At 41.3% G+C, this 72089-nt stretch overlaps 2 protein-coding genes across 3 annotated transcripts; one reads left to right on the top strand and one right to left on the bottom strand.

Moving 5' to 3' along the window:
- The first annotated feature begins 7264 nt into the window (after nucleotides 1-7264).
- On the top strand, nucleotides 7265-44984 carry LOC112265624 (egl nine homolog 1). Its single transcript, XM_024443139.2, has 5 exons — nucleotides 7265-8333; nucleotides 28847-28966; nucleotides 42845-42981; nucleotides 43406-43473; nucleotides 43818-44984. Exons 1-5 carry the CDS (start codon nucleotides 7542-7544, stop codon nucleotides 43871-43873), a joined length of 1173 nt encoding a protein of 390 aa, XP_024298907.1. The 5' UTR covers nucleotides 7265-7541; the 3' UTR covers nucleotides 43874-44984.
- Nucleotides 44985-62354: 17370 nt separating this feature from the next.
- Nucleotides 62355-64269, bottom strand: LOC112222956 (gig2-like protein DreN). 2 transcript variants are annotated; one of them, XM_024385851.2, is made up of 2 exons: nucleotides 64060-64269; nucleotides 62355-63101 (listed from the first exon to the last, which is right to left on the bottom strand). In XM_024385851.2, the coding sequence occupies exon 2, from the start codon at nucleotides 63092-63094 to the stop codon at nucleotides 62438-62440; it is 657 nt and encodes a 218-aa protein (XP_024241619.1). In that variant the 5' UTR covers nucleotides 63095-63101; nucleotides 64060-64269; the 3' UTR covers nucleotides 62355-62437. The 2 variants fall into 2 exon arrangements, with proteins under 2 accessions (XP_024241619.1, XP_024241615.1); XM_024385847.2 differs by having other exon boundaries at nucleotides 62355-63098; nucleotides 64060-64268.
- Between the last annotated feature and the right edge of the window lie 7820 nt (nucleotides 64270-72089).

Genomic DNA, 72089 nt, shown 5'->3' on the forward strand with positions numbered 1-72089 from the left:
AATGTGATATCTCTCCATTCTTTGGCCACAGTCTGACACGTAGCTTCGTCGAATGTTGGATGGCTCCTTTCAACGCTGCTGCTATCACTTGGCCTGTCTCCATCTGTTGCAAGAGCATACCTCCACGACACAGATAGAAGGGAGATTGTGGTGTGAGAGAGGAAGGGAGAGGGAGATATAAAAAGAGAGAGAGAGAGAGAGTGTCTCTGTGTGTGTGTGTGTGTGTGTGTGTGTGTGTGTGTGTGTGTGTGTGTGTGTGTGTGTGTGTGTGTGTGTGTGTGACGCTTCTCCTCTTCATCTGTGGAGGAGTAGGAAGGATCGGACCAATATGCAGCGTGGTAAGTGTCCATGTTAATTTATTGGAACTGAACACACAAAACAAAATAACAAAGTGAATGAAAGAAACGAAACAGTCCGGTTAGGTGAAACAACACACTAAACAGAAAACAACTACCCACAACTCAAGGGCGAAAACAGGCTGCCTAAGTATGGTTCTCAATCAGAGACAACGATTGACAGCTGCCTCTGATTGGGAACCATACCAGGCCAAACACATAGACATACAAACATAGAACAAAACATAGAATGCCCACCCCAACTCACGCCCTGACCAACCTAAAATAGAGACATACAAAAGGAACTAAGGTCAGGACGTGACAGTGTGTGTGTGTGTGTGTGTGTGTGTGTGTGTGTGTGTGTGTGTGTGTGTGTGTGTGTGTGTGTGTGTGTGTGTGTGTGTGTGTGTGTGTGTGTGTGTGTAAACCTCCTTGGGAAAACCTTGTTATAACCTTATAATTATGTTATTTCATAACCACAATAGAAAGACTATACAGATTATACTGTATGGGAAATGTATCAGAGGAGTTCAGGGTTGGGGTTGGGGTCAATTCCAGGAAGTAAACTGAAAGTCCAACCCCCCTCCCCAAATGTAATCTTACAGGAGGCAATGAGGAAATAAAAATTGATATTGGAGAATTTACTTTTTGTATTGACTGAATTGATGAATTATATTATTCATGTTTAGAAGCGTGTTTAAGACATAATTTCTGGGACATAGAACATTTGAATAATGTGTCCTAATTAACAGTTTTATTTCATAAAGACCATGTTTTTGGGCCATCTTTCCATCATACATCTGTTTATGTAGTTTTGTTATGAAATTACTGTATATTGAGTTGCCACAGCTTAATTGGTTTAAAGTGTGTTGAGTTGTTGCAACTTAATAGGTTTAGTGCAATCGGTTTCCTTAAGCCATTTGAGTAGCAAGTTTTCATGTTCAAGTGAGCTTGTGAGGACAGACGCTGGGAGATGAAAAGCAAGTGCATGGAGTGAATATTTAATAAATAACAAAACAGGGACAGCGTCTGGACAATGGGAACAAAACAACCTTAATGCAGACACAGGGAAAAAACTTAGGAAGTGACAGATATAGGGGAGGCAATCAATAAGGTAATAGAGTTCAGGTGAGTCCCATGAAGCGCTGATGCACGTAATGATGGTGACAGGTGTGCGTAATGATGGGAAGCCTGGCGCCATCGAGCACCAGAGAGGAGGAGCAGGAGCATGCGTGACAGGGCTTAACTCATTTGTGTGTTAGCTTCACTCAAAAGTGACTTCACTCAAAAGTGTTATGTTACAATAACATAGTATATTTAAGTAAAGTCGACAACATTTCAGTACACTTCACTTAATTATTCAGGTAAAGTCAACACTACTGTGTACACGATTGTGTAATTTGGGGCGGCAGGTATCCTAGTTGTTTGAGCGTTGGGTCAGTAACCAAAATGTTGCTAGATTGAATCCTCGAGCTGACGAGGTAAAAATCTGTTGTTCTGCCCCTGATCAAGGTAGCTAACCCACTGTTCCTAGGCCGTCATTGTAAATAAGAATTTGTTCTTAACTGACTTGCCTAGTTAATTAAATAAATGTTACATTTACGTTGATTATTTAAGTACGGTTAACAAGAATAGTATAGCTAGTATAGCTCTATGGCCTGAAACATTGCTGACTTTTGTCTACCTTATGACAACCTTATGTCTACCTTATGACTTACGACAGGGTTAGTTATGTCTAGCTTATAAAAAGTTGTTATGTTTACCTTGTGACAGAGAGGTGCCTGGCAGTGCCCATGGTTGTGTGATTCGTGGGACCGTCTGGTTTATTTAAGGTGACGAGGAGAAAGGGAAGAGAGAGAGAGAGAGAGAGAGAGAGAGAGAGAGAAAGAGAGAGGAGAGAGAGAGAAAGAGAGACGAGAGAGAGAAGAGAGAGAGAAGAGAGAGAAAAGAGAGAGAAAAAAGACAGCACACCTGACTTCCTCCACAATAAACAGTTGGGATCCATCCCAAATAGCACCCTATTTCCTATGTAGTGCTTAGGGCTCTGGGCCATAGGGCTCTGGTCAAAAGTGCACTAGATAGGGAAGAATATAGGGTGCCATTTCAGGCGCAACCTCGAAAATGAGCTGGCGTGGTAGGCGGCCAAGAATATCAAAACGTCTACCCACATCGACAAAACCTCAACAAGACACCGGGTCCCTTGTTTTCCATGGGAGCAGTGAACCGCATAAGCGACACAAAAATGAGGACAAAACAGAGACGGTTAAATAGTATATTACTGACCTCCGTTTTTTGCGGCATCTTCTAAAAGGGGTTGGTATATTGTGATACCCTCTAATGGAGGTGGTAATAGAGCCGCCATGTAGATAGGGGCAGGAATTTATATCTGGTATGCATCTGATTAAAAAAAAAACAGGGATCTTATCACTTTGGGTCGACTGGGCCTTTCTTAGCGAGACAATACATCATAGACTGAGAGATGTGGGAGTTTATGTGGGTCGTGAATGTGCTGTTGCTTGAGTACTCTCTCCACGTTCTCTTTAAATGCTTACACCCTTCTACTGTGAAGGTATGGCTTAGACAAATCCCCTATGTGAGAATAATGGATAAATTGCAAAGATTTAAGGATATCTTGGACTATTTATCCATAAATTGCTGGGTTCATTCTATCCAATCATTGATTATGATTTTGACTCTGCCTCCATAATGAGCTGGTGTGGTGCACTTTTCATTCAGAACACTGCAAAAGGTCACTTTCACACAGCTGTTTTGCATATACGTGCGTCGGAGAGGTAAACACAGCTGCAAGCCAAAACTGGCAATGCCAATACTGTGACGCTTCCAACACCACGTGTGGGTTCAGGTCTACCCGCAGGTGCCAACGTCAGTACCGCCATGGCAGGGCCTAACAAAGCATTCAGTGTTGGGGCGAGCAAAGTCGCTGCCGCCGTCAGATTGAGCAGAAAGGAGAAGGTGAGCTATTGCCAAATATACCCTGTGCCCCAGTGACAATGTTGTTGAGTCATTGTATATGTGGCAGTAAAGTGGGCCATATAAGCAACTGAGGAGATGACAGTCAGGCTGGCCATGAAGTGAATATAATAGGCCTACCTACTATCCAAACATGCAGTACCAGTCAAAAGTTTGGATACACCTACTCATTCAAGGGTTTTTCTTTATTTTTTACTATTTTCTACATTGTAGAATAACAGTGAAGGCATCACAAATATGAAATAACACATACAGAATCATGTAGTAAACAAAAAAGTGATTTAATTTATAGTTGAGATTCTTCAAAGTAGCCACCCTTTGGCTTGATGAGAGCTTTGCACACTCTTGGCATTCTCTCAACCAGCTTCAACTGAAATGTTTCTCCAACAGTATTGAGCACTTGTTGGCTGCTTTTCCTTCACTCTGCAGGCCAACTCATCCCAAGCCATCTCAATTGGGTTAAGGTCGGGTGATTGTGGAAGCCAGGTCACCTGATGCAGCACTCCATCACTCTCCTTCTTGGTCAAATAGCCCTTACACAGCCTGGAGGTGCATTTTGGGTCATTGTCCTGTTGAAAAACAAATGATAGTCCCACTAAGCCCAAAACATATGGGATGGCGTATCGCTGCAGAATGCTGTGGTAGCCATGCTGGTTAAGTGTGCCTTGAATTCTAAATAAATCACAGACAGTGTCACCAACAAAGAACCCCCACACCTTCACACCTCCTCCTCCATGCTTCACGGTGGGAACCACACATCATCCGTGGAACCAAAAATCTCAAATTTGGCTTCATCAGACCAAAGGACATTTCCACCCGTCTAATGTCCATTGCTGGTGCTTCTTGGCTCAAGCAAGTCTCTTCTTCTTATTGGTGTCCTTTAGTGGTGGTTTCTTTGCAGCAATCGACCACGAAGGCCTGATTCACACAGTCTCCTTTGAACAGTTGATGTTGAGATGTGTCTGTTACTTGAACTCTGTGAAGCATTTATTTGGGCTGCAATCAGGGGTGCAGTTATTCTAATGAATTTATCCTCTGCAGCAGAGGTAACTCTGGGTCTTCCTTTCCTGTGGCGATCCTCATGAGAGTTAGTTTCATCATAGCGCATGATGGTTTTTGTGACTGCACTTGAAGAACCTTTCAAAGTTCTTGACATTTTCCAGATTGACTGACTTCCATGTCTTAAAGTAATGATGGACTGTTGTTTCTCTTTGCTTATTTGAGCTGTTCTTGCCATAATATGGACTTGGTATTTTACCAAATAGAGCTATCTTCTGTATACCACCCCTATCTTGTCACAAGACAACAGATTGGCTCAAACGCATTAAAAATGAAAGACATTCCACAAATTAACTTTAACAAGGCACAACTGTTAACTGAAATGCATTCCAGGTGACTACCTCATGAAGCTGATTAAGAGAATGCCAAGAGTGTGCAAAGCTGTCATCAATGCAAAGGGTGGCTACTTTGAAGAATCTCAAATATAAAATATATTTTGATTTGTTTAACACATTTGTTGGTTAGTACATGATTCCATATGTGTTATTTCATAGTTTTGATGTATTCACTATTATTCTACAATGTAGAAAATAGTACAAATAAAGAAAAACCCTTGAATGAGTAGGTGTTTCCAAACTTTTGACTGGTACTGTATAACGGGGTGTTTCAGAATTCAGAGGCGAGAGAGTGTATTATAAGGATGTTATAACTACTTATGAGTTGTTATGACAGTTTACAGCAAGTGTTATAATGAACTACAAGGGTAGGCCTATCATAAAGCATAATAAATGCATGTGCTTCACATAGAAAGTTACTAAAAGTTGTTGTGAAGATAGCCTCCCTTCTTAGCTTATCTAAGATAGCGTTGTTAGCAGGAAAAGTTCCAGCAAGCCAACTGTTACTCAGACAGACCTTATCAAAGCACTTTTCATATCAGAGATAATTACGCCCCAGATGTAGCCACTGAGAGATGTTAATGGTTACTGTGCAAACAACAACCACTATAAAGACTTTCCCTGTGGGAGAACATAACATCTTAACCTTTAGGTTTTATAATGTATAATTCAAGTTAAAACTCTACAGTGTTCAAAAGTAGTCAACTGTATTAGTGTTGATTTTCAATTCTTTACAGTTACTGAAACTCCCTGAAATCTAACACTAATAGTGTTAAATGTAACACTAAAAAGTGTCTATATTGTTCCACACTACAGAGGTAGCTAACACCGTGTGTTATTTAACAACATCTACAATTTCTTTGCTGTGAGATAACCGCCACAATGTTGGGCTGTCGATCAATTTAGAAAAGTTGATCAAAAGCATATTTGTTTTAAAGAAAGTTTGAATTGTTGGGAAAGGGCCAGTGGTCAAGTCAGCTTAGATGGAAAAGCAATTCCCTCTGGACTGTAATCTAAAATTAACTTCAAGATAACTACAGTAAAAAGCAGTTGGAAAAAGCCCCTAATGTTCCCTTCAAAAACATGGCAGACAATATGTCTGTCCCAGACCAATTCTCTACCTCTCTCTAAGATAGCAATGGGAAATAATAATATTTGGGTAATTTTTTTGTCATATCCAAGGGTGGCATGTCATAATCAGTGCCTTGGCACACTTCATGCGGTGGCTGAGTTGGCCCTAGTCTAGTGCCTAGAATAAACTTGGTAACACTTTCTAGTGTTATAATTTACAATAAGTATATCATAAGGCATTATGCAATTTTAAGGTATGTGTGCCTCAAAGAAAGTGTTACCAAATGTTTCTACTTGGCGATTTGTGTTGTTGTTGTTTTATACTACATTTTTATCCCTCTGATTATACAGCAAAATGGGTATTATCCCTATCCAAATATATTTGTTGTTGTTGATATTTTAACCATGAATTGCATGCTCAACTTTTTAAATGCCCCAACACCCTTTTATTCCAAAGTTGAGCATTATAATTTTGACTTTAGCAATGATACACTTCCAATTCACGGTTTATTATAACCCTGGAGACAGTAAGGTTGCAGGTTGGTCTTCCTTGATTTTACAATGAAACACATTCATGCCTTCCTCTTCAGGAGAGGTGAAGGTCGAGTGTTATATGAGGTCCTCCTCTCTAAAAGGACTGAAGCCAACTGTGTACGTGCAGCCGCTCCAACAGTTCCTGTACGAGTGCCAGTATTTACCAAGCAGGTGTTCAACTCGGTTTAATATTAATCCTCATTTATTATATGCTGCTGGTGTAGAGGAATTTGTGGGTAAAGGAACATGACCTTTCGTCAGTATCTGTTTTCAGTGAATGAGTCAAACATCAATGGGTAGTGAATTGCTGTCAACAGTTTTGATAAGGTTTTGCTGTTTATTATCATTACGGTCCAGGTATTTCTGGTTTATGATATAGGAGATATATTTCTGATTTTATGATTATTATGATATTATATTTATAATGTTGCATCATATGCTTAAAATCAACTCTGAATATATAGTTATTTTAATGTTAGGTTATAGTCACTCTTCATCCTAGTATAAAAGTAAATTTGATGAATGACAGCATATATGGATGAGTGTCCAAAATAGGCTAATTTCATATTGCAAATTAACAAAGCTTCATTGCTGGTCAAAACTCTTTCTATTTAATTATGAAAAGAACATTGGGGACATCAAATCATGAAATGTACCTAAGGACTTCATAACACATTCATAATTTAGGAACACATTTATAAGAAGTAAACATAACATGCTGATGTAAACAACCACTTTAACTGAAACTGAAAATATAAAATAATGAGTGGTTATAGCTTATTAATAACGATCTGAATGACAAAAACAACAGCGAATTGGAAAAAACGGCACGCTTCGTTTCTACCTTTGAATGGGCCTTGCCCCCCTCAGCCGTTGGCCCTGCCCTCGTTATGCTGACGTCAGGGGTTGGGTTACTTTGGACTACGTGTGGAGTGAAGTTGAGGGGGGGGTGGGGTACGGTGCGTCGGCGCCATGCGACTCGACCAGAACGACACACTGAAAACGAGAGTCAGGCAATTGGTTGTCGTGCTCAAACAGTATTTTATCTATTACCAAACCCAAAAGGACGGCAATTCACCACGTGATTAAATCATTTAGCTGGGATGCCGCCGCTCTCCAATTTCGTTTTGTATTGTTTTAGGAGTCTTCCAAAACTTACACGGTAGCAGCGCGTCAAAGGAGCTAGGTTTAAAGGGGTGCTCGCTCTGCCTTAAGCATGGAGACGGAGAGCGCGAAGGAAAGCGCCGTCGTGACCGATTTGGACAGGGACCAGCAGTATTGTGAGCTTTGTGGAAAGATGGAAAACCTGCTTAAATGTGGACGATGTCGGAACTCGTTCTACTGTAGTAAAGAACACCAGAAATCGGACTGGAAGAAGCACAAGCAGTTTTGCAAAGAGGCCGAAAAACCTCAGTGTCAGCCGCAGCCCGAATCAACACAACAGCCCGCACGGACTGCGAAAGGAGGGCAAGGCAAGCGGTTCAAAAAGAAAAGCACCGAGCAACAGAATGACACAGCTTCTCAGAGCACCACTAACACTGGACGTTCAAATCCGCCTGCAGATGGCGAAAGAATGAAAGATTTGATCACTTCGGCAACTCGCTCGGGTAGTGTGTCTGACAGCAAGCAGACTGGGGAAGGAATTAAGCTCAGCTATAAGACCAACGGACAAACGATGTCCCCCCCGGAAAAACTGGCTATGAACTATATCGTTCCATGTATGAATAAGCACGGCATCTGTGTTGTTGACAATTTCCTTGGAGAAGAGACTGGACGGAGTATTTTGGAAGATGTGAGAGCCCTCCACAAGACTGGTAAATTTACTGACGGACAGTTGGTTAGTCAAAGAAGCGACTCCACTAAAGATATACGAGGAGACAAAATAACTTGGACTGAAGGAAGAGAGCCTGGTTGCGAGAAGATAGCCTTTCTCATGAGTCGCATGGACGACCTGGTCCGACACTGTAATGGTAAACTGGGAAACTACAAAATAAATGGAAGGACGAAAGTAAGTAAACACTGAAAGTGAGTTACACATTATTATTAGATGTTAACATATTGAAATAGTTATTTATCCTCTCCAGTTAGGACTATTTAAGTTATGACTCTTAAACATTTGTTTTTGCAGCAACATAATCGTAATATTGAAAACAGGAATCAAATATTTAAAAAATGTGTAATAGTATGAATATGGTATCATATGAATTATACTATTATAAGAATATATAATACATAATCTTATAATAACATATGCCTATTCTTAATATAATAATTAATAAGAGTAGGCCTATACAGTGCATTTGGAAAATATTCAGACCCCTTGATTTTTCCCCCACATTTTATGTTAAACAATTTAATCAATTTTAGAATGTCTTTCTCTCCTCAATCTACACACAGTACCCCATAATGACAAAGCAAAAATGTTTTTATAAAATTTAACAAATGTATTTTAAAAAAACATCACATTTCATGTATTTTTTATTTAACCTTAGATAAGTCAGTTAAGAACAAATTCTTATTTACAATGATGACGCTGGGCCAATTGTGCACCGCCCTATGGGACTCCCAATCACGACCGGTGTAGTGACACCTCTAGCCCTGAGATGCAGTGCCTTAGAACGCTGCGCCACTCGGGAGCCCAGTATTCAGACCCTTTACTCAGTACTTTGTTGAAGCACCTTTGGCAGCGATTACAGCCTCGAGTCTTCTTGGGTATGACCCTACAAGCTTGGCACACCTGTATTTGGGGAGTTTCTCTCATTCTTTTCTGCAGATACTCTCAAGCTCTTGTCAGGTTGGATGGGGAGCATCGCTACACAGCTACTTTCAGGTCTCCATAAATATTCGATTGGATTCAAGTCCAGGCTCAGGCTGTGCCACTCAATGACATTCAGAGACTTGGCTGTGTGCTTAGGGTTGTTGTCCTGTTGGAAGGTGAACCTTCACCCCAGTCGGAGGTCCTGAGCCCTCTGGAACAGGTTTTCATCAGGGATCTCTCTGTACTTTGCTCTGTTCATCTTTCCCTTGATCCTGCCTTTTGGCAAACTCCTTAAAGGCCTGATCGGTGGAGTGCTGCAGAGAGGATTGTCTTTCCGGAAGGTTCTCCCATCTCCACAGAGGAACTCTTGTGTTCTCTCAGAATGACCATCAGGATCTTGGTCACCTCCCTGACCAAGGCCCTACTAACCCGATTGCTCAGTTTGGCTGGGCGGCCAGCTCTAGGGAAGGTTCTTGGTGGTTCCAAACATCTTCCATTTAAGAATGATGGAGGCCACTGTGTTCTTGGGGACCTTCAATGCTGCAGACATTTTTGTTCTGACATGAACTGGTCAACTGTGGGACCTTATATAGACAGGTGTGTGCCTTTCCAAATCATGTCCAATCAATTGAATTTACCACAGGGGGACTCCAATGAAGTTGTAGAAACATCTCAAGGATGATCAATGGAAACAGGATGCACCATAGCTCAATTTCAGGTCTCATAGCAAAGGGTCTGAATACTTATGTAAATAAAGTATATTTATTTTTAATTAGCAAACATTTCTAAAAACCTGTTTTCGCTTGGTCCTTATGGGGTATTGTGTGTAGATTGATGAAGAAAAACATGAATTTCATACATTTTAGAATAAGGCTGTAACGTAACAAAATGTGAAAAAAGTCAAGGGGTTTGAATACTTTTCGCATGCACTGTATGAACAAGAATATGAAAGTATTGTAGCGAATTCTGAAAGTAGCCCTGATATGACTAGAACCGTAGTCTGCAGCTGTGAGGCTTGTTGGACGTACTGCTAAATTCTTTAAGCGACATTGGAGCCAGTTTATGGTAGAGAAATTAACATTCAATTCTATGGCAACAGCTCTGGTGAACATTCTTGCAGTCGGCATGCCAATTGTCCCCAGCACAAGGTGCACCTGTGTAATGATCATGCTTGTTTAATCAGCTTCTCACCTGTCAGGTGGATGGATTATCTTGGCAAAGGAGATATGCTCACTGACAGGGATGTAAACAAATTTGTGCACAACACTTTGTATGGAACATCTCTGGATTTTTTTATTTCAGCTCATGAAACATGGGCCAACACTTCACATGTTGCGTTCATATACTTTTTCCAGTGTAAATACTTAATTAGTACTTTAAAGTAATTGTACTTAAGTACTGTACACCACTACTTGAAACAAAGCAGAATCAGTGTTACTCACAATAAAATGACTTGATGCTTGTTAAATTGTTAAATTAATTAAATATTAGTCTTAGTAAATGTAGCTGTTACTACGATATGCTACTTTCCATATGCTAGGATATTTTAGTTACAGGACAAAAAAACTGAGAGAATGGGGTATTCCCTATTACTGAGGAGTCCAGATTCTCTTTCCTTCCACCACCACCTCCCTTTTTTGTGTAGGGATAGTAGAGCTCTGTAGTCCTAACATAGGTTTTTCAGTATATTTATGAGGAAAGTGGTGGCGGGGGCAAGATTTGATCCCATGCAGTTATTGGCCATGTGGACTACTGTGCCACTGTGCCACACACCCTAACAACCTCTCACTCTTAACACTAGAACCGCTGGGCTTTGTTAGAACGTTGCAGTCAGAATGACTTCTCATTAGCTTGAAGGGGACCCCCCTTCAAGCTAATGAGAAGTCATTCTGACTGCAACGTTCTAACAGTGTAATTTATATATTTCATATATGCTATCGCAAACAAATATTATTTGGTTGTGTTTATGAAGGCCTTGGGTAACATTAGAATATAATTGTTATTTTATTTCAAATTAAACATTTTCATTAGTTTATAACAGAAAACACCCAAATAAACTGTATGCTATATGTAAAAACAGAAAACACCCAAATTCAAGTGTTAAATCAATTTTATTTGTGGATTGCCACTGTTACAACAGTGAAACAGAAAGGATATGTGTTCGAACACAGTAACAGCTTCTGTTTATAATGACAAAATTAATAGCCCTACCACCAAGACACACGGTCAGCAAGACGTGTGGTCAGATGATGAAAACATCAGTAGCCTAAACATCAGTATAAGCACCAAGTGGCCTTGATAAATAGTGAAAAATCATAACAAAAGCAATAATGGCATTATAATGAATGTGTCTATGACAGCAGTCAAAAATAGCTTGTGCTCACATTGTGTGTGTCTTCACGCAATGGCACAAATCTTCGTAACTTTCACTTGCTTGGCACACTGACGTACAGTGCAGTCGGAAAGTATTCAGACCCCTTGACTTTTTCCACATTTTTGTTACTTTACAGCCTTATTCTAAAACATATATATTTTAAAATTCTAGACATTTTTGCAAATGTATTAAAAATATAAAGATACCTAATTTACATAAGTATTCAAACCCTTTGCTATGAGACTCAATTCAGTTCAGGTGCATCCTGTTTCCGTTGATCGTCCTTGAGATGTTTCTACAACTTGATTGGAGTCCACCTGTGGTAAATTCAATTGATTGGACATGATTTGGAAAGGCACACACCTGTCTATATAAGCAAAAACCAAGAAATGAGTTTGAATGAATTGTCCGTAGAGCTCAGAGACAGCATTGTGTCGAGGCATAGATCTGGGGACGGGGTACCAAAAAATGTCTGCAGCATTGAAGGTCCCCAAGAACACAGTGGCCTCCATCCCTCCAATACATTTTTATAGAAAGTTTGCAAAAATAGATAAGATAATGCTACCATGGAAAGGCAAATACCTTTCTATTTGTGGAAAAATCACCATGATTAACTCTTTAGTCATGTCACAGTTTACCTATTTGTTTATGGTCTTGCCTACACCTAATGAACAGTTTTTTTTTATTAAATGGAGAGAGAAAAAAGATTCAATTTTATTTGGCACGGCAAGCCAGAAAATAATTAAAACGAGCCTATTTATATAATGAATATGAATTTGAAGGACAGAAATGAATAAGTATTAAAGCATTAGACCTCTCACTAAAGGCTTCAGTCATACAAAAGGTATACTTAAATCCAAATGAGTAACAATGTCTCGGTTCAAGAAAGGCCTTTTCCCCTTTATTCTGATTACAACCTCACTTTCAGATATTTGAAAAGGAAATAATCTCCCAAATATTGCTATTTTCAAACCACCATATAAAGATGGTTGCAATTTAAATTTTATCCACCAGAAAAGACAGAACAAATAATACAACAAATACTGGTTAATCTCAAATATACTAATTGATAAAAAACATTTTTAGTTTTTAATTTAAAAAAAAGGCAATCTTCGTAAATTATATCATAAATACGACTGGTAGAGTTATGTCATACTTACTTTTTTCTGGGTGTTCGCCAGGTCATGTTTTTATTCATATATGCAGCTAACAAAAACATATGTACATTTCTGCTCGACCCAAAATTACAACCAACTAATTGCAGCATTACCACAAAAATGTAAGAGGAAAGGGGAAAGAGTAAGTAACTTGTCTGTCGGCCCTGCATTAAAGACCATAATTGGTTAAAGTAAATAGTGATAAATAAAAAAAGTATACCAGTTTCATTTAATGACCAAAAAATTGGCAGCCGTGCTATATAGACTGCAAAGTAGATGGGAAGAGATTTTTCCATGGCACATGGTTTATGAACTGATACGCAAAATGAGGCCGGATTCAAAACGTATATATTTTTCAATTTAAATTATTATACAACATTCTTGCAATCAATAGAATGTTATTTATATGGGGGATACAACTTTCCCAGCTCTGCAGATTTAGCTGTGAAGAGGCAGAATCATTAGATCATTTGTTTTGGTACTGTCCATATGTAGCTTGTTTTTGGTCATAGATCTAGGAATGGCTGAAGATTTGCAATATTTACCTGGAGCTAACGCTGCAGATAGCACTACTGTGCGATCTGAAAAGTCATAGTCAATTGATCAATAATATAATAATACTTTTAGCAAAAAAAATATTTACAATCGGTAGAAACAATGAGAATAGAAAGGTTCAGAACTTTCATGAAACATCACAGCGCGGTTGAAAAATATATGGCAAATTGAAATCCAATAAGGATGGTGTTAAGAGATGGATGGGAGGTTTTGAATGGAGCTGAAGGTTGGGACTAATAACAACAAGATAACCAATGTAAAACATACTGTGCCCGTAAAACGAATATAGATTGAACTTTTTTTTAAAGACACAGTTTGAGAGAGATGGCAAATAAAATGGGCATCAGAAATAGATGGAAGAGGTTGAGGGTAGGGGAAGGACTGGAGTAAAAACAAACAAAATAGAAATATTGTAAAATAGACTGGCCATAAAATGTATATAATATGTATAAGATGGAAAAACAGGCGAGTAGTGTTGTTCACTATTTTGCACCAATTGTGGGAGGGGTATATGTAGTGTGTGTGTGTGTGTGTGTGTGTGTGTGTGTGTGTGTGTGTGTGTGTGTGTGTGTTTTCAAAAATTATATGGGGGATTGGAAATTATGCACTGACGTACAATTGATGGAAGCTACAATCTATCTGCAAAAGAAATACCAACTATTTGGCCCAAATGCCAAGCGTCACGTCTGGAGGAAACCTGGCACCATTCCTACGGTGAAGCATGGAGGCAGCATCATGCTGTGGTGATGTTTTTCAGCGGCAGGGAGATTAGTCAGGATCGTGGGAAAGATGAACTTAGCAAAATACAAAGAGATCCTTGTTGAAAACCTGCTCCAGAGCGCTCAGAACATCAGATTGGTGCGAAGATTCACCTTCTAACAGGACGACAACCCTAAGCACACAGCCAAGACAATTCAGGAGTGGCTTTGGTACAAATTTCTGAATGTCCTTGAGAGGCCCGGACTTGAACCCGATCGAACATCTCCGGAGAGACCTAATAATAGCTGTGCAGCGACGCTCCCCATCCAACCTGACAGAGCTGGAGAAAAGAATGTGAGAAACTCCCCAAATACAAGTGTGCCTAGCTTGTAGCGTCATACCCAAGCAGACTCAATGCTGTAATTGCTGCCAAAGGTGCTTCAACAAAGTTTCTTTATTTTTACTATTTTCTACATTAATAACAGTGTAACAGTGAAGACATCAAAACTATGAAATAACACATGGAGTAATGTAGTAACCAAAAAATATATATATTTAAGATTCTTAAATGTAGCCACCCTTTGCCTTGATGACAGCATTGCACACTCTTGGCATTCTATCAACCAGCTTTGTGAGGTAGTCAGTTTGAATGCATTTCAATTAACAGGTGTGCCACGTTAAAAGTTAATTAGTGGAATTTCTTTCCTTCTTAATGCTTTTGAGCCAATCAGTTGTGTTGTGACAAGGTAGGGGTGGTAGAAGATAGCCCTATTTGGTAAAATGGAAATTATGGTTATTCTACAATGTAGAAAATAGTAAACATTAAGAAAAACCCATGAATGAGTAGGTGTCCAAACTTTTGACTGATAATGTATTAAAGTTTATAAAAACATGTTTTTGCTTTGTCATTATGGGGTATTGTGTGTAGATTGATGAGGGAACAAACAATTTAATCAATTTTAGAATGTCTGTAACGTAACAAAATGTGGAAAAAGTCAAGTGGTCTGAATACTTTCCGAATGCACCGCACCTTTGTTTGGTTGTAATGCATAATAGTCTTCGGTTCTCTCTTTGTTGTGTCCCCGTTGTCTTGTCATTCTTCAGCCATATTGTGGAGTACAATGGCTGTGCAAGTGCCTTATTTTGCACAGAGGGAGGGATCTCCCACCTCACTTTGTTCACGGTGCCTGCCAATGACCGTGGAGTAAAGAAATTGTCCATGGTGACATAGCTCCCCTTGCCAACCCTGATATAGGGTACATGCCATTTTGTAGATTATAATTAGAACAGATCAATACAATAGAATGGCCCATCCTGTTCTTCATTCACAATTGGCGGTTACATAATTATGCATCTTTCTCTTGCTCATCAACCCATTCATACCCTTTTACCCCTAATCATACTTTACTTCATTTATTTAATCTGTTTTTATATGTGTCAAATTAGTTCCGGTATAGTTCAGGTTTAGCTCCGAGGCAATTATTGGGGTGATTATCAGCTGGGCACTGCACTTTCAACTGTCGGGAAAAGGAGGGCCAATGGGGAATAACCATTCACTCCAGTTCTGTTTGTGATAATACGATTCTAACATCAACAGTGTGTTATATATATATATATATATATATATACTTATTTAGGAAAAGTCAAGAACGGAGGGGCGACGGGCATGACTTAAAATGGCAGAATAATAAAAATGAAATTCATGGGCAGTCAAAAGTGTTAATCCTAAAACCGATAGAAAGGATTCAGCAATGGCTTGCCACTGACAAACAAGATTATACATGAATCTGGGAATGACGGCCAATCCCTCATGTCCAACTAACGGCGAGGATGCGGTAGACACCTGTGGATGATGGTCGACCACTGACGGTGTTGGACTGATTGTCGGTTCCGAAACGTCCCCTACTTTATGACTGAGTTCCTGCCCGACTTTATCGCTAGCGTCCCACCTCGTCAACAGCCAGTGAAACTGCAGGTCGCCAAATTCAAAACAGAAATCCCATAATTAAAATTCCTCAAACAAGTATTTTACACCATTTTGAAGATGCACTTGTTGTAAATCCAGCCACAGTGTCCGATTTCAAAAAGGCTTTACGACGAAAGCACTCCAAACGATTATGTTAGGTCAGAGCCAAGTCACAGAAAAACCCAGCCATTTTTCCAGCCAAAGAGAGGAGTCACAAAAAGCAGAAATAGAGAGAAAATGTATCACTAACCTTTGATGATCTTCACCAGATGACACTCATAGGACTTCATGTTACACAATACATGTATGTTTTGTTCGAAAAAGTTCATATTTATATCCAAAAATATGAGTTTACATTGGCGCATTATGTTCAGTAGTTCCAAAACATCCGGGGATTTTGCAGAGAGCCACATCAATTTACAGAAATACTCATAATAAACATTGCTAAAAGATACAACTGTTATGCATGGAATATTAGATCCACTTCTCCTTAATGCAACTGCTGTGTCAGATTTTTTAAAAAAAACTTTACGGAAAAAGCACACCATGCAATAATCTGAGTACAGCGCTCAGACAACAAAAACAAGCTATACAGATATCCGCCATGTTGTGGAATCAACAGAAGTCAGAAATAGCATTATAAATATTCACTTACCTTTGATGATCTTCATCAGAATGCACTCCCAGGAATCCCAGTTCCACAATAAATGTTTGATTTGTTCGATAAAGTCCATTTATGTCCAAATACCTCCTTTTTGTTTGCCCGTTTAGTACACAATCAAAACTCATGAGGCGCGAGCACTAGGTCCAGACGAATGTTCAGACGAAAAGTTATATTACAGTTCGTAGAAACATGTCAAACGAAGTATAGAATCAATCTTTGGGATGTTTTTATCATAAATCTTCAATAATGTTCCAACCGGAGAATTCCTTTGTCTGTAGAAATGCAACGGAACGCAAGCTAACTCTCACGTGACCGCGCGTGGTCAGCTTATGGCACTCTGGCAGACCTCTGACTCATTCAGCTCCCATTCCCCCATCCTTCACAGTAGAAGCCTCAAACAAGGTTCTAAAGACTTGACATCTAGTGGAAGCCTTAGGAAGTGCAATATGACCCCATAGACACTGTATATTTAATAGGCAATGACTTGAAAAACTACAAACTCAAATTTCCCACTTCCTGGTAGGATTTTCTTCTCAGGTTTTTGCCTGCCATGTGAGTTCTGTTATACTCACAGACATCATTCAAACAGTTTTGGAAACTTCAGAGTGTTTTCTATCCAAATCTACTAATTATATGCATATTCTATTATGGTGGAGTAGTAGGCAGTTTAATTTGGGCACGCTTTTCATCCAAAATTCCCAATGCTGCCCCCTACCCGAGAGAAGTTAAAATATAAGCTAACCAATTACATCCAGAAGTCAAATAATTAGTTAAGATTGAACACATGTGGACTTGATTTAAGTGTCACACGATCTGAGTATATATACACACCTGTTTTGAAAGGCCCCAGAGTCTGCAACACCAATAAGCAAGGGGCACCACCAAGCAAGCAGCACTATGAAGACCAAGGAGGTCTCCAAACAGGTCAGGGACAAAGTTGTGGAGAAGTACAGACCAGGGTTGGGTTATAAAAAAACATCAGAAACTTTGAACAAAGAGCACAATTAAATCCATTATTAAAAATGTTGAAAAATATGGCACCACAAACCTACTAAGAGAGGGCCGCCCACCAAAACTCATGGACCAGCCAAAGAGGGCATTAATCAGAGCTACAACAAAGATAACCCTGAAGGAGCTCCACAGCAGAGATTGGAGTATCTGTCCATAGGACCACTTTATTAAGCTGTACACTCCACAGAGCTGGGCTTTTATTTTTTTATTTTACCTTTATTTAACTAGGCAAGTCAGTTAAGAACAAATTCTTATTTTCAATGACAGCCTAGAAACAGTGGGTTAACTGCCTGTTCAGGGGCAGAACGACAGATTTGTACCTTGTCAGCTCAGGGGTTTGAACTTGCAACCTTCCGGTTACTAGTCCAACGCTCTAACCACTAGGCTACCCTGCCGCTTTACAGAAGAGTGGCCAGAAAAAATCCATTGCTTAAAGAAAGAAATAAGCAAACACATTTGGTGTTCGCCAAAAGTCATGTGGGAGACTCCCCAAACATATGGAAGAAGGTACTCTGGTCAGATGAGACTACAATTGAGCCATTTGGCCATCAAGGAAAATGGCTGGTGCAAACCCAACACCTCTCATCACCCCGAGAACATCATCCCTACAGTGAAGCATGGTGGTGGCAGCATCATGCTTTGGGGATGTTTTTCATCAGCAGGGACTGGGAAACTGGTCGGAATTGAAGGAATGATGGATGGCGCTAAATACAGGGAAATTCTTGATGGAAACCTGTTTCAGTCTTCCAGAGATTTGAGATTGGGACGGAGGTTCATCTTCCAGCAGGACAATGACCCTAAGCATACTGCTAAAGCAACACTCACGCGGTTTAAGGGGAAACATTTAAATGTCTTAGAATGGCCTAGTCAAAGTCCAGACCTCAATCCAATTGAGAATCTGTGGTATGACTTAAAGATTGCTGTACACCAGCAGAACCCATCCAACTTGAAGGAGCCGGAACAGTTTTGCCTTGAAGAAAGGGCAAAAATCCCAGTGGCTAGATGTGCTAAGCTTATAGAGACATACCCCAAGAGACTTGCAGCTGTATTTGCTGCAAAAGGTGGCTCTAAATCAAATGATACAAACCCCCCAAAAATCCATTTTAATTCCAGGTTGTAAGACAACAAAATAGGAAAAATGCCAAGGGGTCACTGTATAGCCATCTGATGCCCAACTGCACAGTCAATGACATGGCACGCAACCGTTGGTACACATCTAGTTGTGAGATCAGTCTTCACCCCTCCACCAGACAGAACTGTACTAGGGTTACAATACAGTACTGTGTTATTTATCCAGTCTATCCACACACACCAGCTGAATCACACTGCTAGTATGCACTCATTAAGCCTAATCTCTTGACTAACTTTGAAGTCTTAACCATTCTATGTACAGTGTTGGTGTGTACTGTTAACTGGTTGACCGGTGATGCAAAATAATTCAATGCAAAGCTATTCGAATACCTTTGACTGAGCTGTAGTTAGAGCAATGCAAGCGTAATTGCTGCCCTGCTCATGTCCCCTTGACTTTCGGATGTGTAGTGGACCTTGGCCTCTTGTGCCTCTCTCACCAGCTGTTAACGGCACTCTACTGGCAAACTCTCATGGTTTATCATTAGTTCATTCCACAATCTGCCCCCGTCGAGAGGACTAGTTCACTAAGGTATGCATCTGTTGTGGCCCCTATAGGTTCTTGCCAGGGGTTCATTGCAAAGTCCACAGGCCCACCACTCAAGCTCAACACATGGGGCCCACCCCCTCTTAACACACACAAACTCAATGTTTTGAGGTTTGAAGATGTACCCAAAAAGTTGCTGTGATGTGCACTTATCTTCAGTTAGGAATCTGCTCAATAGGGGTTTAAAGGTAGAGGCTCAGACAAACTGCTGTGTATCATCTCTCTCTATTGTTCTGAACTCTCTGATATAAAAACTTGAGACCATTTCTTTAAACAGGGACTTCCTGGCAGGCTGCACCCTATGCTACTGATAGGACGTATTTGAGTCATCCATCGCCAGGACGACCTTCACATTTCCTGCATGTGAGGAACACCCCTTTACCGCCAGCTTTGGGCCCTTACTTGTGTTGTGTTTGAGAGGACAATTGCCTTAAAGATACACTTTGGAAGTTTAGTTCTCATTGTTTAAGTCAAATTGTGGCTTGGGTGTTGGCTGCATGTTTCATATGCATATTATACGTTAATACATGCATTTCCTGTTTTCACACAAATCCATGAAAAAATATTGGGGAAACAATGTATGCTTTTGCTCATGGTTGTGAAAAAGGTCACTCTGTCCAATGAGGACATTTCTGGACAATGGGCGATTTCAGTCCATTTAGGGTACCCCTTTGGCTCAAGATCACCTTCCGGCAGATATTACATATAGCCTCTAAGTTATCAGACCAATAGAGAAAAAAGACACTGATGTAACTGCCATTTTGTTTGGGGGTGTGTCTCTGAACCCTTTGAGCTGCTGTAGTTCTCTCAACTCTGTTGGTTAGCAAGGTGACTGAGTTTGTTCTGTCACAGCTGTGAAGAAGGACGACCCCTGATAGATCAGTGACTGTTTGGACGTAGATTGGATTGCTTCCCTTATCAGTCTCTATACACAGACAGACATATGCATGAAGCTCAACTTTGTCTGCCATGGAAAACAGTGGAGCTCTGCTTGCTTGTAACGCAAGCCCCGGATTCTATGAACTTTACTGATGGGTGTCTAACCAAACAAACAACTTCTAAACTACCCAGAGAATGTTGCTTTTGGAACCCGGACATGCTCCATGTCTTGATGTATCTTCTGTCTATAATGATTGGTTCTGTGGTTGACATGGGGAATGCAAAAAACAACATTTCACTACAAGAAAAGCCTGGCTTTTGTGTTTTCTAAAATTGGTATCTGGTGTCAAGATCTCAAAGTAATATGAAATTAAAGTAATTCTACACTGGAAACAACACTATGGTATGGGGTTAAAGGAAAACAATCATCTCCCTAGAGTACAGATAGGACTTTCAAGTGAAATTTGATAGGAAGTAATCCGCCCTGCAAGCTTAAATAGTGGCTCGTTTATTTTCTATAATAATTTGACGTTTGCCTCAGTCGTTAGTTTGTGAGAAGCAGACTAGTGTCCAGGCTTGAAGGTTTCGTTTGAACATTTTCTGGGTGTTAGGCCTAAACAGTAGGAAAATAAACAGACTGACCATGATATTGTGTGCCATATCCACTAACAAATTGGGGGAAAAAACTATCATTATTGTTTCCTAATTGATTGTTTTCCAGTGGTCCTGGGACTTTGCACAAATGCACTCTGTCAAGGTCTTAAAGAACAAGAAAATGTACATCAATGTTTTTTGTTGCTTGTCACTATTTTGAAATATACATTTGTCACCGAAAGTGTTGGGTGCCTAACACGCTAAAGTTGTCTTGATTGATGGACTTTGACATTTTAAAATGTGTTCATTTATCAACACTTTTCAAAGTTAATTTAACTCTTTTCCGGGTAATTATATGTACATGTTGAAAGTGTTTATTTAAGCACTGTGGGTGTTAAAATTGCTTAGGAGATTTTCCTGTGTACTTTCCTGTTTGACAATTCAAAGGACATGTCAGCTGCAATTGATAGACTTTTGTACAAATTCAAGAAAATTGGCAACAGTTCAATGCAGCTGGTCCAGTTTCATCTGTCAGTTTGCTCAGCCGTGTCATCTCCTTGTGGCCGTGCACTACAACAGGATGTTTGAGAAGCGCCAAAGCAGCACTTCCTGCAGACACTGATACGGGCAACAGGGCCATACTGGTTTCTCTGACCTTTAGCACAATAGCATGTTAGCACCTACTAGACAATGAGGAAATGCTCAAGTTACTAGGCAAATAATTGTACACTACCCCTTTCCCCTTAACATGGCCCATTGCATTCATTTGGGATCCACCTGCGCTCCCTAAAGAATCTTACTTATGAGGACCTTGTCTCAGGCCTCATAAAAATTCCAAAAACCTTTGGTGAGTTACTGGCTGGCTGCTTTAGGATTGTTTGAACCTGTCCTGGCAGTTTCCCCACCATTTTTATCCTGTCTAGGAAGCGCTATTGATTAATTTAGGGGCTTTTTTGGACGGGCAGCGATGCAATGGGTTGACCCTCACAGGCTACAGGCTAAAGGCTAAAACAGCAATTTAGGGAATGTCAACAAAACAGGCTGAGCTCTCTAGTGAGACACATAGATGGTTTATCCAGGGTTGTGTTCATTAGTCCATAAACTGTGGAAAGCTGACCAATACCGGGATGGACTACGTGGACTTGGCCAATAAGAAATACGCACAACTTGTTGTAACAAATTCTTACAGTAGTGCAATTCTCTTCCCTGATCTTGGGGGACCCATAGCTTTTGCACACTCAAGCCCCAAGTTGAACGTGGTGTGTTTAGAGCTGGGATAGAACAGAAATGTCCACACCCTGGGTGGGTCTCCAGGACCTAAATTGTAGAACACTGCTATAAAGAAGAGCATATTTATCGACTTTGATTGAATATTGCAGGCAATTTCAAACGTGGATGAGTTGCTTCGTGATCTAAGTGAAGTTGCATTGAAAGAGTGAAAATGGTTTCTTTTTAAACAGCTGCTTTATATAAATCCAGCTTAAGGCATAAAACAGTGCACATCCTTCTTGAAAGTCAGTCTCACTTTAAAAGGTCACTTTGAAGACAGTTCAGGTCCTTCATCTCAAACACTAAATGTCTGTCAGACAGTAACTCATGTAGCGTAAACTGCACACTGCAGGGGTTGTGCATGACCCGTCTCAATCCTCAATTGGCTCGCTAACCTCCCTCTCTTGACCATAACAAATGTGTTTACTCCAACACCGGTTGAGCCTGGCCTGGATGCTCTTCTAGTGCCAGGGCTAGTCCCCACTCCCCACTAGAGGAACAGCAGCCAGCTAGAAGACAGGCAGACAAGCAGCATCACGCACCGCACGTAGCACGATCATTAAAATAAAGCCTGTCTGGATGGGCTCCAGCTGCCGACACAGCCACCGCTGAGTTTAGATCAGTTCAGCCACTCTTCACCCTGAAGTAGGCTTGGGGCAGTATACCATTTATACCATATACCGCAGTGGAGGCTGCTGAAGGGATAACAATAAATCACAATAATGTCTGGAACGGAGTGAATGGAATGGCATTAAACATATGGAAAGAATGTGTTTGTATTTGATACCATTCCACTAATTAGGCTCCAGCCATTACCACGAGCCTGTTCTCCCCAATTAAGGTGCCTCCAACCTCCTTTGGTATACCGGGGTATTGAAAAAAGCAGCAGGATGTTTTTTTCAATACCATCTAAAATATGACGTTTTTCACTAATATTTGTAGCTAACTTTTAACCATTTCACACGTACCAACAAACGGATGTGATCATCCTACAGTGGTCCCTGTTGCGTACGCTCATACCTCTTGATTAGAACGCTTATTTCGAACGTCAATTTTCGATTGACACAACAATCAGCATTTTAGCTGGCCACTTTTTTCCCCACAAACATTTTGCACAAGCACAGTCCTTACAAAGTTATGTCCAGAATGTGACCAGTTTATTTTTGGATGGAATGATCAGACTTCACAGAAGTAGGTACAGCATAATACAATCATCCGAACTAGAAAAATGTAGGCTACATTTGTTCTGGCGCTAACTGAGGAAAGATTGAAGTAACACAAGCGGTCATATTTTTATAACTCTCGGCTGATAGAAACTACAATATGAATTAGCTAATAGCAATTACTATTTATAATTAATCACATCACGGGTGAGCTCACCACTGATCAAAATAATTGAGTAAAACACTTTCTATGAAGTAATCTGACGATGGGTAGTTTGTGCGCACCGCCTTGCTTTTTCTTTTCTTCCTCGCATCAACCACAGATAATAGGAGACAAGATGAGATTGGTCGGTTTATAGTACAACCTTCAAAAAAGTATTTTTTTCACACATCATAGGTGTCCATTGCAATAAATGCAATAATCGGGATGCATTATTTGTCAGTAGTACTTGAAAACAGGTGAATAAAACTAAATACATTATGCTCCATACATACTTACATGGATAGAGAATTTTCCAATTCTTGCAAGACTGCACAAATATATGCATATTTGATCTGCTCACACATGAGTGAAGTTTATCCGGCTCAGTAAAGCCTCAAACATAAATTGTCCGCAACGCTGAAATGGGCTACTTCTATGTGAATTAATGAGGAGATGGAACACACCTCAATTCAAACTGTTCTTAAAAAATACATTTGGTAGAAAATAATTTCAAATTGACAAGTTTAAACATAGCATATAGATAATTACCAGGCAACACGTGTTAACTGTCCTGTTGCGTAATAATCACATTTAAGAACAGTGAGTGCATTCTGACATCACGTGCATAAAACAACTCACAACCGGGCGACCGTCAGAAAGATTTGGAACTCACTTGGGAAAAGGTTGTAAGTTAATACCTGCAGTCAACTTGTGTTATACGTTAGGAGATAAAGCAGATTGCGTTCTTAATTTCACCTGTGACATTATTTTACATTATGAAGCTTACCGTAGTTCCCCAGAACAGTTGAGCCAGTCACGTGTTTGTTTTTAAATAGCACAGCAGGAGCCGGTATGTCCATAGCGTTCTATATCTATCGCCGTGTCTCAGTGGTGTGGCGAACACATGAGGTAATGCAATTCACTACTAATGGCTTTCTGCCAGAAGTCAAAAATTCTGGATGAGTTATCTGCACAGTTACAATTTTATCCCTGTGCTTCCTATTAGCATTTCTCCTCCTCTGTTCTTTTCCCATCTGCTCGGTTTACACATGCTGCTCTTCCTTCAGAAAAGCATGCATCACATCTTTATTTGCACAATTCCCCTAGTTCACTTTTGCTTGTAAATGTATACTCACTGAAAAATGACATTCGGTAGCTACTAACCTGTATAGCTTTATGAGCTCGATTTCCTTGTCTTTGCAATTAGTTTGTTTGTTTTTCACTCGTTAGCAGTTAGCTAACAGTGTCTGTGATTTTGCTATTAGTTTGTGCTAATTTTGTTAGCATTTTGATAATAGCTCCCCTTGTGCTCCCCTCCCCTTGTGTGCTATGCCGGTAATATCGTAAAAATCTGGATACTACCCATGCCTCCTCTGGAGGTGGCGCAGTGTCAGAGATCGAGTAGGATGACAGAGTGGGAAACATCACTCACACACACAAACACACTGAGGTGCATTCACACAGACACACACTCACTTTCAAACGTTGAACCATGCAATTACACAGAAAGACTGAAACAGGCACAGACACCCTCACCTTCAGACACACAAACACAGGAATACTCAGACATTTACACTCAGACACCGATACACTCACTCCAAGTGTGCAAAGACTGGAGTGTTGAAGCACATTATGCGCAATGCCTATAAGTGCAATATAGCCTATTCCATTTGTGTGGCCTTATACAGTTCAGAGCTGTGACCCATTTATGCATTGTGCCTACAGTAAGCGAGTACCTCGCTCCAATACATGTCTATTGCATTACACATACATTGGCTTTCTGGTATAAAATGTAACTGATCACCATCAACTTTATTAACATAAAACATTCATTAAACATCTGGAAAATAAAGTAACAAGAGTAGCAATTTCAGGTCACAGTTACCAAATTACCCTCAACCCCCTATAACAGTCTTGTTATGCATATTAAGTGCTTACAGTATGAGATGTTTCTTGCGTTTTGTAGGCCGCTGTTGTCATATAATGGTATGCGTAGGGTTGCAAAACGTTTAATCAATTCCCCGGTTTTTCCAAAATCCCTGTTGGTGGATTCCTGGATTCAGGAGCGAAAAAGCAGGAAATCCGTAATCCCCCCAACCAGGATTTCTAGAAAACCAGGGAATTTATTGAAAGCTTCCTGAATTTTACAACCCTAGGTTTTGTACGGGCACTGCCTGTATAAAGGCGGTATGGCTGCCAACCTTTTTTCTCCATTCACCTGCCCTCTCTTAATGGGGGTACTTGAGAAATTGCTCTTGCACAGAGCTGATAGGAGGCATAGCATGGCATGCGAGACATGACCACCAGAAGCCAAATGACGCAATGCCCACATAATGTAAACCCCCACGGCTCACCACCCCACTCCCCATCTCGCACTGAGCGAAACCTCTCTGACGCACTTCAGCCCCACACTCCATGTCTTCAAATGGCATCTGACGTTATCTTCCGCATGTACCCGTTCACTCCCTCGACTAGCGTCAGCCCTCGGAGCTGTGTTAGCTTTGTCCCGACTCGTCTTTTGTTTTTGTTTGCGTGTGCCGGTGGTTCCCTCCATTTCGAGCCCAGCTTGCACCTGCCAGCAGGGAAAGCGCTAATGGTTGGATAACAGTTGAAATAATGGCGAGTGGATTGTGGGGGCTGTCATGTGTCATGCGTAGCCTGTCACTGACTGCCGGCTGCAGCTTGGAGATCACTCTACGGAATCCGAGGGCGAGCGCGGGGGAGATCGAAGCAGCGTAATTTATATTTAAAAAATGTCAAGTCATTTAGCCGAAGCTCTTATCCACAGTTACTTACAGGAGCATTTAGGGTTAAGTGCCTTGCTCAAGGGCACATCAGATTTTTCACCTAGTCGGCTCGGGGATTGGATCCAGCGATCTCTCAGTTACTGGCCCAAAGCTTTTAAACGCTAAGCTACCTACCGCCCTATCCTGATGAGCTAAGCAGAAAAATTTAAACAATAGCAGTGGGCCTTTTTTTCAAGTTTCTGCTGCTCTCGTTCCCAACGTTCCGACCTCGACATTCCAACACTTTCGAGGATGGATTGTTCTGTTGTGCAAAACAAAAAAATCAAGACCTTGGTTATCACAAGGTCTGGCCTTCACGGCATGGCTTCACGACATGGTCTCCACACAGACAGACAACCACACGCACACACGCAACTGTGATCACCACCGCCTATCCCAGTTAGACTCAAAGTCTGACCCAGAGCGCCGGTGACCTATTTCGTGACCTCAGACCCCCCTTTCCTCTCTTTGATTTCCTTTCTTTTGCGTGCGGGCCTCTCTTAAATAAAAAGACGAGGGGGTTTCCACCATCTGGAAATGACCCTGGCGAGAGGCGTGAACGGGAGACGTGCAGAACATCCTGGTGGTTAACAGCCTCCCGCCCCCCTCATCTCACCCCACCTCTCCGTCCTCCTCCACAGATGGAAAAGAGATCAGAAGGTCTTCCAGTTCACAAATAAGCACATACAGAGAGAGCCCGGTAATCTGGGGAAAACAGCAGTGTAAGCAGTCTCATGTCATGGTATCATACAGTCCTGTGGGGTGGTTGCGGGGGTGGGTTACATTCTGGCCATTGTTGACAGTCTAAGAACCCATCAGAATTATGTTATCAGTGTAGCATAGTTATGATTATTGTAGAACATAATTGAAGAGGTCTTGCTATGGGAACTTGACAGGTATATTGTTTGGAAAGCAGTTCCAATTCAGAGTGTTGTCATTTTGCCTACTTTGGAATTGAATGATTTGTCACGTCAATGTCTTCTGTTTCTGTGATTAGATATGAAATTTATGGTAACACTTTATTTGGATAGTCCCAAATAAATGGTTTGTACATGATTTGTAGATATTCAATAACTGTCAACAACATTTCAGCTAACTACCACTAACCCTAGCCCTAATCTTAACCTTAGCAAGTAGTTGCTTATCAACAGATAGTTGTCCCCCATGATTAAATGAGTCCCTGTACATTCGTTCGTCACACGCGATTTCTCAGACACCACTGGACTGATTTTGACGAAAACTTAGGTGAATGATTTGTTTTGCCATAGAGATCTGGCATTTACAAAATTACACATTCCGCCCTTTAGAATTTTGTGTAAAACACTTAAATGCTACGCCTATGGCACAGAATTACCTATCTGCACAAAACTTGATATGTGGCATCTATAGACAGAAGTCTCAACATATCTCTTGATCTGTTTGACTCAGAGTGATTACATCTGGCACACGCTCAGGGATATGATAGCTAACCCATGCAATGTCTCAGACACCACTGGCCCGATTTTGATTCAACTTGGGCGAATGATGCATCTTGCGTTAGAGATCTGTCATTTATAAAATTACACTGATTGATCCAAGGGAGGTGCTGCATCGTTCGTGGGGGACGCCATGTTTACTTTTGCCTCGTTTGTTGAAAGTCTGTACTTTCAAGTTTCCAGTTGTATCGTCACATGCACAAAGACAGTGAAATGCCTTTTTTGCAAGCTCTTTCCTAACAATGAATGAATCAATATCAGAGCACAGTGCCATCTCTTTTGGTCCGTAGATATGGGACTATCCAAATAGTCTGACGAAATATACTACTTTGCGACTACTCAATTGTAGCCTATGTCCTTGGAAGTACTATACATCTCCAATGACCAAGCAAAATGCGTGTGTGTGTGTCCCTCTCCTCCACTTTGGCCCAGTCCCGTGGCAATACCCGAGCACCAAAAATATGTATCCATTTATTTAAAAAATACAGATGTATCTGTGCATAAAAACATGTACAAATCCACCCACGGTTTGTTACGTAACAACTTGTGCCTGTGACCCAGAGACCGACATAATAAAGGGGAAAAATGCTCGTAAGCCAACAGTTCTGACCTATTGTTTTCTAACACTTGAAGTAAAGGCCTGACTGATGACACAGCAAAAACAACTTGGCTACTCCAATTAGCCTCTTTCCTTTCAAATCAGCCCAGCAAGTGTGTCAGTCGCGCCTCTGCCTCGTCTTTCACACGTCAGCAATTATGAATAACAAGCTCGCCTTTTTGTTTGTTAGCATGCTTTGAACAGGAATAATTGAGTATATACTTTGTATACGCATGCATTTCAATAGCAGTATTATCCATTATGAATCAACAAGACGTCTTCAATGACATGACAATTTCGTAATAGGAAATGTGCTTTTCTATTATATGCTTTACCAGAGTGTAGCCTAATCATGGAGGCAAGTATTCTGAAATGACATAGAATAGCGTGTTAAAAAGGGGTCACTTTAAACAATTGGCTTTGCGTTAATCATTTGTTGTGAAATGCATTGGAATGATTGTCACATTTAAAAATGTATTTGGAAAGCAACAGCCAAGCAACTGAATTGCATCTGTAATGATTTCCTCAACCGTTGTAATTTATTGCTAACTTGCATGGACATCTTAGAAATAGGTGTTTGAAAGTATGTCTACTGTTGGGAAGCATTTTTATTTTCTGTGACAACTTTTACGACACTGTCAAAATGGCCACCCAAAATATTTCCTCCTGACATGCCCTTCTCATGTTCTTTTTCAGGCTATGGTGGCCTGTTACCCAGGAAACGGGACTGGGTACGTACGCCACGTGGATAACCCTAACGGCGATGGGAGATGTGTAACATGTATTTACTATCTCAATAAAGACTGGGAGGCTAAGGTATGTCAAAATAATGAACTCAAAGCAAACTTTATGTCCAATATTTAGTTTATACTAACCCAAAATTCAGCACATTACTTATTTTTCTGGTTGTAAACTGGTTCTCTGTTTGAGGACATTTCCCTGGGTAAAGAAGTATTTTTCATGACAAGATTTAGATGGCATGGGAAAGACTACATATTTTGGTCAAATTGTAACCAGTAAAAACAATTCTGGTTCCTTAAAAAAAAACAGTAGATCTATACAAGGCCTATTCATCAAAGATGCCATAATGACGTCATTGCAACCAGTTTTCTCTGCTGGGAACAACACTGTGGCTTTGAACTGGGAACAACACTGTGGCTTTGAATATTGACTGTTAATTCCATGCCAGTCACCCTTTAGAGTTCAGTTTCTGGATGTAATCCCAAAGTTCACCAAGCAGACCACTAAATGAGTTTATGCGGAGGAGAGAAGAGTTGATCGATAAAGGGGAAAGGGGGGTGTCTAAACAGGTACTGACACGCTATGGATTAATCCCATACATACTGTACACTGACTCCATTGCCTGGCTACCCAAACTCCTTGCTCCAGAAACCAATGTGTTGGGACAGAGCCAGAACACATGTTGGTAAAGCGTTGTTTTGAAAATGTATCATTGGCTTTGAAACTCTGATTGGTTTGAGATGATCCAGTCTGATGACTTTGTTTTGTAAAGCGCCCCTCATTTTGACGTCACCACAGACGACTTCAACGATGGCAGTCTGACTGAAGTATGTAGCAAACGATAGAGCAGCGGAATAATTCAGTTTGAGTCGGTCAGGTAACTGACTACATACCATATGTATGGTGTCCATATTATGACAGTCTCTGATAGACAAATCAGAAGGATACCAACGCCTTGTGAATCTGAAGCTGTTCTAATATGACAACCATACATGCTACGGTGTGACAAGTGAGGACAAAAGCCATTTCTGACATGGCTGACTATGGAGTCCTGTTGGGATGGAAAACATGTAATGGACACAGTCTGCATAATTTACAGCTAATGTGGGCATTCACTGCTATTACATTTTCATCTCAATTGCACAAATAATACACAAAATCCCCCACACACACAGGCATTTATGCACCAAGGGGGGTGGCAGTAACTTCTAGAACAAACCCTAGGGCTACCACTAGAACATTGTGATTGCAGGTGAAAACTATGCTGGAATGGGGATGACAGGCAGGCAGGTCCTCTAGCTCTCCCACTCTAACATTGTGGGCCTTGATTCTAATACGATAGCTCCCTCCCTGCTTCTTCCCCCTTATCTTTGCCTTTGCTGACCCTCCTCTCAGATCTGAAAGAATGAACGTGAATAGGGAGATAAGGAGTTTGGAATCCACTAGTGGGGTCATATAGTAGGGCTGCAGCCTAGGTCCTTGTAAGACTCGACAGAAGAGAAGCTGTCAGTCTCACTGCCCTACAGGCCTGGTATAAGAGTAGCAGCTAATTATTAAATTAGGACCACTTAGAGATTTTACCTGGGTCATGTTCAGTTAGGAGAAAACAGAGTGAAACAAGAGGAACTACCTAAACTGTTCCAATAAAGACACAGATTTTAATTTACTGTTGTGTAATAATGGTGTGCCCTACTGAGCATGACCCTAAACTTGCAAATGCCTTATCAGACATCCCAAACATTTTGTTGTAGCCCTGAACCAGCACACCTGATTCACCTAATCAAGGGCTTGAGGATTAGTTGAATCAGGTGTGCTAGCTCTGGAATATCACATATATGGAATGGTTGGAGGTTTCCGTGGAATAGTTTGAGGAATGCTGGAGAAGTTGATGCATCATCAGTGTTTCCCACTTCCAGTCATCCAGTACCCCCGGACAAGCACACCTGATTCAACTTGTCAACTAATCATCAAGCCCTCAATTAGTTGAATCAGGTGTGTTTGTCTGGGGCTACAACAAAAATGTGTGCTGTTGGGGGTACTCGAGGACCAGGGGTTGGGAAATATTCTAATCAATAATGCCTGAGAACCTGGGAATTATTGTCTGACAGCTCCCAACAAGGGTTGTTCTGAGACCCTAGGCGAAGCCAAGGGCCGGGATACAGCCCATGGAGGGAGTTGTCACATGATAATTCCCGGGTATGAGGGAGGTATTGCTTTTTAAAACGTTTGCCAACATATTTACACAAATATTTTTCCTAAAAAATATTATTGGGGATATAAAGTAAATTTATTATAAGTAAATTTGTTTTTGCATTCTGAAATTGCTACCCAAGTGGGCTGGTCGTTAGTTATTTTCTCATGTTTTGACCCAGTCGTTAAATTAAAATAATTATATTAATTCGACATTGCTATGCTAAACAAATCATTGGCATGTAGCTAGCTAGAAGAGATTCAATAATGATGAGACAAGAACCTCAATTTGTATTTATTTATGTTTATTTCACCTTTATTTAACCAGGTAGGCTAGTTGAGAACAAGTTCTTACAACTGCGACCATGCCAAGATAAAGCAAAGCAGTGCGACACAAACAACACAGAGTTACACATGGAATAAACAAACATACAGTCAATAATACAATCGAAAGTCTATATACAGTGTGTGCAAATGAGGTAGGATAAGGGGGGTGAGGCAATAAATAGGCCATTGTGGCAAAATTATTACAGTATGGCAAATTAAACACTGGGGTGATAGATGTGCAGAAAATGAGTGTGCAAGTTGCGGTACTGGGGTGCAAAGGAGAAAAATAAATAAAATAATGACAATATGGTGATGAGGTAGTTGGATGGGCTATGTACAGGTGCAGTGATCTGTGAGCTGCTCTGACAGCTGGTGCTTAAAGCCAGTGAGGGAGATATGAGTCTCCAGCTTCAGAGATTTTTGCAGTTCGTTCCGGTCATTGGCAGCAGAGAACTGAAGGAATGGCGGCCGAAGGAGGAATTGGCTTTGGGGGTGACCAGTGAAATGTACCTGCTGGAGCGAGTGCTGCGGGTGGGTGCTGCTATGGTGACCAATGAGCTGAGATAATGTAGGGCTTTACCTAGCAATGACTTATAGACCTGGAGCCAGTGGGTTTGGCGACAGATATGAAGCAAGGACCAGCCAACGAGAGCATTTCGGTCGCAGTTGTGGGTTGTATATGAGGCTTTGGTGACAAAACGGATGAAACTGTGATAGACTGCATCCAATTTGCTGAGTAGAGTGTTGGAGGCTATTTTGTAAATTACATCGCCGAAGTCAAGGATCGGTAGGATAGTCAGTTTTACTAGGGTATGTTTGGCAGCATGAGTGAAGAATGCTTTGTTTGCGAAATAGGAAGCCGATCCTAGATTTAATTTTGGATAATTAATGGTTTAATAAATATCCAATAGGCCTACATAGGCAGCAACTTATGGTTGGCAAGTCCAAGCTAAACAAGCCAGTTGTTGATGTTAATAGTGACGTTTCCATTGATGGCACTCGAATGGAAGAACTGTCCATGGTCCTGGCAATGGTTAGTGACAGCCAGTGTTTGCCTCTTCTTTGGCGGAGAATCGGACATCCCTCACATCGCTGCAAGCTAAAATGTAACTCCAGCACTTTCTGTTCTCCATGTTAGGGGCTGCCAAAAACCCTTAAATGAGCTCTCTCACCAATTGCCACACACACACATTATTTCCTGTTGTCCCACATATCAACCAATCAGCATCCAGGACCCAAACAACCTGTTTTATAATGATCTACATTATGAAATCTACTAAGAGGTAGATACCCGGTAGATACTTCCAGAGGGTCTTAATAGCTGCTAATACACTGAAGGATATTTACGCAACATGCAACAGTTTCAAAGATTTTACTGAGTTACTGTTCATATAAGGAATTCAGTCAATATCAAATCAATTCATTAGGCCCTAATCTATGGATTTCACATGATGGGGAATACAGATATGCATCTGTTGGTCACAGATACCTGAAAAGAAAGGGAGAGGCGTAGATCAGAAAACCAGTCAGTATTTGGTGTGACCTCCATTTGCCTCATGCAGCACGTCACATCTACTTCTCATAGAGCTGATCATTTTTGATTGTGGCCTGTGGAATGTTGCCCCCTCCTCTTCAATGGCTGTGCGAAGTTTCTGGATATTGGCGGGAACTGGAACACACTGTCGTACACGTCGATCCAGAGCATCCCAAACCTGCTCAATGGGTGACATGGCTGGTGAGTATGCAGGCCATGGAAAACTGACATTATCATCTTCTAGGAATTGTGCACAGATCCTTGTGACATGGGGCCGTGCTTTATCAAGCTGAAACATGAGGTGATGGTGGTGGATGAATGGCACAACAATGGGACTCAGGATCTTGTCACGGTATCTCTGTACATTCAAATTGCAATCAATAAAATGCAATTGTGTTTGTTGTCCGTATCTTATGCCTGCCCATACCATAACCCCACTGCCACCATGGGACATTCTGTTCACAACGTTGACATCAGCAAACCGCTCGCCCACAGGAGCTCCCAGATCAAGCTCCCAGATCTCAGCCATGTTCAAGTCTAGCTTCTCAAGTGTCCTCAGTGATTGAACATTCTCAGTGTAAAACGCAACATCCACCGTCACCAGCCCATGTTGAGGTCCACCGTCGTGGTGCACCCCGAGACGCGCCAGCTGCCTTTTTAAGGTGAATTTTACACGCTGTCAGCCATCTGCCCGGAACAGTTGAAGCCGGGATTCGTCCGTGAAGTCGGTCACGACGCCGAACTGCAGTCAGTTCAAGACCTTGGTGAAGACGATGAGCACGAAGATAAGCTTCATTGAGATGGTTTCTGACAGAAATAATTTGGTTGTGCAAACCCACAGTTTCATCAGCTGTCCGGGTGACTGGTCACAGATGATCCCGCAGGTGATGAAGCTGGATGTGGAGATCCTGGGCTGGGGTGGTTACACGTGGTCTGCGGTTTTGAGGAGGTTTGGATGCGCTTCCAAATAATCTATAACGATATTGGAGTTGGCTTATGGTAGAGAAATGAACATTCAGTTCTCTGGCAACAGCTCTGGTGGACATTCCTGCAGTCAGCATGCCAATTTCACGCTCCCTCAAAGCTTGACACACCTGTGGTGTTGTGTGACAAAACAGCTCATTTTAGAGTGGGCTTTTATTTTCACCAGCACAAGGTTCACCTGTGAATGATCATGCTGTTTAATCAGTTTCTTGATATGCCACACCTGTCATGTTGGTGGATTATCTTGGCAAAGGAACATTTTTTTCTAATTTTGTCTGTCATAGAAGTGTACCCATGATGAAAATGACAGGCCTCATCTTTTTAAGTGGGAGAACTTGCACAATTGGTGGCTGACTAAATACTTTTTTGCCCCACTGTAATAGGATGTTAGATTACACCAAGACTTGGTCTGTGCCATCTACAGCAGTGTTAATCTTGGTCCTTGGGACCCAAAGTGATGCACATTTTAGTTTTTTGCCCTAGCACTACACAAATCCACTAATCAAAGGTTTGAGGATGAGTTGATTAGTGGAATGATGTGTGTAGTGCTACAGCAAAGCAAAAAAATGTTCAGCCCTTTGGGTCCCCACAACCAGGATTAGGAAACACTGATCTACACTATGGGTTTATTAACAGATTGTTGAACAGATCAAGTTTCTAAAAGGAGGCCTGGGTAAGCCCAGATGTGGCGTCAGTTATGGATAAATACAAATTGGGACTGCAGGATGAATTAGAATGTATGTGTGTTTGGTGCCATTTACACCATGCGGATACTCAGGGTGTTTCCACACTTGGTCCCTTTCAGACAATGTTCGCTTTTTTTTTTGGTTCAGTGTGAACACTCCAAAGGAACTCAGACCCCTCAAAAGAGCCCCCATATTATGGAAAGATGTTTTAACATAAATACATTACATTTTTATAACAATAATTGTATTCCTTTATATCAATAATTACATTTTTTATATCCCCAAAAACTATTTATTAATATTAAAAAAAATATATATATAAATAAAAAAATATATATTTTTATTATTGATATGATTTTTTAAAAATATATATCATTTTTAAATCATTTTTGATATTGATAAATCATTTTTGTATATCTATACTTCTATGATAATGACCTTCATGGGGGCAGGATTATATTTGCATGCTGCATATCTTCCCTACTCCCAACAGGAAGACACAGCAACATGGCCGCACATGTATAGCACCAAGTTAGGAGCGTTGCAAGCAAAGATGCCCAGGGCGCCGTGACCCTGTGGCTACAGTAATATAGACATTATGTAGGCCTAAGCACAGCTCTTCTGATACTGTTGAGGAGCAGCAGTGGATAGTATTTTCGGGGAGGAAAAAAAGTTTGCAGTTTGAATCGAACTCACAAACAGCGGTTTCTCCATTGAATCCTATTGAGAGGTTGCTTGAATTCCAGTTCCCTTTTTTAGGGCAATTTAAACTCCAGAGGTTCGCTTGTCATTCTTCCCGCACCACACTAGCTACTGCAACACGGTTCCCCCTGACAGAACCCCTCACATTGATGCCACAAAACAAAAGAGAGATGATGTGCAGGGTTGCAGAAAAAAAGTGCTGTTTTTTTATATGGATTAGCTTTTTGTCAAGGATACACAGAAATTCCAAAATATGTGTGGACATTTTAGTTAAGGTTAGTTGTTTGCAATATGTTATCTATAGGCTAAGGGAGCTTCATAAGCTGTTTATTCAACACCATATTTGGTGAGAATCACAACAGGGTACAAAATCAATTCTAGCTCTTAAAGGAGCAGTAGCCTACATTGGGTGTAGATTTTCAATTACAGCATTATTTAATCTGCAGTTATTCTTCTGCTATTTATTTTGTTACTAATAATATTTACATTGCCTTCAGAAAGTATTTTGTCGCTGGCCAACCCACAATACACCATTATGTCAAAGTGGAATTGTTTTGTCAAAATTTTCGCAAATGGATAAAAAATGAAAAGCTGAAATGTGAGCCAATAAGTTTTCAACCCCCGTGTTTAACATGATTTTTGAATGAATACCTCATCTCTATACCCCACACATACAATTATATGTAACGTCCCTTCAGTAGAATTTCAAACACAGATTCAACCACAAAGACCAAGGATTTCGAATGCCTTGCGACGAAGGGCACCTATAGGTTAGATGGGTAGAAATATCCCTTTGAGCATGGTGAAGTTATTAATTACACTTTGAATGGTGTATCAATGAGGCCAATGGTGACTTTAAAACAGTTAGCGTTAAATGGCTGTGATAGAAGAAAACTGAGGATGGATCAACAACATTGTAGTTACTCCACAATACTAACCTAATTGACAGAGTGAAAAGAAGACAAGCTGTACAGAATACAACTTTTTTTTGTTTTTAATACATCCTGTTTGCAACAAACTTTTTGTTCTTGTCAGCGTCGCGTGTATAGGTGGCAGGGAAGTCAGGCGCAGGAGTCAAAATGAAGTGTAAATGGAGTCTTTTAATAAATGTCAACAGAACATGCTCCATAACACTAAAACATGGGTACGAGGACCCGTCGCGCACCAACACAACAAAATAACAACACTGACAATTAAACAATCTCTGACAAAGACATGAGGGGAAACAGAGGGTTAAATACACAACAGGTAATGAATGGGATTGAAAACAGGTGTGTGGGAAGACAAAACCAATGGAAAATGAAAAATGGATCAATGATGGCTAGAAGACCGGTGACGTTGAACGCCGAGCACCGCCCGAACAAGGAGAGGCAACGACTTCGGCAGAAGTCGTGACAGTCCTGAATCCAAAATGTTGCACAATCCAGGTGTGGAAAGCTCTTCGAGACTTACCCAGAAAGACTCACAGCTGTAATATTGTGTGTAGATCGTTGACACAACATAACAATTAAATCAGTTTTAATTCCACTTTGTAACACAACAAAATGTGGAAAATGTCAAGGGTTGTGAATACTTTCTGAAGGCACATGTTAATAGGATATTTTAACTAAATGCAATCTATTAGCTTCCAAAATATAAGTAGGTATGTCTAGCTGTCCGGTAACTGATGGAATGGCTTGTCTTGCTCTTTGTAAAAATCCTGAGTGCATTGAGTGAATGTTAGAAACATTTCTTGGTTCCTTTCTAAACATATCAATTTGAATGCAAAGAGGACTCGGATCACAGAATAGATGAAGTGAACTGGCAAAATAGTTGAGTCCTCGTTTTAAAGGCAGGGGCAGTGTGAATACAAAGAGAACCGAGGTAATTACCTTCTCTCTTTTTTACCCAAGAGTTCACTTTAAAGAGAACTGTGAAAACACCCTCAAAGAGCTCGGTTCGGTGTTGATTCTAGTAGAAACCATGTTGTTGGCCGATTGTTACTTCGTACATATAAAAAATAAGTTAAACGGTATTTCCACATTTTTTTCAGTTAACTTTATAAGCTCATAGTGGGTAACAAAATTGGAGGCATAGCTGTGATTTACTATGAAGGAAACAGCCAAGAGGACACAAGTTGTGGTACCAAGAGAGTACAGGGCACTTATTTACAAATACCTACACAATTAAATGGACAATCTCTGAATAGAGAGAGTATTAGCACAAAAAGTAAACTAAAAGTGATTAAGGTACTGTTGAACTGATTTTCAATCAGTAATGTAAGCACGAGGTATCATTTGCCCTTTTAAGTGTATCCACATGGCACTATGGAGTGATATTAGAGCTGACAGAAATAGAATCTGAATAGAATAACTTTGAATCATTTCAAAATGATTGAGATCAGATAAAATTTCTGTTGCCGTTGAAATCACTCCAAATAGCAATACCTTCCCTTTTAGTTATTTTCTACTTAAGATGTAGGGTTAAGACCAATTTACTACTCTGTCATATCCACTAGTTCCTCATCATTCCCCAGTCCCCCTTAGGAGGCGAACGGTTAACTTGATCCCCCAGAGAAGCTTGGGGAAACGTGCATGTTTGAAGGTCAACAGACCCCGCTCTCATGTCTTCTTCACACACTGCACACACACACACACACACATCGGACCCCACGCAGTCACAGGCAAACACACACACACACACACACACACACACCCCTCACACATACCTGTCACACACCGGCCCCCAAGCAAACCTGCATTCATAAGTTATGTAAATCACGCCGTGCAGATTCCTCATAGCTATGTTTAGCACCAGATTAACCCACAGGAAAAAGCCATTCTCCTTTTAAAATTTTCCCACCCTTAACATTTCTATCCTGCGTGTTTCAAGGGGTGTGTGTGTAGGGATGCGTGTGCACCTATGTGTGTTTGCATGCATTTATTTGTATATATGGCCAATATACCACAGATAAGGGCTGTTCTTAAGCACAACGCAACACGGAGTGCCTGGACACAGCCCATAGCCATGTTTTTTATTTAAATAGGCAAGTCAGTTAAGAACAAAATGCTATTTACAATGACGGGCTACCGGGGAACAGTGGGTTAACTGTCTTGTTCAGGGGCAGAACGACAGATTTTTACCTTGTCAGCTTAGGGATTCGATCCAGCAACCTTTCGGTTACTGGGCCAACGCTCTAACCACTGTCGCCCCATACATCACAAACCCCCGAGGTGCCTTATTGCTATTATAAACTGGTTACCAATGTAATTAGAGCAGTAAAAATAAATGTTTTGTCATACCTGTGGTATACTGTCTGATATACCACGGCTGTCAGCCAATCAGCATTCAGGGCTTGATCCACCCAGTTTATAATGTGTATTTTGGCCTGTGTGTCATTGTGTTTGTTGTCTTGGTGTTGCTCATTTTCCTCTTAACTCACACTGACCCAACTCCCACAAAACGCTACACATGGTAACAGCTTTATCCGTGGACGTGATTGCTCCTCTGTTTGTTTTCCAGGTCATGTGTGTACACCGAACCACAACTTATCTGCATAGAGTAAATAGCAACAGACACAGACACGTCAAAAAGAGATACATCCCTTTTTCAGGACCCTGTCTTTCAAAGATAATTTTTAAAAATCCAAATAACTTCACTGATCTTCATTGTAAAGGGTTTAAACACTTTTTCCCATGCTTGTTCAATGAACCTTAAACAATTAATGAACATGCACCTGTGGAACGGTTGTTATTAAGACACTTAACAGCTTACAGACAGTAGGTCAATTAAGGTCACAGTTATGAAAACTTAGGACACTAAAGAGGCCTTTCTACTGACTCTGAAAAACACCAAAAGAAAGTTGCCCAGGGTCACTGCTCATCTGCGTGAATGTGCCTAAGGCATGCTGCAAGGAGGCATGAGGACTGCAGATGTGGACAGGGCAATAAATTACAATGTCCGTACTGTGAGGTGCTTAAGACAGTGCTACAGGGAGACAGGACAGACAGCTGATCGTCCTCGCAGTGGCAGAACACGTGTAACAACACCTGCACAGGATCGGTACATCGGAACATCACACCTGCGGGACTGGTACAGGATGGCAACAACAACTGCCCGAGTTACACCAGGAACGCACAATCCCTCCATCAGTGCTCAGACTTTCTGCAATAGGCTGAGAGAGGCTGGACTGAGGGCTTGTAGGCCTGTTGTAAGGCAGGTCCTCACCAGACATCACTGGCAATAACATTGTCTATGGGCACAAACCCACCGTCGCTGGACCAGACAGGACTGGCAAAAAGTGCTCTTCACCAGTTGTCTCACCAGGGGTGATGGTCTGATTTGCATTTATCGTTGAAGGAATGAGCGTTACACCGAGGCCTGTACTCTGGAGCGGGATCAACTTGGAGGTGGAGGGTCCGGGGTGGTGGGTCACAGCATCATCGGACTGAGCTTGTTGTCATTGCAGGCAATCTCAACGCTGTGCATTACAGGGAAGACATCCTCCTCCCTCATGTGGTACCCTTCCTGCAGGCTCATCCTGACATGACCCTCCAGCATGACAATGCCACCAGCCATACTGCTCGTTCTGTGTGTGATTTCTTGCAAGACAGGAATGTCAGTGTTCTGCCACGGCAAGCGCAGGGCCCGGATCTCAATCCCATTGAGCACGTCTGGAACCTGTTGGATCGGAGGGTAAGGGCTAGGGCCATTCCCCCCAGAAATGTCCGGGAGCTTGCAGTTGCCTTGGTGGAAGAGTGGGGTAACATCTCACATTAAGAACTGACAAATCTGGTGCGGTCCACGAGGAGGAGATGCACTGCAGTACTTAATGCAGCTGGTGGCCACACCAGGTACTGACTGTAACTTTGGATTTTGCCCCCCCCTCCCCTTTTTTCAGGGACACATTATTCACCTTGTCTGTGGAACTTGTTCAGTTTATGTCTCAGTTGTTGAATCTTGTTATGTTCATATAAATAATTACACATGTTAAGTTTGCTGAAAATAAACGCAGTTGACGGTGAGAGGACGTTTCTTTTTTTGCTGAGTTTACTTCCTCATTCCTCCCCGCTATTTGCCTAACAAGCGGTTGATTTAGCCACAACTGAAGGTGAATCTGATACAAATGGTTTGAACTAGAGGTCGACCGATTATGATTTTTCAACGCCGATACCGATTATTGGAGGACCATAAAAGCCGATACTGATTAATCAGACGATTTTTATTTATTTATTTGTAATAATGACAATTACAACAATACTGAATGAACACTTATTTTTACTTAATATAATACCCCAATAAAATCAATTTAGCCTCAAGTAAATAATGAAACATGTTCAATTTGGTTTAAATAATGCAAAAACAAAGTGTTGGAGAAGAAAGTAAAAGTGCAATATGTTCCATTTAATATGTGCCATGTAAGAAAGCTAACGTTTCAGTTCCTTGCTCAGAACATGAGAACATATGAAAGCTGGTGGTACCTTTTTAACATCAGTCTTCAATATTCCCAGGTAAGAAGTTTTAGGTTGTAGTTATAGGAATTATAGGACTATTTCCCTCTATACCATTTGTATTTCATTAACCTTTGACTATTGGATGTTCTTATAGGAACTTTAGTATCGCCAGTGTAACCGTATAGCTTCCGTCCCTCTCCTCGCTCCTCCCTGGGCTCGAACCAGCAAAACAACGACAATTAGCATGCGCTAACTAGCCAGCCATTTCACTTCGGTTACACCAGCCTCATCTCGGGAGTTGATAGGCTTGAAGTCATAAACAGAGCAATGCTTGACGCACAACGAAGAGCTGCTGGCAAAATGCACGAAAGTGCTGTTTGAATGAATGTTTACTTCTGCCTACCACCGCTCAGTCAGATACTTGTATGCTCAGTCAGATTATATGCAACGCAGGACACGCTAGATAATATCTAGTAATATCATCAACCATGTGTAGTTAACTAGTGATTATGATTGATTGTTTTTTTATAAGATAAGTTTAATGCTAGCTAGCAACTTACCTTGGCTTACTGCATTCGCATAACAGCCTCCTTGTGGAGTGCAACGAGAAAGAGGCAGGTCATTATTGCGTTGGACTAGTTAATGTTGCAAGATTGGATCCCCGAGCTGACAAGGTGAAAATCTGTCATTCTGCCCCTGAACAAGGCAGTTAACCCACTGTTCCTAGGCCGCCATTGAAAATAAGAATGTGTTCTTAACTGACTTGCCTAGTTAAATAAAGGTGTAAAAAAAATAATAATAGTCAAATCGGCGCCCAAAAACACTGATTTTCGCTAGTTATGAAAACTTGAAATCGGCCCTAATTAATCGGTCGACTTCTAATTTGAACCTAAATGCAACCCTGTTTCGCTCCCGAACCTCATCACTTTTTTTTCTGCACAGTCAGGGTCACGTTATACACTACATGGACAGAAGTATGTGGACACCCCTTCAAATTAGTGGATTTCAGCTACACCTATTGCTGACAGGTGTATAAAATTGAGCATACAGCCATGCAATCTCCATCAGTGACTTTCAACCTGGCACCGTCATAGGATGTCACCTTTCTAACAAGTCAGTTTGTAAAATGTCTTCCCTGCTAATGCTGCCCTGGTCAACTGTAAGTGCTGTTATTGTGAAGTTGAAACGTCTAGGAGCAACATAGGCTCAGCCACGAAGTGGTAGGCCTCACACAAGCTCACAGGACTGGACAGCCAAGTGCTGTAGTGTGTAAAAAAACGCCTACCCTCAGTTGCAACACTCACTACAGAGTTCCAAACTGCCTCTGGAAGAAATGTCAGCACAAGACCTGTTTGCCGGGAGCTTAATGAAATGGGTTTCCATGGTCGAGCAGCCGCACACAAGCTTAAGATCACCATGCGCAATGCAGGAGAACGCTACAGTATCTGTATGCTACGGCAGACGATTCTGTGCTTCCAACTTTGTGGCAACAGTTTTGGGAATGCCCTTTGACTGGCCTGCAAATATATATATTTAAATATATATTTAAATATATTTCATTACAAAGGTTATTGTTCGATTATATTTGCAATTGCTAATGTAACTTGGTGCTTGGTTTCCCTGCGGAATATTGTTAATATGACAATGTACCTTGCTGCAGCATGGCATTTTGAAAAAAGTAATGTTTCAATGCCCAGAACAGTAGGTGTTTTTAAAGGTTCTTATTCCATATGATTTTTCTTTCTATTTGCACCTTTTGCTGTTTTATGAGGGGATATGTTCTTTGACAAATTGAAATAGGGGAATACAATTTTAATCATTTCTGAATTAATTAATTATTGGATAAGTTTGGATAATTTATTGATGTCACACTTTTTTATTTTTTTTATTTTACCATTATTTAACTAGGCAAGTCAGTTAAGAACAAATTCTTATTTTCAATGACGGCCTAGGAACAGTGGGTTAACTGCCTGTTCAGGGGCAGAACGACAGACTTGTCAGCTCGGGAGTTTGAACTTGCAACCTTCCGGTTGCTAGTCCAACACTAACCACTAGGCTACCCTGCTAGGCTAAACATATGACTTGTTTTGTCTCGCAGGAACACGGAGGAATCCTGAGGATTTTCCCAGAGGCCAAGGCACAGTTCGCCGACATCGAACCTAAGTTCGACCGCCTGCTCTTCTTCTGGTCGGACCGGCGAAACCCCCATGAGGTGCAGCCGGCATACCACACCAGGTAGAATGATCTCTTAACTTGACCTTTTGACCGCAGAGAAAATGTCATACTCCTGACCTTTGACCCAGGGTTGTCTGCTTGTCTTCCATCACAATCCCACACCTCCTGTTTTGTGTTGCTTATTGTAATGTAATTTAAGTGAAGCATCCATCAGGCCATTTTGAGAACTTGGTTGAAGCGTGAATTGTGACTTAGGTTAATGCATGCCTTGATCTATGAACAGACATTATTGTAAAGTGTTACCACATTAAGCAACACCACCAACACTATCCAGCTTTAATATATTTGAAAATGCTCAATAATGTTAGAATAGTTGGACCATAACAAATGGTTGGGTAGTGTTAGTGTTAGTATGTATACCTATTATGTGAATAATTGTATGTTCGTTGACCTCTCTGTTTCCGTTGTCTCACTCGCTGTCCAGGTATGCCATAACAGTGTGGTATTTTGATGCCGATGAACGAGCTCGGGCCAAGGAGAAATACCTAACAAGTAAGATGGAGTCCTGGGCATGTATTCATAAAAAATCTCAAAGTAGGAATGCTGATCTAGGATCAGTTTTGCCTTTTGGATCGTAATAAATAAGATCAAATTATCCTAGATCAGCACTGTGAGACTAAGACTCTTTATGACTACAGGACCATCATACGAAGTAAGAATTTATAGGAAGTCATTGAAAATAAGAATTTTGTTCTTAACTGGTTGAATAAAAATGAATAAAATAAGAATTTGTTCTTAACTGGTTGAATAAAAATGAATAAAATAATGATTAGTTCTTAACTGGTTGAATAAAATATAACTCTCCGCTCTCCCTCCTTCTCTATTCTGTCCTATAGGTGCAGGAGAAAAGGGAGTAAAGGTAGAATTGAACAAGCCGTCGAATCTGAGCTAATATGAGGCGCCACTGCCATCACCTGCTGCTGCTGTGGACAGATTCGGAGAGAGGGAGGGATGGATGGATGGATGGACGGAAGGAAGGAAGGTGGGATGAAGAGGAGAGAGAAGAATGAAACCAACTCGGACTAGTCCGCTTTCTTTACACTTAATATCCAAAGTTGACACACACACAGACAGACCCTGAATGTGATGTTATTGCACTGCAAGGACTCATCATTATTTCCCAAGTTTTTGTTTTTGCTTGTTGCTTAGATTTTTTGCCTTTATTATGTGTAGAATGCCAGTGTAAAAATTAGCTTTGGAGAAAAAAAATATGTATGGAGTGAGCCGAATGCAAAGAAGTTATATTCTTGTGAATTTTGGGGTGATGTAAGAAGGGTACCCATATGTGCTTATCTGTCAGACGGGTTGTCATGGTCTCCATCAGCTGGATCTCTCACTGTTAAAATAGAAAAAAAGGTACAGAAGACTGTGTATGATGTCCCTCGACAGGAGGTTGTCACACACTGTCCGGCTATTGCCTGATGCACACTATAAGGCCGACTCAAACCGTACTGTGCTGATTTGGATACTTTCTTTTCACATGATCCTTTGCAGCACGGTTCTAGTAAATGAGGATGATGCGTAACCAAACCAGAACAGTACAGTATGGTTTGGCTTAGTACAGTGAAAAGGCTATTAATAGCTTAAGCTGCACTGACTCGAATACGATAGAAGTGTTCACGTTTGTGCAAACGAGCTGTGGTGATTTTCACATTGCAGGCGTATGTTGATTGCGGTGCCGTTCTGTGTCCTGGCATCCATTGCTTGGTAACTGGGTCCTGTTCATTAGGCACCAAACTGAAGAAAATGGACTGAAACTGACATGCTCGTTCTCCGTTGCAAAGCATTTTAAAACGTTTCTTTGCTTGCCCTTATGAACACTGCCCTGTGTACGTTACAGGAGCATCCTAACCTGCGATCAGAGATCTGTCTGTTGTTGCAGACGTAATATCACCGTTGTCTTAAAAACCAAAAACTGACACCTACCTATTAGCCTTGCAGCGACCTTGCAGCTCTGAAGTTTAGTTTTGAATAAAAAGGCTGATTTTGTAAGTGCAGTTTGAGTCTGCTGCTGTATCGTCTCGTCATTACAGCATGTGTGGGGTGTGTGTGTGTGTATCTGCACGTATGCATTTGTGCGATTCTTTCTCTGACCACTGAGCCGAGATTGAAAGTGAGTGAGAGAGACTGTAATAATACAGTCATGACTATTCTCTCCGGCTATACACCATCGCCATCATGTGGTCACAAAACCATAAATGATTCATTCCTGTTAAGGCACATCTGACCGATGAGTTTATCAACAGGAGAATTGGCAGACCGAACTGAATGCGGCCGGTATCCAAGCGGTTAAGAGCGTTGGTGCAACTATCCGAAACGTTGGTTTGAATTTTTCCCTTGCTGCCCTTGAGCAAGACAATAACCAACAACAACGGCGCCGTTGACGTCGATTAAGGCAGCCCCCCCCCCCGCACCTCTCTGATTTCAGATGGGTTGTGTTGAACACATTCAGTTGTGCAACTGATTAGGTTTTCCATTTCTCCATCCACCCTTAAACATACCACAGAACCTTTGCATGTGATTTTGTTTAAACTGTATCTATTTGCCATTGATCTATTCATTTGTCAATAAATCAGTTGACAAGTAAATAAGACAACATTTAGAGAATAAATGGTTTCTTGAGATAAGCATGTATGTCTTGTTTGCATCAAGTTTAAAATATAAATTGCGGTAAATAATTAGACTTTTTAATTGGTTTCATTATAAAGGGCATGCTCAATCAAGCACAGCTGAAATATTAGACCTTTTTTCTCCCATGTCTGAATATATCTCTTCATTGCAGTCTCCTCAGGAACTTCTCTTCCCAGACCATGTCTCACATCACACCCGCAGGAAAGCCAAGGATATTTTTCTAGCCCCTACTCTTTTGGTTTTTACAAGTGTATGAAGGAATAAGATGGGTGCAAGGAATATGGAGGAAACTCCCCAAATAAACAAGAAATGACAAAGCTGTTAGCGGTTGAGTGAGTAACAGTCTGGCTTGTTCTGCTCTAACCAGGAGTATGGTCCCTACTATCAGGGGCCAACCTATTACACCCTGTCTTTGGACAAATTCCACTTGCGGTATTCAGTGCACTTGGCCCTGAAAATGGACCCCAACACCCCCAGAGTTCCAAGGATGCTGGAGATGGTCGTGATGGGCAAAGCAACTACCCTACTGTAATGGGGAAACAGAATAATTGCCCGTAAGGACAAAGCAAAGGTCACTAGGGAGATCATCCACCCTGCCACTCCCAGGGTGTTGACCACAAACTCCATCCAACTCCTGCTTCAGTGGGGCTTTAGGAGATATTGGAGGGATAGACAGTTCTGTACAGCATGGTCCCCCTGGTCAGGAGCAAGGATGAGGCCCCCCACCTGATATAAGTTGCCCTCAGCTCACTCCTCCGGGCAATCAATGAGTTGTGGGAGTTTCAGATAATGTTTCTGGCTATCCAGGAGAAAGGGATGAGGAAGAGATTTCCAGTTGGAATCACTATGGCCTTGGACTTTTGACTCTTGATGTGGTTGGTGCTTTTGACCCTGATGAGCAGCATCACCCCCAGAACCCCAGACATGATGGAGATGATGGTCAGGGCTCTGGAGGCCTGCAGGTCCTGAGGTAAGGCCAGCATGGAGTCGTAGACCTTACACTACATCTGGCCTGTGTTCTTGGTCACACATCTCATCCACAGGCCCTCCTAGATGAAAAGGTTGTCTCCTATTGTCTCTATCCAAGTGGGGAGTGCAGACCACAATGGTCATGACAAATCCTATGTCTCCCTGGGCGATGCCTAAAATGTCCATGCCCATCAACATGCTCTCTTCTATACTTGCCCTTTCTGGAGGAACGGTGATACAGAAAACGTCATTCCAGAACAGCAAATAGGTACAAACTTCAGAAGATTTCCTAAAAGATGTACAAACCAAGTTCTAGCATGGCATATTCTTCCACTTTGAGTTTCACAGACATTCGTTGCTGAAGTTTTCTGTGTGATTAGAGTGCAGAGCCCAGAATCCCTGTTTGCTTTACTGTGGTGTCAAAAATTAGGCTGTCATGGAAACAAACTATTAATAAAGACGTGGTTATACATTTTCATTGTATTTATTATTGAGATTTTTATTTATATGAGAAAGTAATTTGTCATTATGATACCAACAATTATAAGTGGACAGGCACAGCTATATCCTTTTAGGTTCTTTATTCCAAACACTGCTTGACGTGGCCTCCACGCAGGGAGCCATAACTTAATTCCATCTGCTGTAGCACACATACAAACCAATGCTGCATATAAACACTAGGTGACTGATGGGTGGCGCTGTTTTGAAATCACTGCGTCACCATTTTAGTACCCCTCCACCAGTGTAAAAAAGGAAATATTCTTTTTTGTCAAGCATATTATATTACAGACACCTTCATGCATACTTTTAAATTGTATTATATGAACAAATAAAACAAAAAATGTTCCCTTTAAAATACAATTCTTAGAGAGTATGAATGTTACTGTTCACTCTACAACAAATAAATACTTAAATATATGTAATTCTGCCCTTGAAACATTAAATTGAAATAATGTAGCATTCCATTCATTCCTATGGAACCAAATGCATGCGTTTCAACCGTTCGCTGCCTGCACCCGCACGCCCGACTAGCATCACCACCCTGGATGGTTCCGACCTAGAATATGTGGACATCTATAAGTACCTAGGTGTCTGGCTAGACTGTAAACTCTCCTTCCAGACTCATATCAAATATCTCCAATCCAAAATCAAATCTAGAATCGGCTTTCTATTCCGCAACAAAGCCTCCTTCACTTACGCCGCCAAACTTACCCTAGTAAAACTGACTATCCTTCCGATCCTCGACTTCGGCGATGTCATCTACAAAATGGCTTCCAATACTCTACTCAGCAAACTGGATGCAGTTTATCACAGTGCCATCTAAAGAACCTTATACCACCCACCACTGCGAACTATATGCTCTAGTCGGCTGGCCCTCGCTACATATTCATCGCCAGACCCACTGGCTCCGGGTCATCTACAAGTCTATGCTAGGTAAAGCTCCGCCTTATCTCAGTTCACTGGTCACGATGACAACACCCACCCGTAGCACGCGCTCCAGCAGGTGTATCTCACTGATCCTCCCTAAAGCCAACACCTCATTTGGCCGCCTTTCCTTCCAGTTCTCTGCTGCCTGTGACTGGAACAAATTGCAAAAATTGTTGAAGTTGGAGACTTTTATCTCCCTCACCAACTTTAAACATCTGCTATCTGAGCAGCTAACCGATCGCTGCAGCTGTACATAGTCCATCGGTAAATAGCCCACCCAATTTACCTACCTCATCCCCATACGTTTTTTATTTTATTTACTTTTCTGCTCTTTTGCACACCAGTATCTCTACCTGCACATGACCATCTGATCATTTATCACTCTTGTGTTGATCTGCTAAAATTGTAATTATTTGCCTACCTCCTCATGCCTTTTACACACAATGTATATAGACTCCTTTTTTTCTTTTTTTTCTACTGTGTTATTGACTTGTTTATTGTTTACTCCATGTGTAACTCTGTGTTGCTGTCTGTTTACACTGCTATGCTTTATCTTGGCCAGGTCGCAGTTGTAAATGAGAACTTGTTCTCAACTAGCCAACCTGGTTAAATAAAGGTGAAATAAAAAAAAGAAAAAGAAAATGGAGGATTGCTCCTTCCCGAGAAGTACCAATATGGTGGACAGTGGCTTCAAAGTCTATCAATGGCCAATACATATCATTAGCATTCTAGTGTTTTAATACATCTTTGATACAAACCCCTACAGCAGGGTTCCCCAACTGGGGAAACCTTTCTTGTTTTAATTTTATTGCTTGACATAAAATACTGTAAAAACACCAGGAAATCAGCTCCAAGTGATTTTAATTTTGGAAATCTGTTCCGAACTAATCCCACGCATAATATAGACACATGATCGTATACAAATGTAAGCATGGTTTGAAATGATCTGTTTGTGATTGTGGTAAAATTGCAGTCTACAAATAATTTGTAATTATGTTCAAAGGGAGGAAATATTCCCGGTAACTTTCACAATTTTGTGTCTGAAAATTCCCGGAGCTTTGGAAAATTACAGAGAATTTTGCAACCCTAGTAGTAAGTACTACTGAAACACGTAATTATTCAACAATTCATAATAGTATTTTGGGCCATCTCTAGGATTTCAGTCTTACCTTGTCTGCAGTTACATTTTGTAGTTTCAGTTGGAGTAAACACCAATGTTATGGACAGATCCTCAAAGAATATTCCTATTTATAGTTTAGAAAATGGACTGAAAATGGGAGGGACTACCTGTGTGCTCTTATGAATGCCAGCCAGACAATTGTATTTTTATTTTGTCTTTATTTAAACTAGGCAGGTCTGTTAAGAAAAAGTTCTTATTTTCAATGACGGCCTAGGAACGATGGGTTAACTGGCTTGTTCAGGGGCAGAACAACAGATTTGTACCTTGTCAGCTCGGGGATTCGATCTGCCGCCCTATACATTCTCCACTTCCTTGAAAACACACCATAACTCAGCAGTCTAACACTCAACAAGGAACAAACACGCACAAAACATTTTGGGAACCAGAGGGTTAAATAGGGAAAAATAATATTAATGTAATGGGAACCAGGTGTGTACAATCAAGACAAAACAACATAGAAAAAGAAATGTAGATCGGTGGCAGCTAGAAAGCCGGTGACGACGACTGCCGAATGCCGCCCGAACAAGGAGAGGCACCAACATCAGCGGAAGTCGTGACATGAAATGAGTTTTAAAATGGCAAAATGTTCTCTCTGGCCCATGGCAAAATTAGGAGAATTGTATGAAATATGTTTTAAAACTGCAAAAAATATATATGTTTTTAATTTTAAAAAGGCTATGGCTGGCCATGGGGCCCTGGTTCAAGCTGTTGTATACCCTGGGTGGTAGGAAGTTAAGCAAGCACACTTAGGTTTGATGCACCACTTTAACAAAAGTTCATTTTTTTTACACTGTGTGCTCTTATGAATGCCAGAAATAATACTTTTCCCACTTCCTTGTTTTTGATGTTGGTCTAGATAAGAAAATAAGGTAATCTGAGAATCAAAGTTCATATCAATATGAACTTTATCAATATTGCCAGTTTATCAAGATGTTCTTTTTGTCATCAGACTTTCTAGATCAACAGCTATGTTAGTAGGAATTGTCACGCATTTAGTAGGTAATAGTATTATTCGTCAAACACATCGTAGAAATGTTTGTGCAAGATTTTACTTTTATGACCTTTTTTTATGACCTCTCTATGGTTTCATCCCACACAGATGAGGTGTCACTGTAACAGACTTAAAGTAAAGTAAATTTAAAGTTTCATTGGACACTGTAACTGTCCAATGAAAATCTCATTTAAAAAAGTTAAAGTTCTGTTCATTCACAACCAAATAATGTTGTTGACTTGTCCTTTACTTCTACTTGTGACTAAAGCATAAATCAAAAATTAAATTAAACACCTCAAACTTGTATCTGAAAGCCATTTAGTGATATTGGATAACTCTGCACAAGGGATCTCTTCTACTGAGACTTTGTTCTTATTGGACACTAGTAGAGCAGAGTCATCCACATTCAAAAGCAAATGATGAGCGTTTTCTGATTTCATATCGTTAAGGTATAGTAAGACGAGAAGTGGGCCAAGGATGCTCCCCTTCAGGACCCCACAGCTAATCTCCTTCACACTAGAATGTTTTCCATTAACATCCACCATTTGGTCTCTACCTGTTCAATAGGATTTAACCCAGTCAATGGACCTGCATTACCATTCCACAAAATTCCCCGGTCAACTTCTTTCCCTGGTCAACCCATGCGACAATCTATGTAACATAATACAAAAATCCTCTTCAAAATGCGTCAATTTAAGCTAGAGATATTGTCTCATTCCATCGAATCTGCCTATTTCGGCCTTCCACATCTGCGATGGAATCAAATCAAATTTTATTTGTCACATGCGCCGAATACAACAATAGACCTTACCCATCTGGACAAGAGGAATACCTATGTGAGAATGCTGGACAAGAGGAATACCTAGGGTAGGCAACAACATCTCCACCCCGCTGATCCTCAACACTGGGGCCCCACAAGTGTGCGTTCTGAGCCCTCTCCTGTACTCCCTGTTCACCCATGAATGCGTGGCCACGCACGCCTCCAACTCAATCATCAAGTTTGTGGACGACACAACAGTGGTAGGCTTGATTACCAACAACGACGAGACGGCCTACAGGGAGGAGGTGAGGGCCCTCGGAGTGTGGTGTCAGGAAAATAACCTCACACTCAACGTCAACAAAACTAAGGAGATGATTGTGGACTTCAGGAAACAGCAGAGGGAACACCCCCCTATCCACATCGATGGAACAGTAGTGGAGAGGGTAGTAAGTTTTAAGTTCCTCGGCATACACATCACAGACAAACTGAATTGGTCCACTCACACAGACAGCATCGTGAAGAAGGTGCAGCAGCGCCTCTTCAACCTCAGGAGGCTGAAGAAATTCGGCTAGTCACCAAAAGCACTCACAAACTTCTACAGATGCACAATCGAGAGCATCCTGGCGGGCTGTATCACCGCCTGGTACGGCAACTGCTCCGCCCACAACCGTAAGGCTCTCCAGAGGGTAGTGAGGTCTGCACAACGCATCACCGGGGGCAAACTACCTGCCCTCCAGGACACCTACACCACCCGATGTTACATGAAGGCCATAAAGATCATCAAGGACAAAAACCACCCGAGCCACTGCCTGTTCACCCCGCTATCATCCAGAAGACGAGGTCAGTACAGGTGCATCAAAGCTGGGACCGAGAGATTGAAAAACAGCTTCTATCTCAAGGACATCAGACTGTTAAACAGCAACCACTAACACTGAGTGGCCGCTGCCAACACACTGACTCAACTCCAGCAACTTTAATAATGGGAAATTGATGGGAAATGATGTAAAATATATCACTAGCCACTTTAAACAATGCTACCTAATATAATGTTTACATACCCTACATTATTCATCTCATATGTATACTTATATACTGTACTCTATATCATCTACTGCATCCTTATGTAATTACATGTATCACTAGCCACTTTAACTATGCCACTTTGTTTACATACTCATCTTATATGTATATACTGTACTCGATACCATCTACTGTATCTTGCCTATGCTGCTCTGTACCATCACTCATTCATGTATCTCTATGTACATATTCTTATCCCCTTACACTGAGCATAAGACAGTAGTTTTGGAATTGTTAGTTAGATTACTTGTTGGTTATTACTGCATTGTCGGAACTAGAAGCACAAGCATTTCGCTACACTCGCATTAACATCTGCTAACCATGTGTATGTGACAAATACATTTGATTTGATTTGAAATGCTTACTTACAAGCCCTTAACCAACAATGCAGTTTTAAGAAAAATTATATTTAAGAAAAATTATATTTACTAACTAAACTGTAATGAGAATTTTTATGTTTGTGCTTTTCTTAAAACTAATTTCTGTGTTCCATTCATGTGCTGTTCTATAAAACCATTTCTGTGTTCATGCAAGTGCCTGACTGTACAAGTCCTCACTCACAGTAGCTCCAATTTGGCAGTACACCCAGACCTTGTTTTGAGCACAAACTAAAGATATCTCAGTTTCCAGTGGTGGAAAAAGTACCCAACTATCATACTTGAGTAAAAGCAAAGATATCTTAATAGAAAAGGACACAAGTAAAAGTAAAAGTCACCCAGTAAAACCTACTTGAGTAAAAGTATAAAAGTATTTAGTTTAAAATATACTTAAGTATCAAAAGTAAAAGTATAAATCATTTCAAATTCCTTATATTAAGCAAAGCAGATGGCATAATTTTATTTTTTTACGGAAAGCCACGAGCACACTCCAACATTCAGATATCATTTACAAACGAAGCATGTGTGTTTAGTGAGTCCACCAGATCAGAGGCAGTAGGGATAACCAGGGATGTTCGGTTGATAAGTGTGTGAATTTGTCTATTTTCCTGTCCTGCTAAGCATTCAAAATATAACGAGTAGTTTTGGGTGTCTTAAGGAATGTAGTGAATTAAAAGTAAAAGTAGTCAAAAATATAAACAGTAAAGTAAAGTACAGCTACCCCAAAAAACTACTTAAGTAGTACTTTAAAGTATTTTTACTTAAGTGCTTTACACTACTGTCAGTTTCAAGGTCACAGCTTAGAGAGAAGAAGCCTTATGAGGTGTTGGTCTGTCACGTTATGAAACAGTATTGGTCGGTCACATGAATGAAACAAAATGGTAATGACGAATTAATTATGCTAAATCATGCAAATATAACTTCCCTGTGTGTAGCCGTATATAAGACAGCTGCTGGGACTCCACAAGGGAGCTCCTGATTGACATGTGTACTATGGTGCATTTGTCACATCTTGGCCTTAGTTATCTTTGTTTTTTTTTTTTTTTTTTTTTGGTTAGGTCAGGGTGTGACATGAGGGATTTATGTGTTTTGTCTCGTCTAGGGTTTTTTGTATGTTTATGGGGCTGTTTCCTTTCTAAGTAGTTTGTAGGTCTATGGTTGCCTAGATTGGTTCTCAATTAGAGGCAGCTGTCTATCATTGTCTCTGACTGGGAACCATATTTAGGCAGCCATATTCTGTGGGTATTTTGTGGATGATTGTCTTCTGTCTTTGTGTTCATGCACCAGATAGGACTGTTTTTTTATTTATTTTTATGTTTGTTGTTTTGGTATTTTGTAGCGTTCACGTTTATGGTCTTTATTAAACATGTTGAACTCTAACCACGCTGCGCTTTGGTCCGATCCTTCGTCCACAGAAGAAAACCGTTACAGCATTGAGTTGATTGCAACCTCTCCAGCGTGTTGACAATAAACAACAATTTATTTAAGATTGACTTCAGGTGTCCCTGTATAAGAATTTCCACCACAAAACTAAAGTAACAAAAGAAAAACAATAAAATAACAATAATGAGGCTCTATACAGGGGTACCGGTACAGAGTCAATGTGCGGGGGTACAGGTTAGTCGAGGTAATATGTACATGTAGGTAGGGGTAAAGTGACTATGCATAGATAATAGATAATAAACAGCGAGTAGCATCAGCATTAAAAAAGTGTGTGTGGTGTGGTGTGGTGTGGTGTGGTGGGGGGGGGGGTAGAAAATTGTCCGGGTAGCCATTTGATTCTCTGTTCAGCAGTTTTAAGGCTTGGGGGTGGAAGCGGTTGAGAAACCTTTTGGACCTAGACTTGGCGCTCAGGTACCGCTTGCCATGCGGTAGCAGAGAGAATAGTCTATCACTAGGGTGGCCGGAGTCTTTGGCCATGTTTAGGGCCTTCCTCTGACACTGCCTGGCATATAGGTCCTGGATGGCAGGAAGCTTGGCCCCAGTGATGTACTGGGCCGTACACACTACCCTCTGTAGAGCCTTGCGGTCGGAGACCGAGTTGCCATACTAGGTGGTGATGCAACCAGTCTCTCGATGGTACAGCTGTATAACTTTTTGAGGATATGAGGACCCATGCCAAATCTTTTCAGTCTCCTGAAGGGGAATAGGCATTGTCGTGCTTCTTCATGGCTGTCTTGGTGTGCCATGATAGTTTGTTGGTGATGTGGACACCAAGGAACTTGAAGCTCTCAACCTGCTCCACTACAGCACGTCGATGAGAATGGGGGCGTGCTCGGCCCTCCTTTTCCTGTAGCCCACGATCTCATCGCCAGGTCTCTGACCTCCTCCCTATAGAGGGCTAACAGTTGCGTCATAAATCACCTCGCAACCACACCAAGCGCCATGTTGGAAGACCAAACTCAGTCTGCTGAAAGTCCTCAAATCGTCCACATGGCTGACTGCGTTTTGCTAACACTGGAAACTTCAGGAAGATTGCCCATTATTTAGTTTCTCTAAGGACCCAGAAAACAGAGGCAGTGGGAGAACCTATTCAAGTAAGTAAACATATGTTGAAATATATAAATATATGTATAAAACGATGTATGATAGCTAGCTTGCTACACAAATGAGCCGTTAATCTTTGTTTGCTAGTTAGCGAACTTTACATACTGTATAGCTAGCTAGCTACGTTAATTAAATATCACCAGCTTAGTAACTTCATATTTGTAATGTCTGCTTACAACTCACCATCTCAAACACGTAGATCCCCTGAACGCAGCTCACTTTCCAGCTCACACTCTCAAACACCTAGATCCCCTGAACGCAGCTCACTCTCCAGATCCCAATCACCTGAATTCTAATCACCTGTTCACACACCTGTATGTCATTATCACACACTATTTAGTTCTCTGTGAGGTATTGTTTGTTTTGTGACACACGTCTTTCAGAGCTCTGTTTTTCCTGTGATTTACTCCTCCCATGTATGATAGTTTTTGCCTGCCTCACTAACAATGCCTTTTGCCTATTTCCTGCTTGTATTTTAGCCTATTGGATTTCCTGTTATCTACCTATTGCCTGATCTCCCGGACTATGTCACTAGCCTTCTCCCTGCCTGCACTATTGCCCTTTTGGACCCCCTGTGTATGACCTTCTGCCTGCCCCTGGACCCAGCTACCTGCCTCCTCCTCCTGTGGTCCTTTGCAATAAACACCTGCTGCGCCCTGCGCTTGAAACCAGCTCTCTGTCTCCCCTTGTGTTCATTACAATATTAGCTAGTTAGCTGTCTACATGCATTTGTCATTGTAACTCCAAATGTATTTGTAGGTAGCTAGCTAACAGCCATTGAAGAGGGTGAAAGGGTTAGCTAACACTTCCGGCTGTCAGAGAAGTGAAAGTAGGGCTACTCTGGATAGGGCTGGTAACTTTGTGGGAAGTCATTATGAAACTTTTCTCCAGTTCCAGTCCCAAGCTAGAAAAACTGAGGACAGAGAGCTATAGCAACATAATATTCAGGGATACCTAACTTGAGTATAATGCAGCCTGTTTCTTTGAGATGTTTTCTGTCCTCAGATATAGAGAGCAGTCAAACCCTGTCTGCAGATGAAGAGATCCCAATTAATGTCCCAAGAGAATAAGGGCACATCCTTGTAAACCATGGATTATATGTTAGCAAACTTTGTGAACAAAACGTTTAAAAGTCACACAATGTATAAACCTATTACAACTGGAGCAGGCCAACCCTGCTGGGTGTGCAGGCATATGTTCTAGCCCAGCACTAACACACCTGATTCAATGTATCAAACCTAATTAGTTAATAATCAAGTGTGCTATTGCTGCTGGGCTGGAACCGAAGTCTGCTCACTCTGGTATTTACTATTTTTTGTTTACCTGAAGTTATGTTTTAGTAATAATAGCCTACTTGTTATTAAAAAGTCTAACCTTTACATTTGAGTTAGCTTACTTGTACACTATGAAAATGTTGATTCTTTGAAATGAAGTGTTTAAACTTGTTTTAATTAACCATTTTTCAACATGAACTAGTGTTGATGTTGATTAATCACAGATCAAAATCCTGCAATAAGGGAACCTGGGGAAGGGAATCTGTCTCTCATTTGTCTGTGTTTCTGTGTTATATTCTCAAATTAACATGACCTTTTTGTTCAGTCATAAACTCTCCAATTAGTTATATTTGATTGTCCATTTTTTTCACTATATCAACCATGTGAACCCATTTTGCAGCTGATAATGGCATGCAACGCCAATGCAGCCATAGGCCTACAGCAGTAGTTCCCAACTCCAGTCCTTGAGTACCCCCAACAGCACACTTTTGTTGGGGGTACAAACATACTTGATTCAGCTAATTGAGGGCCTGATGATTACTTGACAAGTTTGTCTGATGATAAGATGAAACTGTATTGTTGGGGGGGGTACTCCACGACCGGAGTTGGGAACCACTAGCCTACAGTATGATGGCATTAGAGACAATTTATGCTTGATTCGAAAATGTGGTACACAATTTCGGAGCCTCCAGGGGCATGCAGAGTTCAAATTGAGCTCCGTACCGCTTTGTCGTGCACGTCTCAAATTTTGTAACAATGCGGAGGGCTTCGTATAGCTCCGCATTGACATGATTGGTTGACGGTAGGTGGGGGCGGGAGGTCCTGTATAAACACAAACTCACTTCCTTGACAACTTCATTCACAACAGCTCTGTGCAGCTCCGCAAAACTCAAGAATTATGAATGCCGTGACTTCAGCAGAGGCCGTATCACTGTAAATGCTGCATGGCCAATGCAGACATCGGATTGACCATGGAGCGCCTTTAAGCCTTATGGATATTTGCGATGCACCCCTCCCCTTTACATTGTGCATCTGAAGCAGAGAATAGCTTAACTCACACACTGTTTACATATTGTTATATGTTCTCAATTTAAAAATGATTCCAGTAGACAATGTATTTGAGGCTAATCATCATACTAGAATTTGTACATGCCTTGTGCTGACATGACATTTGTTGGTGTAAATCCAACCCTTGTAATTTGGGCTCCCCTGAGTGGCACAGTGGTCCAAGGCACTGCATCTCAGTGCTTTAGCCTGGTTCAAATCCAGGCTGTGTTTGGGAGTCACACAGGGCAGTGCACAATTGGCCCAGTGTTGTCTGGTTGTAGGCTGTTATTGTAACTAAAAATGTGTTCTTAACTGACTTGCCTAGTTAAATAAAGGTTCAATTTAAAGAACTACAGACACCCTGGTGTCACGACTCCGACTGAAGGTGGCTCCCCTTCCCGTTCGGGAGGCGCTCGGCGGTCGTCGTCGGCGGTCGGCGGCGGCGGTCGTCGTCGGCGGTCGTCGTCGGCGGTCGTCGTCGGCGGTCGGCGGCGGCGGTCGTCGTCGCCGGCCTACTAGCTGCCACTGATTATTTTCTCCCCCTCCTTATGTGTTTATTGAGTACACCTGTTTTGAGTTGGTTATAATTAGTGAGGCTTTATTAGTCAGCTGGCCCGCCTGGTTCTTTGTGCGGGATTGATTATTGTAACCCTGGTGTTGGCATTAGATGTACATGTTCGTGTATTTAGTGCAAGACTGTTTTCGTTTCCCTGTGTCTGGGGCATTTGGTTTGAGCACCCGTAAGTGGGGGGACCGTAGTTCTCTGTGTGTGCATTAAAGAAGCACTTTATTGAACTCTGCTTTCCTGTGCCTGATTTCACCCTCACGGCACCCAGGACCTTACACCTGGTTTGAAACCTGGCTGTATCACAACCGGAGCCTTGTGATTGGGTGTCCCATAGGGCGGTGCAAAATTGGCCAAGTGTCGTCCGGATTTGGCCGGTGTAGGCCATCATTGTAAAGAAGAATTTGTTCTTAACTGACTTGGCTGGTTAAATAAAAAATCTAGGTGGTGAAATACCAAGTTCAATGCCAGATACTTTTCTCCAAGAACTTGGAAGTGCCACTGTGATACTAAAGATGATTTGCCTAAGTCTACCACAACAATTACATTGTCTATGCTAAATGTGTTTAAATTGTAAAGTAGTTGGGCTATAAGAAATATGTTTTATTGCAAAGCAGAGATTACAAAATACTTTTCATTCATCCTATTCTTAAAGTAGAGCATGTTTACCTTATCAATTATTTTTTTACACGTTTTAAATTATATTTTATACATTCATTCATACGGTTTAAGGGGCACTTGTCATGATGACAAGGTGAAGAGCCTCTACTCAAATGGCACAACTGAATCGAGCACAGCATATAACAACCATCTCGTATAATTGAGGGATGTCTCCTTTCATATCTGGAAAATGACAACGTAGTAGAAACTGGTGCTGCGGCAGCACTGCTCATCTTCACAGTGGGAATCCAGTCGCGGCGTCTTGATAGAGGCCAGCTGGTGAGCCCACAGTAGTACATAAACAAATGAAAAGCACACCGGATGTTAGAATATCACTTCGTCAGGCAGTGTTGTAGTACTCAAGACCGAGTCCAGTCTCGAGACCACATATTGAGTGTCTCGGTCTTGTTTCGGTGTCGATACGTTCGTACTTGGTCTTGACTCGGTCTCGGACAGTGGGGGCTCGCAGTTTCTTCAAGAAACCAGCTGAGTCCAGTGGAGTAAAAAACTCATAATTATCAGCTTCCATTGTCAGTGGATAAAACGGCTTCGCCAGGCCAAATATATACAAATATATACTTTCTTGAAACATGAATGTCTTCACAGCCGTATCGATTATAGACATGGTGGCACAGTGGCGAACCTATAGGCCTTCAGCGTGTGACAGGGTCGTGATTATGAAAGGAAGGCAACCGTAATACCAGCGCACTCATGTAGAAGAGTGGACTTTTTGTAAAACTCAGGGCCAGTGGTATAGTGGAGGGTTTACCCCGGAATAAACCATATACCCCCTTTTTTTCAGTGGGTATTGCGTATACTCACTTCTTAATCCCTACTGATGCATATACACAGTTGAAGTCGGAAGTTTACATACACCTTAGCCAAATACTAATAATTTAAACTCAGTTTTTCACAATTCCTGACATTTAATCCTAGTAAAAATTCCCTGTCTTAGATCAGTTAGGATCAACACTTTGTTTGAAGAATGTGAAATGTCACAATAATAGAAGAGAGAAGGATTTATTTCAACTTTTATTTATTTATTCACATTCCCAGTGGGTCAGAAGTTTACATACACTCAAATAGTATTTGGTAGCATTGCCTTTAAAATGTTTATCTTGGGTCAAATGTTCCGGGTAGCCTACCATAAGCTTCCCACAATAAGTTGGGTGAATTTTGGCCCATTCCTCCTGACAGAGCTGGTGTAACTGAGTCAGGTTTGTAGGCCTCCTTGCTCGCACACGCTTTTTCAGTTCTGCCCACAAATTTCCTATGGAATTGAGGTCAGGGCTTTGTGATGGCCACTCCGATACCTTGACTTTGTTGGCCTTAAGCCATTTTGCCACAACTTTGGAAGTATGCTTGGGGTCATTGTCCATTTGCAAGACCCATTTGCGTTATTGACTCTATGTTTGTTTATTCCATGTGTAACTCTGTGTTGTTGTTTGTGTCGCACTGCTTTGCTTTATCTTGGCCAGGTCGCAGTTGTAAATGAGAACTTGTTCTCAACTAGCCTACCTGGTTAAATAAAGGTGAAATAAAATACAAATAAAATTTGCGACCAAGCTTTAACTTCCTGACTGATGTCTTGAGATGTTGCTTCAATATATCCACATCATTTTCCATTCCTCATGATGGCATCTATTTTGTGAAGTGCACCAGTCCCTCCTGCAGCAAAGCACCCACACAACATGATGCTGCCACCCCCATGCTTCACGGTTGGGATGGTGTTCTTCGGCTTGCAAGCCACCCCCCTTTTCCTCCAAACATTATGGCCAAAAAGTTATATTTTTGTTTCATCAGACCAGAGGACATTTCTCTAAAAAGTAAGATATTTGTCTCCATGTGCAGTTAGTTGCAAACCGTAGTCTGCCTTTTTATATGGAGGTTTAGGAGCAGTGGCTTCTTCCTTGCTGAGCGGCCTTTCAGGTTATGTCAATATAGGGCTTGTTTTACTGTGGATATAGATACTTTTGTATCGGTTTCCTCCAGCATCTTCACCAGGTCCCTTGCTGTTGTTCTGGGATTGATTTGCACTTTTCGCACCAAAGTACGTTCATCTCTAGAAGACAGAACGCGTCTCCTTCCTGAGCGGTATGATGGCTGTGTGGTCCCATGGTGTTTATACTTGCACACTATTGTTTGAACAGATGAACATGGTCCTTCAGGCATTTGGAAATTGCTCCCAATGATGAACCATACTTGTGGAGGTCTGCAATTGTTTTCTGAGGTCTTGTCTGATTTCTTTTGATTTTCCCATGATGTCAAGCAAAGAGGCACTGAGTTTGAAGGTAGGCCTTGAAGTACATCCACAGGTACACCTCCAATTGACTAAAATGATGTCAATTAGCTTCTAGAAGCTTCTAAAGCCATGACATCATTTTCTGGAATTTTCCAAGCTGTTTAAAGGCACAATCAACTTAGTGTATGTAAACTTCTGACCCACTGGAATTGTGATACAGTGAATTATAAGTGAAATAATCTGTCTATTAACAACTGTTGGAAAAATTACTTGTGTCATGCACAACGTAGATGTACTAACCAACTTGCCAAAACTATAGTTTGTTAACAAGAAATTTGTGGAGTGGTTGAAAACCTAAGTGTATGTAAACTTCTGACTTCAACTGTATATATACAGTGCTGCAACAATGTGCAAATGGTTCAAGTACAAAAGGGAAAATAAATCAACATAAATATGGGTTGAATTTACAATGGTGTTTGTTCTTCACTGGTTGCCCTTTTCTTGTGGCAACAGGTCACAAATCTTGCTGCTGTGATGGCACACTGTGGTATTTCACCCAGTAGATATGGGAGTTTATCAAAATCAGGTTTGTTTTCAAATCTCTGCGTAATCTGAGGGAAATATGTATGTCTAATATGGTCATACATTTGCCAAGAGGTTAGGAAGTGCAGCTCAGTTTCCACCTGATTTAGTGTGCAGTGTGCACATCTCCTTCCACCTCTCACCCGTGACCGTAAACCGTTAAGTGGTCGCCATATGAGGTTGAGTGTCAATTCGTTAATACACTGTAGGTGAATGGAGGAGTTCGCTAATCTCCTTGATTGCTTCCTCTGGTGGATGATACTCAGGTATATCTTATCTCGGAAGAGTTTAGAAATCCGCCACACCCAATTTGAAATAGCTGTTGTTTGCTACTTAACCTTATATCTATAAAATGTCTAGCACAACTAGCTACATTTATTTTGACCTCTTTACACATGTATTGTGGAATTCCTCCTCTGTAAATGTAATTTGCCTGCTAGTGGAGCAGAAGAGTCTCATTTCATACAAGTGCATGTTTCCATGTTACCTCTCCTCGCCTCCTCTCCTCAATGACCTTTGACCCTTTTCAAAAAAGAGGTGGAGAAGACAGAGGAGAGGAATTAGCAAATCCTATTGAGACTCTCCCTAGGCCTTTTTCTCAAATGGATTTCATTGACTCATCACGTCCTCTCCTCACCTCCTTTTGAAATTGCGCTAATGCATTGTCTAGATTTCGGTATACTAATACTGGGCATGCATATGTTTGTTGCAGCAGCCACCTTTGCTACAATGTAGCCTTAGACACTCATTATGTTCAATCCGCCGCCCATCATTAAAACAGTTTAATTAAAAAAGCTTGTTTATCAATGAAAGTCGCATGATACTTGAAAGAATTACAAGGCAACAGTAAACATGTCGTCAATGGCAAGATGCATCATTCACCCAAGTTTAGTCAAAATCGTCCCAGTGGTGTCTGAGAGATTGCGTGGGACTAACTAACGTGCGCACTGTTCGTACTGACGTGCGAACGGACGGAGACAGATCCATAGTCCCCCTCCGATTTCATCGTGGGGGACAATGTGTGAATCAACAAAGCTTCATTTATTTCCATTTATTTTTTTATTGTCGAATTAACCAATAATGTCATAATCATATAGTATCCAGTATGTCAAATCTGTCGCTTTCAACTGCTCCTTTTGCAGACATGTTTGTCCATAAAAGGGCATACAGTGGCGTCACACCCCCAACACACCTCCAGAGAGTGGCCAATCGGGGTCTGCATCTTGCACACTTTACACCTGCCCACAACCCCCTGCTCGTTTCCCTGTCCACTTGACTCCCCCCCCTGTCTCTGCTGACTGATGAGCTTCTCAAGGGCTTGCTTCGTGGCCATGTCACCACAGTGTGCAATGCCTTTCACCGCCACCCGCTTGGGGTCTTTAACACAGTCCTCCTCATGCCCAATGACGGTGGAGGGCAGCCAGGCAGTATCATAGCCACTCTGTTGCCACGAGTGCCGCATTGCTAAATTCTGTCCATCCATCTTCTTCACGCGGCCCACCCGGACTTTCAGCTGCAGTACCACGTGTTCCCCAGGGGGGCACCCACTAGGGTAGCCCCGCGCCTTGGCTATGTCCCGGCTGCAATAGACCCCCGGGCCCAACGTGCCCCCCGCAGAGGGCCGGAAACCCCCTGTGATGATGGCTCGAGCGCTGTCACGGTGGGTGCCATGGTACATGGTGTAGCCTTGTCTGCCCCGTGGTGCCTGACCAGGTTTCAGGACAATCTGCTTCTCAACCACAGCCTCCCAACCGCTGAACTGCACCAACTTCGCTGGCATGGCTCTGCTAACGGAAACACAGTTGACACCAATTTGTAAACAGATGAGATCAATCAATCAAATGTATTTATAAAGACCTTTATAAATCAGTAGTTATCACAGAGTGCTTTACAGTAACCCAGCCTAGAACCCAAAGTGCAAGCAAAGCAGAGTAAGAGCACAGTGATAAAAACTCCCATGAAGGAACCTGGAGAGGAGCTCAGTTCAGAGAGAGGGGTGGCCTATCCTCTCCAGGCTGTACTGGGTTAGGCTATATGTGTTGTACACACACATCAAAACGTATTGAAGACATAGACATAGAGGTTTTCTTTTCTAAAATCTCCCCACTCAAATGATTGTTTACTCAAGTATGTTTCCATGATTTTTGCCTCTCGGAAATTCTAATTCGAACCATACAGCTGAAGATCCACTTTATAGGGCTATTGACAAAGACAATGTTCCCGCAGTTGCGGATACTGCATTCACGGTAATTGCTGCATATGTCGCTCAATCAGAAATTGTCTTTAAACGTGAACTACAACGCTAATTTGTGTGCTAATTTGACTCCAAAGTAGGATATCATAATGTATACAAGGTGCCACTGAACACTTCCTTTTCCCTGAACTAAACTCCAACTTCTCTGTCCATAAAGAGTATGTTGTATAGTCACCACCAGGGCTGGGGTCAATTCAGGGAATAATTTAATTCAAATCTCCCATAATTTCCTGTATTATTTCCTGAACTAACAGAATTAAAATCAACCCTGATCACCATAGCAGCTGTACTGCGGTAATTTGACAGGACAGTGAGAAAGCAAAAGATACATATAGATAGTAACAACAATACATGCAACACAGTATAGTTACCACTATAGAACATCTCAAATCTATGCCTTATAGATCCCAATGTTGTGCAACTCAGTGACTGTGGATAAGTTGCTAAAATATTATTACAGTGTTTCTAACTTTCTCTCGTGATTAACCTACCTTTTTTGCCTCCAATGTTTTGACAGCGTTTCTCAGATAGTTTCACTTTCGATTTTTCAGCTCAACACAGCTTCCTTGATTGGCATTCATGGAGATCACACCCAATAGAATCTCTTCAAACAATATCCGGTTTGCTTTAGAGATCACATTCACTTTCATTTTAGAGTGGTGTACACAGAATCCCTCATTCTTGTATTCATGCTATTCCATATCTTAAGACCAAAGGCCCATTCTATAAGACCCATTCTGTAAGACCCAAGGCCCATTCTCATGGTAAGACATGCTAGGCAATATCGTCCTCTAGTGATTTTCTGGGGACACAGCATGTATTATTTTATCATTGTCCATCAGGGTTGGGGTTAATTCCATTTCAAATCCAGTCGTTTCAGATACTAAACCAGATTCAAATGACACATTTTTTTATTGAAAAACATTTAGGAGAATAGGAATGTGTATAAATATACTATTTACAAATTCATCACATATTTATGATTTTATATGGGAATCAAAAAGCTTTCATGAATGTTCACCATGTGCTGATGTGCTAATCAGCACTGTCAACAGACCCAATTATGACATCACAATGTAACAGAACCCTTGCCATGATGTCATTGCTGGTTCCATCTGACTGGCAAAATTCCATTTCCACTCATTTCATGATAGATCTTTCACAGAGATAGGTTAAGATCTTATTTAGAGAGTGCTAATATTTATCATCAATGGCTTATCAAGGAAGAAAAACAAGAGAGTTTGACAAACTCCAGAAGGAGAACTCTCAGATGAAGAGCATCATCGAAAGCTTGAGTAGGCAAAACATGGCTTTAAACCATCTGGGTGACCAGGACACGTTTTCAAGTTTTGTAAGGCTCATCAGTAAGGCTCATCAGTTTTTCAAAAGTTTTTCAAAAATATGACTGTGTTTATTTTATGGTTTCATAGATATACAATAGGCCTACATCCATAACATCTTTAGCTTAAAAGCTTTATATGACACACAGTAGAAACTATTTTGACTACTTCACTTCTGCTATTCATTTCATACTGTACCATTGTGATCCAGGGCTATCAGGAGAGCTACTCAATCTCAGAGAGCCATCGTGGCTTCATCAGTGACGCCAGACTCCTGCAGATGCAGAGAGCTGAGAGAGAGGCCATGGAAGTAAAGCAAAGAAAGATAAGTGCTGTCCACAAGAATTATGTCCAGACTGCTCTCATCAGGGTTGGCAGCACCTTCACGCACCACTTCGTCCCCTCTATTCAGTGCATTCCGCACCTGAAAGCTCCACTGAGGCCTTTGCCACAAAGGCTTGAACACATAGCTCTGGCCCCACTGAAGAAGGTGTTGGGGGTGGACGGAGCCCAAGTTCGACCCGGATCTCACTCTCTGGAGTCCATCCAGGTAAAGAAGTCATGCAGTAGCGTGCGTCCTGTTCCCGTCCCTCCCACTGGAGCTCCCTCCAAGATGGGCAAGAAGAAGAACGGCAGGCAGGGAGTCAAGGCCCTGAAAGTCCAGTCAGACCAGGGCTGTGCTGACAACAATGGACCAATTGATCTGTTGGAGGAGGTGAGGGCCATCGAGGCTCACTTGAAGGAGGAGGCCTGGAAGGTAGGATGGTCTTTGAATTTATTGTAAATGTGCAAATTTGCAGTTCGGGATTATACTTGGACTGATAAATTGCCAAAGCAGACAGTGGTTCCATGTCTTAGGATGCTAGAATAGATCCTAGAATACAGAATCTCTCTATGTATTAGTTTATGTATACATTTCTATATGTATTTCTATGATGGGAGCATTCTTTTCTGGTCTACGCCAAAGGTGGTACATGAGGTGAAGGCCATGTGCAGGAGAAGTTTGGGCTTGGTTATGTCCATTGGGGAAATAGACACCAGCTCTCTGGAAAGCCTGAGCTCAGTGGATATGAACACCACTGTAGAGCTCCATGACGACTTGGATGTCAGGACCCCGGTCAAGTCGCGTGACACCACACCCAGGTCTTCTACCACTCCTACCAAGCCCGGGAGCAAACTGCCTCAGCCAATAAGGTTCCTTGGCCTGCCAAAGGCTGCCACAGGCTCAGGTCAGTCCCTCTCATGTTCTCACACGAATGGGAATTAGACTGGGAGATGACGCTAGATAGATTTCATAGGAAGACAGTAGGAAGGGAAGGGACACAAATGGCTTTTCATATAACTTTTTTTCTCCAGCTTAGTCCAGGGCTAAGACGTTTTTCCACACTTGCTTTGCCTGTTTCACAGTGAGTTATAACCTTTGCTCAAGGCTCAACAGCTTCTACCCCCAAGCCATAAGACTCCTGAACAGCTAATCAAATGGCTACACAGACTATTTGAAATGCTGCTCTTTAATTATTTGTTACTATTATTTTTGTACTTGTCTAATTTTTACTCTTAAAACTGCATTAAGGGCTTGTAAGTAAGCATTTCACGGTAAGGTCTACACCCGTTGTAATCGGCGCGTGTGACAAATTTGATTTGAACTGGACTTCTGAGCATAAATTTTGAGTTATATGACATCATAATGAACTAAGATGTTCTAGTGTTAAAAGCTACAAACAAATATGGAAATTAATGAATACAAAAATAAATATATACAGTTCACAGAGATAGATGTCCGCTGTCAACCCATAGACAAGAAGGCAGCCAGTGAGCCAAAGGGCCAAATGAAGAAGAGTCAGGACCAGGCCAGATTGCAGCCCCGGTCCAACCCAGAGCAGGCCCTGACCAAGACCTTCAAGCTGCTCCGCTCTGCCTCTGATGACTGGTGAGCATTCACTGTAAACAAGACCATGGGAGCTAGGCTAAAGGAAGTGTCCTTGGAAATGTAGATTTGAGCTACGGAGCGTAGAAACTTCAGAAGTTAAGAGACCGGAGTCCTAATTGATGAACATCATCACAATGTTTTTGGAAAATGTTGTCAATATTGCTTATGTTTATTTCACTGAATTGCAGGGAGAAGAAGATTGAGGGTTTGACCTGTCTCCGTGCGATGGCTCAGAAGCACATGGACATGCTGATGCCTAAACTCCATGATATCTGCCTTGCCATTATAAATGAGGTAGCCGTATTCCTTCACTGCCCTGTTCATTCATCTGCACAAATCTGCTACATTTGGAGAACAAATTATTGTGTCATGTTTCTGATGTTCTTAGGTTGTACTGGTCAACATTAATAGCTGGTCCTGTACGTGTTATTATGATTCAGGTGAAGAACCTGCACTCTGCAGTGTCCTGTGCTGCCATGGCCACACTGGGTGACATGTATGTCCACCTCCAGAGGGCCATGGACAGTGAGGTGGAGGTTCCCTGCACCACCTGTGGCCGCAGAGGGCACACTGCTGGTCGGTGCTGGGGAGGTTCTCCAGGGAGTCGAGGCAGCAGGCAGGGCTCGACTCACCAAGAGCTTCCTGTTTTGCACATGTGTGTATGTATAGAATTTCCTGAGTTTTCCCTGCATTCCCAGCATAAGGCGCTAGTATATTCAGTTGCAGATGGGAACTTTATTGATTGTTCATTTGCAATTAGATTAGGGATCCCTATTGTTCCTGTTGATGTGCCCTTCCCTGTACATGCCTTAGATAGTCGTCCTTTAGGGTCAGGACTGATCAGGGAGGTCACAGCTCCACAATGTATGATAACGCAGGGGGATCATAAGGAGAGAATTAGTCTCTTTCTGATTGATTCACCTGCGTTCCCTGTGGTGTTGGGGCGTCCCTGGTTGGCCGATCATGACACCACCATTTTGTGGAAACAGAGGGCTCTCAAGGGATGGTCACGTCAGTGCTCAGGGAGGTGTGTAGGTGTTTCCATAGGTGAAACTACGGTGGAGAGTCCAAACCAGGTCTCCACCATGCACATTCCCCCTGCATATGCCCATCGATTTGGCAGCACTTCCCAGGAGTCACGCCTTTGTCTGCAAAAACATTTGAAGGGACGGGATACATTCAGCCTTCCACCCCATCGAGTTTCTTTTTGGGGATGGATTTATGCCCGCAATAAATCTCACAGTGATGTTACCCGTAGATGCAGCACTTCCCAGGAGTCACGTATCCTTTGTCATAGGAGGAGCTGGCAGCTATGGAAACATTTGTCTCCGAATCTCTGGGACAGGGATACATTCAGCCTTCCACTTCACCTGCATCCTCAAGTTTCTTTTTTGTGAAGAAGAAAGATGGAGGTTTATGCCCGTGTATTGACAATCGAGGTATAAATCAGATCACAGTGAAGTACAGTTACCGTTCCATCAGAGCTAGAACTTAAACTTAAAGCATACTTAAAGCAGAACTTAAAGCATACGAAAAAGGTCATTTCTTGGGCGGCAGGTAGCCTAGTGGTTAGAGTATTGGGCCACTAACTGAAAGGTTGCTAGATCGAATCCCCAAGCTGACAAGGTAAAAATCGGTCGTTCTGCTCCTGAACAAGGCAGTTAACCAACTGTTCCTAGGCCTTCATTGAAAATAAGAATTTGTTCTTAACTGACTTGCCTAGTTAAATAAAGGTTGAAATTCTACATGATGCACAGCAGGGTTTGTTAGAACAGAGCACAAATAGCCTCCAAAGCAACATGTCATTTGAAATGAGGAGTACTTCTTCCTGTTCTTTATGAAAATACTTTTAATTCAAATGATATGGTTTGGTTTCAATACTTCAAAACCAAATGGTAGGTGATATATCAGCCAATCAGCATTCAGGGCTCAAACCACTGGGTTTATGAGTGGTTCGAGCCTTCTGCATTGCGTCGTGCATAAGAACAGACCTTATACATTATATATTGGCCTTAAACCACACCTCCTCTGGCCTTATTGCTTAAATATGCAGTTTTTATGATGCAGTGATCTTTGATATATATTATATTAATCTGACTGAATGCAGATCAGCGCTTTATTACAGACAGATTTCTCCCCATCTTAGCTGCTGTTGTATCAATATGTTTTGACCATGACAGTTACCTAAACTTGCTCAATTTCCACATTATTCATTATGAGATGTAGTTGGGGTTTAGGGTTTAGTGAATTATTTGTCTAGAGTGACTACAGTGCTGGCCATCCAGATCGTTTTGAACACTTCTGTCTGATCTAGAATCAGATGTGTTCAAGGGAAGATTGTATAGGGCGGCCTAGCCCCTAAGTGACTCTTTACACTGTATGCAAGAATTTCCTCTGTGTTATCTTAGGAATGCTGCATTATCTCACCAACCCCCTCATCACCACTCTGGGTAGCAGAGTTTCAGTTGTCTTTACATCCGTAGGTCTGATACCTGATTGGAAGTTCACTTTTACAGTATCCTATTGGTCAACAACTCACTTTTTAAAAAATTCTAACAACTCAGAGGCTTTTAAACGAGTCTTAGATTCATTGTCTCTCTCTTTTTCTTTGTTCCTGACCTGCACTTGTGAGATTACACTCTCTCCACCCCAGGAACTCTTGGGGCATGGCCTTTCAGGCTATGACTTCTCTCCGTCTCTGATCATGCATAAAGTATTGCATTGTAATGTTTGTTAATGCCTTGTATATGATTTCATAATGTTATATATCTGCCTTTCCACTCTCAGACCAATTCTTGCTAGTCAATGTCAACTCATTGCCTAATGCTTGCTTGCATATTTTAATTATCTTTCTAGATTCAGATAAACATTGTAATATATAAATACTTATATATCAAATACTACCACAAAGTCCATCAATTTAATATTAATATACACCGTCACAAATATGATAATTGGTCCATTTAGGCAGGTCTTAAGAAACATTATGATATTAAGAAAATGTCTTTCAAAATAACATAATAGCATATATTAAGTTTAATTATGTTACTGGGCTTAGTTAGCCAAAGCTCGACTTTAAGTTCAGTCTGCCATCAAGTTGAAATGGTCCTATGGCAATATCTTTTCACCGTGGTGACGGAAAAGGGATATGGCTTGAAAACGTATCTCAATCCAGGGTTTTAAGGTGTCGCTGTACTCCTAATTGTCCCATTATCCAAGCCTCGAAGTTGAGAAGATTGAAATACTGCTAGTTTTTAATGAACTGCCTTTTTCATCAGCATGCTAGGTTATTCCACAACACTTCCGGCAGCAACTCACCCCAATGCTAGACGTCACATTTGAATGGAATCACATTTTTTTTGTTATGTCTTATACTTCCTTGTGTTGTGTATTTCTGGCATGATTTGGATTATTTTTAGCCATTGGTGGAGAGGTACTGTCTACTGATGTGGCTAGCTTTTGGGGAGTAACAAACCATTTATAAACCTTTATAAAGTATATATAGTGAACACTTTAGATTAGGGGGTATCAGTGAGGTACTGAGGTATTAGTAAGTGCATGTACTCCCATTCATAAATGCATTCATTAACAATGAATAAATACACCATTCCTGACATTTATAAATACATGTATAAATATGTATATAAATGGTGAGTAAAATTGTGAACATACTATGATCAAACACCTTGTTAATTATCTTGTAAATCATTATTAAATCATTTAAAATAGCATTTATAAATGTGTAAATAACTATTTAGAGATTGCTTATTGACATTTACAAATGTAGGAATAATGATTAATAAATGGTAAGTTAACTCTTTACACATGGTTAATAAATGGTATACTTATTATACCGAACATTTTGATCCATCGATGAGACAATCATCAATACAATCCATTATCATTTGTCTCCTAACTCATGTATCTCTATGACCTGTAACTGATGTGCTCTGTTTGTCCTTCTTCAGTCACTGTAACGCTGCAGTGAGGAGCTGCACTGATCAGCACCTGGAGAGACTGGCGGAGGTCATGGGGACGGCTCGTCTCCTGTCGGGGAAGAAAAACCTCACTGACCGTTTCTTGATTGCCGTCAGTTTACTGGCTGTGGACCCTGCACAGGAAGTCAGGTGGGAGGTTCATCCTGTATAGTTTCTTGCTTAAACATAATGGCCGGCCTAAACTAAGGCCGGGATTCAATCCCTGGCTCGCTATAGCACTAGACCGGCGACAATGAGGCTTTTAAGTCATTTACACTTGAGTCGACATCTGCAGCGTTTACCACAAATACAAATTGAAATTGCCTTTAAAAGCCACATTCTCGGCTGTCTAGAGCATCTATGCTAAAGGGTGTAATGGATTGAATTGCGGCTTCAGCTAAACCCATCTAAAGTCGGAATGCCTTGAGGAAAATGAAGTAGCGGAAGCACTTCAGGTATTCCAAAACAACCACCTCTTGGAGGGGAATAGTAATTGAAAACCAAAAGGAAAAATTATAAACACAAATAAGTGCTAAGTGGCATAGGAAAATCCAAGTCCGGGCACCTGTGGGTTTGACAGTTAAAAAGCCAAAGGATTGGCTGAGCCAAAGCCAACAGTTTTTGACAAAAGCTTTTTACCTTTTAAACTCACTCAAATGCCTGGACTTTGACTTTTTATGTCACGTAGCACCTATTTGTGGATATAATATTTCCTTTTGCTTTTAATTTAAAGACAGAAAGTCTTTATGTCAACCCCTTTCAAACATCAGACAGATCCTAATACACATTACAAATTGAACACTGTCAATCTTCAGACGCATCAACCAGACCCCAATGAGACAAACAACCACACAACTGAAGACAACACTTGGATGACCTGGGTGACCCCTGGGTGACCCCAGACTGATTATCAACCTAGTTGCCATTTGGGTTGTGTTTGTTAGGGCACAAAACTTGTAATGTTTGCAGTGAAAACAATGTAAATGAGTCCAAATAGTCAGTACCTGATTCAGTTTCCTTTCTTCTGTTTGGTGCCTATTGAAGACAACCCTACTTGATCACAATGGTCGGCCTGAGCCAAGCGCTGTGCAGATTCGCTAAGATTTTCATAATAACAAATGGTTAATGCCCAGTTGTTAGATAGTTGAGATGATTTGTAGATCAGATAATGCGGTGTATTACTCAAACCGACCCTCTTGCAAATTCCACCTAATGTATGTCTTATTTTGATGGGATATTTTTGCCATCAATTGAGTACTGTTTTTAAATCACAG

Source organism: Oncorhynchus tshawytscha, linkage group LG02, assembly GCF_018296145.1.
Source record: "Oncorhynchus tshawytscha isolate Ot180627B linkage group LG02, Otsh_v2.0, whole genome shotgun sequence".
NCBI classification, from domain to species: Eukaryota; Metazoa; Chordata; class Actinopteri; order Salmoniformes; family Salmonidae; genus Oncorhynchus; species Oncorhynchus tshawytscha.

Bases quoted from the DNA above. Each gene is read 5' to 3' on its own strand.
- LOC112265624 (XM_024443139.2), top strand. From the start codon at position 7,542: ATGGAGACGGAGAGCGCGAAGGAAAGCGCCGTCGTGACCGATTTGGAC. The intron at 28,967-42,844 runs GTATGTCAAAAT...TTTGTCTCGCAG, and splicing joins ATAAAGACTGGGAGGCTAAG to GAACACGGAGGAATCCTGAG. The intron at 42,982-43,405 runs GTAGAATGATCT...CTCGCTGTCCAG, and splicing joins CAGCCGGCATACCACACCAG to GTATGCCATAACAGTGTGGT.
- LOC112222956 (XM_024385851.2), bottom strand. From the start codon at position 63,094: ATGCCAGCGAAGTTGGTGCAGTTCAGCGGTTGGGAGGCTGTGGTTGAG.